This window comes from Polyergus mexicanus, unplaced genomic scaffold, assembly GCF_030449975.1.
Source record: "Polyergus mexicanus isolate NDT 795.1 unplaced genomic scaffold, iyPolMexi1.0 SCAF_14, whole genome shotgun sequence".
NCBI lineage: Eukaryota > Metazoa > Arthropoda > Insecta > Hymenoptera > Formicidae > Polyergus > Polyergus mexicanus.
The window spans coordinates 4,816,472-4,888,560 of record NW_027223334.1 but is presented as its reverse complement, the minus strand read 5'-3'; the positions used below and the strand labels follow the sequence as shown (position 1 = coordinate 4,888,560).

Here is a 72,089-nt window from a genome sequence, read left to right as displayed (position 1 = left end):
TCGTCGATCGAGCGCAGTTCGATCGCTCTCGCCGATCATGTCGCTGACTCTGACTCTTTCCGGACGAAGCAGCGTTCTCGCGGCGAGTTATTTTCCGCCTCTCGATTTAAACGATGACGATTACGAGTTAGGTTTAACCAATTTCGAAACTTATAATACGATACCGAATATAAATTCCGCGAATAATAAATTTTACTTCGACGATAATGACGAGATTATCGCGATTCCGGTAGGATCTTACGAGTTAAGCGCTATAAACGCGTATCTAAGAGCGGCGATTCGTCACAAACGATGAGCGAGAGAAGAGGAACGAGAGCGCGAAAACGAAGAACCGGAAACGAGCGATGACGATTACATATACGATGTTGGTGACGACTATTTCGAAGACGATGAGAATGGTGATAAAAGTGAAAATTCTATAACGCTTCGCGGTAACGATAACACTATGAGAAGCGAAATTAAGTGCGCGTATCGAGTAAATTTCACAAAACCCGATAATATTGGTTCGCTCCTGGGTTTCTCGTTTCGCGTGTTACAACCGAATAAATGGTACGCGTCCGATAAGCCGATAAATATTATGGCCATTAACCTCATTCGAGTAGAGTGCAACGTCACGACAGGGGCGTATCATAACGACAAATCCGCGCATACTATACACGAATTCGCGCCTAACGTTCCACCCGGATATAAAGTATCGGAGATTCCAACGCAGATCATTTACCTCCCGATCATCGCGCGGACCATTACCGATATAAACGTGCGTGTTATGGACCAGAAAGGAAAATTGATCGATTTTCGCGGCGAGGAGATCACGAGTCTACACGTGCGGCGAAAACGGTAGAGAAGCGCGCGATGCTCGTAGTGAACGGATCGAACGCGAGAAACGCGCCCGTCATCGCCGTCGCGTCGCCTCTAAACGCGGAAAAGAGAAGGAAGAAGGGAGGAAGACTGACCGTCGCCAACGCGGCTTTTCTGCGCTCTTTGGGTTTCGTCGTGCCGAGGACCGCTTCTTCGTAAAAAGCGGAATGTGCGACATTCTAAGTATCGGTGGGGAGCCGATCTTCGACGATCGCATCGTCAAGATCGAGACTCACACGTACAACCCTTACGCCAATACTACGTTCGGAAATAGCGACGAGATACGAATTCCTATACAACAGCAGGATTTGTACACGTTGCCTTGCGACAGTTTTCTCTACGTCGAGGGCAGACTCGAGTCGAAGGAGGCGCCGAGCGCGCAAGGGGAAATCGCATCGGTGACGAGACTAGTGAACAATTGCGCGGTGTTTATGTTCGAGGAGATTCGCTACGAGCTCGACGGCGTGGAGATCGATCGAAGCAGAAACGTTGGAATAACGAGCACGATCAAGAATTACGCGTCGCTGACGGTCGAGAGAAGCAAAATATTAAAAAACGCTGGATGGGATTTATTAGCGACAACTCATTCGTCGATCGGGGATTTTAACTTTTGCGTACCTCTCAACGTGCTATTAGGTTTTTGCGAAGATTACAAGCGCGTTGTGATCAACGCGCGACACGAACTTATTCTAATACGAGCGCGCAACGATAACAATTGCGTCATATCGCGCGAAACGCAAGAACCTAAAATCGTTTTGTTAAAGATACAATGGCGAATGCCTCATATAGTATTAAATGATGTTAATAAATTAAGATTATTGCGCACCTTAGATTGCGGACGATACCTGAGCGTCGCTTTTCGCTCATGGGATCTCTACGAGTTTCCGCTTCTACAGAGCACGACCAAACTCTCGTGGGCCGTCAAAGCGGCGACGCAACTCGAGAAACCGCGATACGTTATCTTCGCGCTACAATCCGGAAAGAAGAACGTTCTGTCCGAGGAGCCTTCTTTATTCGACGATTGCAAACTAACTAATGTCAAACTGTATCTTAATTCCGATTGTTATCCTTACGACGACATGAATCTAGATTTCGATAAGCATAAAGTCGCCGTGTTATACGATATGTATTTGAAATTTCGAAAAACGTACTACGGATGCGACAACGACGAAGCGCTCTTAAATCTAAATAAATTTTTAACTCACGGCCCGCTCGTAGTCATCGACTGTTCTCGACACAACGAGTCGATCAAGAGCGTCACCGTGGACGTTCGCATAGAGTTCGACTGCAAAGAGAACATCCCCTCTAACACCACAGCCTACTGTCTTATCATTCACGATCGAGTGGTAGAGTACAATCCGCTCACTAACGTCGTGCGCAGAATCGTGTAAGCGCGACGATATTCGAAAAAGTACGGAGAAAGAATAAAGCACTTAGAAAAAAATCTAGAAGGAAACACTTCGAGTATCGCTAACAACGACGATGGACGCGCCGATCTTCGTCGATCTTCAAGGTTTCGTAGTTAACGAAAAATTCGTCGCGAAAGAAGTAGCCGTGTTAAGAAATGGCATGGAATTGACGCATCACATCTTTCGCCCGCCGATGTCGTGGGATCTGCTCACGAGAGCGGAAAAATCGCGAGCATGTTGGCTGATATCGAATCATCACCAGCTAAAGTGGAACGATGGACACGCGAATTACGGGTCGATGAAGAGACTCGTTCGAGATGCCGTATGTCGAGAATCTAACCCCGATTCGACGGTGCGGATCTACGTCAAAGGTCACGAGAAGAAGAAGTGGCTGATCGAGATCTTGGGAAACGTCGCCGACGATCGCGACATAGCCGTCTCCGTCGAAACTATCGACGCCGATTACGAAGACATCGAACGTTTGGAGACTCTGAACGCTTCGCGAGCTTTTCGCTGCGGATATCACGCGAAGAATTGCGCGTTAGAGAACGCGTGCAAACTGCACGATTGGTGGTTCGAGCGACGCGATCGTTTGCGCGATATGCGCGATTGATTTTATATTATAAATTATATTACATTATTGTATATTATATATAATCTATAAATTTAAATTTTATATAATGTATCGAATTAATTATTTAATCTATAAATTTAATTATATATTTTAAGCTTTATATATAATGTATCGAGTCAATTATATAATCTATAAATTTAATATTAGTTATACTTATACTGTTGCAAAATACACGCTATACGAACGAATCGCGTTTTTCCTTTATCGCGATCGCGTATCCTTGATTCTATATAATTTCTATAGAATTTTATAAATTAAAGATCTTTTTGGACAGAAATTGTTCGAATAATTATTAAATATTTTATTTAAATATATTATTTAAATTCACCTATATATGTTTTAACACATTAATATATGATCCTATATAATGTCTAATTATCTAATAGTCATTTTATAACCAAAACTTATCATTATTTTATTACTTAGGGTTGAGACTTTAAATCCATTTAAATATACTATTTTATATGAATGGCCAAAACCTGCAGAATTTGTTCGGTTTTTGCTGACACTCTGTTGTCAATTGTCTTGCGCACATTTTGCTCGATTTTTGCCATCAATTTGACGTCAAGTTATATCAAGCTTTGCTCGGTTCTTGCCGTCAATTTGCTGTCAAGTTATGTCAACAATCTTTGTCACCAAAACACAAATTTAATGCGGACACAGATGGTTACTACGAGAAGCGCGAGAGCGAGAGGATGCGGGAGAAGGAAAGAGAAGCGTAAAGAATCGACGCTTCGCTTAACGTATAGCGTTTATTCGTAAAAATCATATCTTACAAATACGCGTGCATGCGATACGCGAAATATGTATTATGTATTATGTATTATGTATAGATAAAAATCATATTTCATTAATGCGTAAAATTACTCCGTGTCGAACGGTTGCGATTCGGGCTCGTAATTCGCCAATCGTACACCCGCCCGCGATTCACCCTCGTCGACCGTCGCCGGTTCGGCCTCGTCCTCCATCGGCCGCGATTCGGACTCCTCGCCGATCGGTCGCGATTCGGGCTCCTCGTCGATCGGCGATGCGACGACTCGCCTAACCTCAGGAACGGCGAAGTCGCGCTCGCTCTCGCGAAGCGGATCGATTAACTCGGGGATGGCGAAGTTGCGCTCGCGCTCGTGAAGTCGACCGATTAAGTCGAACCGTTCGGGGGCTCGCGCGATGTCGCGTTGGCGAGCGTCGCGCAACGCGCTATGAACGCTTTGCGCCTGTGCGAACATAGTCCTCGTTCTAGTTATTAAATCGTAGAGCGATTCTCGCGCCGTTGTTATACAGCCCTCTATTTCTTGTCTAAAATTCAAAAGTAAAAGTTAGTAAAAGTAAAAAGTTATTAAAAAGTTATTAAAACATTATAATTTATTATAATTTATTATAATTCCGATCGAATACTTACATTAAACGCGCGATATCTACGTCTCCGTTCAACTGAAAGGCGAGTCTAAACGAATCCGGACTATTCTCGATAACACCTTGCGCCTCCGCGCGCAAATCCGTGGCGAGGTCTCCCAGAACGTAGGATTTTATCGCGATTAAATCTCCGTTTACATTAATATAATCGGCCGCGTTAATTATCTGTTCGATTCGTTCCATATCGAACAGTTCGCGACCGATTTTAACTCTCGCCACTTCGCGCTTCACCGTTTCGCGCTTCGCTATCTCGCGAGCGAGAATACTTTGACGCTTCTCGAAACGATCTCGCGTTTTATAAAAATCGACGCGCGGATGTCGCGGTACGATTTATCGATCGCGCCGCGTCTTCCTTCTGCGACCGCTCCGTTGCCGGCAGGGGGTATCTCTACTCGCTCATCGAATGTCCTTCTTAGGGGACAAACGAATAATAAAAATAGAAATAACAAAAAACAACCATTAGATAATGCGCATTCCGAATACTCAGCGAACGATGAGATCATCGTCGCCGGAAGGGGGTATCTCTAATTTATCATCGCCGGAAGGGGGTATCTCTAATTTATCGTCGCCGGAAGGGGGTATCTCTAATCGCTCATCGAGTGTCCTTAGAGGACAAACGAATAATAAAAATAGAAATAACAAAAAACATCCGTTAGATAATGCGCATCGTTGGCGTACGTGTGCTGGTTATTGTAAAAAATATCCCAGAGGCGATTTACGTGTGCTGGTTATTGTAAAAAATATCCCAGAGGCGATTTACGTGTGCTGGTTATTGTAAAAAATATTCCAGAGGCGATTTATGTGTGCTGGTTATTGTAAAAAATATCCCAGAGGCGATTTACGTGTGCTGGTTATTGTAAAAAATATTCCAGAGGCAATTTACATGTGCTGGTTATTGTAAAAAATATCCCAGAGGCGATTTACGTGTGCTGGTTATTGTAAAAAGTATTCCAGAGGCAATTTACGTGTGCTGGTTATTGTAAAAAGTATTCCAGAGGCAATTTACGTGTGCTGGTTATTGTAGAAAGTATTCCAGAGGCGATTTACGCGTGCTGGTTGCTTTACAATATTTTGAACCGAATGCGATTTAATAGTTATGTAAGATTAGCAATATAACCGTTATTACCCAGACAGCACAAAACATCCTCAGGATCATCCTGAATATGTCCAGGATGGTTCAGGACATTTGTAGGATGTTTTAAGATATTATTATAAATATATTTATAAAAATTTAATATGCATACATAATTATTTTTAGTTGTGTCGGCTATTTAATATAATGTAGAAATCTTAAGTATTATAATAAGTATTAATGTCCTATAAATGTCCACTGGATAACCCCTGGATGTCTGTAGGATATATCTGCCCTGTCTATTATATTGGATGTCTTTTGGATTTCCAGAGAACATATATATGTGCAATTAATTGTTAACATTAATTTCGTTTAATATTAATAATTGAATTTGATGCGCACATTTTCATATATCCAAAATTATTATTTATTTAATATTTCATGAGAAATGTTACTGTTCGCAACATTCCAAAAACTTTACAAACAATAGTATTCAACCGCTAGTTCGTTGGTTTACCGTTATGCGACACGCGAACTCGTATTTGAGATTTGGTCATGAGAATTATATAAAGCTTGCAAAGAGCAACTGACAGGAAATTACAAATGTAATTATTTTCTATCAGTTCAATTTCTGATGCAATCCCAACATAGGGAATTCAGATATTGGATTGTTTAGAAAATATTACACTACTCAAACCCGGGAGCCAAACCTAAAATATTCATGTATAGCACGAAAGCCTCAAATATTAAAGAACGGTGAACTATTTTTAATATTAGATTTTTAATATTGGCAGTAAATATCAAAACATAATTTTAATTTATATTTAAATTTTAAAATTTGCTCCTTGAAACATACGAAAAATATCCTTAACATATCCTATAAAAATCCTTAGGATGTTTCACAGGATCTCCCTGAATTCTCCAGAGCTTAATATACGGCTATCATTTACTCTTCCTCAGGACATTCAGAGGAGATTTGAGGATTACAATGGGATATCCTCAGGGTATCCTACATGTACGTCCTGGATGCCCTTTGGACGTCCTAAGGACATCCTTGTTCTGTCTGGGTATATATTATAATACATATATATGTATTGTGCCATTGTATATATGTATGTATGTATGTATGTACGTATGTACGTATGTACGTATGTACGTATGTACGTATTGTGACGTGACGTTTTTGGGACGTCCGTCACAAGGGCCGAATGGCCCGATCGGGGACGGTTTTTCGGGGGCCTGCGTCTTCCTAATTTAGGGAGAGAGCGGCCCGATGGTCAGATCAGCGCGATCTGACTTTCGGGTGGAAGAATCGCAAATGTAAGCTCGAGATGAGCCCGCGAGTTAGTTGTCGGCATGAGGTCGAGCGGCGGGATCCCATCCGGCGGAAGGAGAGGAAGGAGAGGAAGAGAGACGGCCAAGAGCGGGAGTCCAGGACACAGGAGACATCAGGGACAGAAGCGAAGGACCGGAAGGAACCGGCCGAAGGGGCGGCCACTCCACCCGCGCGAAGCGAGGGAGTCCCAAGGACGGAGCGGCGGGAGGATTCTTCACCATGGACCTATCTTTCAAAATAGGAGGGAGAACCGCTCGGACGCTGCCGAAATTCCGCATCTGCCGGTCAGACAACAACGGATTTAGGAAATTTCGGGGCGAGGATCCACCAACACGGCCGTGGTGACAACAAGGATCGCGAGGACCGCAGGACGGCCCTGCGTAACGCGAAAGCGCCACAAGTGGCGCGATAGCGATTTATCGCGCCGACGTGTCTCCTGCAGGACTCTCGCTCGGCACTGTTCGGCGAGCCGTTAGAGAGGACGCAGACTTTTCCGGGAGCGAGCGAACACACCGAACCGCTTAGGAGAAGCACAGAGAATTTCCGGCCGGTGGGACGAGCGTCGTCGACCCGATTTTGTTGCCGAATAACTGTAGGTAATTAATTCGGATGAGTTGCGCCCTAAATAGTTGTCGAGCCACGCGTTTTGGTGAATTAATTTGGTGAATATTTTCGGTAGATTAAGTCGCACGGCCGACGGGCACATGTCGCTCATCCGAATTAGATAAAATAGGCTCTCTCTATTCACTTCGCTGCCGCCGACAGTCATTAGTGTTATTTTCGCGTTAGTCTGTATAATACGTCGTAAATTATCGGGATTTTTGGCGTTCACGCGATCGATATTCCGACTCGCGCAAAGTATTGCGCCGCACGACTCGTACACCACAGTCGTTAGAGATGGTTTCCGTATTGTTCCTGTGTATTGTTAGCGCGTGTTTGTAAGTATTGTAAGAAATTAGAGTCAGGAGGAAGCGAAATCCTAAAAATTCGTACAAGAAATCTATCGGGTGTCTTTGAGCCCGCTATTAGTTTCCGCGAGTCATTCGAGCTAGGGATTAGGCATTTCAACGCAAAGGTCACCGTCATTGTTATCGAGACCTATATCGGCTTACCGCGAGCCGGACCAACGGACCGATTTGAGTCGCGTAATCTAGTATTTTCTATTATATCGAAGCGGATTCACGAGCGTGCGTAAAGTAGTTACCGGCGTATTCGAGAGATTTCTTTAGCTGTCGCGGCCTAATTAAGTCGCGTACGGCGGAAATCCTCGCGGCCGAAGAGTCGAGTTAAAGCGCGTAAGACGTCCGGTAATTTGATACTGTTGCGCACGGCCGTGCCGATCTCCACGGAGATAATATATCTTATTCGCCTGTAACCTACTTGCTGTCATTCCAGGCTATTATTTATACGAACTACTCTATACTCTTGTTTCTTTCATTTTAAATATATTATTGTTATCTTTGTTTTAACCGACCGAATGCTCATTTTGGCTCCCGTGTTCTCGACTCTCAAGATTTCTCCCGTCTTGCCCGAACCCCCCCCCTCTACCATTTCGGGTATACTGAATAGCCGCGGAATTTTGCCGTCGCGTTAATTATCGATCGCGCGATTATTTTTGGTGTTGCGTTTTTCGTGAATGGTGCGGCCTGCCGTACCTGGCGCCCAACTTAGTTTATTTGTGATTCCGGGAATTTTTGTGGATCGCGAGATCGATATTCGGAATACGCGCCGAAGGTGTACCGTGGGCATCGGAGAACCGCCCGCCGCATAGATAATTATTAATTAAATAATTTTAAAAGAAATATACGGTTACAGTATGTACGTATGTATGTATGTATATATATATATATATACACATAAAAGGCACACATATATATATAACAATACATGCACACACACACACGGCCAAATATTATTCCTCTTGGAAAGATATATGGAAAGGCACACACACACACACGCACATATATATATATATATATATATATATATATATATATATAAGTCCATATAAGTAATGTGTGAAATTGTGTTCAAATATGCAATAAAGGCAGACACGTGTCTATGTTATACTGTTATCTATACGCTTAGATACGCTTAGATATGCGTGCGAGGCAATAGAGCAGTAGAAATACACGATGTTGTCCGATTTCATCATATTGAACACAATTCTCTTTCAAATATGCATAAAACATGCAGAAATATTATCGGTAACAGCGGAACTAAAATTATTGATATTATGGATAATTTCGGTCGGTATTATCGATAATTTTAGTTACGCTTAGATGAGGGCGCTAACCCGTCGGAGTTCGGCCGTCATTTTAGGATCCCCTTAATGCAATAACGTCGATCACATCCATCACCAATTTCGAGTTTAAAAGTACCCCGTGCCAAACTGATCGAGTTGTTTTGAAATTAATCATAAGCTTTACCTGATAGGCCTGAAACGAAAAGAATTAAAATTAAAGTGACATAGAAAAACTTGGCGTGCACGAGTCGCATTATAAGTTATTTATTTTTATTAACATATTGATAATGATTTCCGATAATCTTTTGGAAATTTTTATTTCAGATCGGGCACGCCAAGCATTTGTATGTCACTTTAATTTTAATCCTTTTCGTTACAGGCCTATCTGGTAAAGCTTATAATTAATTTCAAAGCAAGTCGATCAGTTCGGCACGGGTCACTTTGAAACTTGAAATTAGTGATCGATGTGATCGATATTATTGCATCAAGAGTTAAGTAGTTTTATAATGTACCATTTGTAATAAAAAATATAATTGTGCTATTTTATATATTATATATAATATTTATTTGGGGGGGACATAATAACGTAATTCTATAAAAATAAAGTGCATTTTAATTTTCTCGAGAAAATCTATAATATTTCTATAAATGCAAGACTGATTTTATCAAACAAATATTATTTCAAATTACAAACTGAACTACTTCTATAATACTTGGCTAGTTAACTTTATTTCATACTTAGTTTTGATTTTTGATTTTTTAAAATTTTTTATCTTTTAGTTATTTTTTGGAGGAAAATTATTTTTTAGTTTTTTATTTTTTATGAAAATTATTTTTAAAGCAAAAATGTTTTAAAAGTTATTTTTTAAGAGTAAATATTAAACTTTTTTTACGTACAAGTTGGGATTTTTTTATATACCTAGCGTATTTTTTTTACTTTTGTGAGGTTTTTCGTGGGATCTCACTGCTTTTGTAAAAATTTAAAATTTGAAATTTTTCTGCAAAATATAAAGTACTACATTATGCAATATTTATATGGATGCGATTTTTTTAAATTTATTTAATAAAAAGGAAATTTTTTTTAAAAGGAATTATATAAACAGTATATATTTACAAAGCTCATACCATTGAATATAAGTATTGAATACAAGATTATAAATAATCTTAAGTATCAATTACTTATCTATCTTATCTTTATAGATAATTTTAATACAGAAATTAAACTGTATACAAACCGTATAATCAATAATAATAATATAACTGAATAAATATTAAAATATAGAGAGCAATAGGAAGGAAATTGTTTTTATTACGAAGATGGACTTGTTTCTTATTCATACATTTAATATGAATATACACAAGTCCATTCTATTGAATTGTTACGTCCTGCCGACTCCACGATTCCTTTCTTCCGCGAAATTGCGGCAAGGATCGTCGATTGACAATAAAAATGTCTTTCGGTAAATAGAACATCTTGCACCACATAACGTTTTAAACTTTAAACATTTCATCATTTATCAGTAAATATATCTATGAGTAACCACGAGAAAAACAAAAAGAAATTAAGCCGATCAATAGATATTCCATATATAGACTTTCTAGCGAAAGAACAAATAAACAGCGAAGAGACGATGAAAACATTTTACGAAATATCTAACAAAATAACCGCATCATCATCGATAGAAATCATAGACCTTTGCTATTCACCTCAAAATCACGTGTGCAAATGTCCATCGGAAAATGTTCACCTTCGACAAATCGACGAACTATAAAAAGGGAGCCCGCGAGATTCCGCTCTCTCAGTTTTTATCAGTCACCCGGTTAACAAATCAGTCCGGCACGTCTTGTTCAACGGCATCTCTCTCGACCACAAACGACAATCCCCGAGTTAAGCTCCCCGTCCGTCTTCTATTTAAAAAGAGTAAGTCGCTACCAAGCAATTTTTCTTTACGCGAATTCCAACTAGGAATCATCACTTATAATTTTCTATAGTGAAAAAGATCACCTTGCGTATTTCGATCAAGCGACTTCATTCGCGAGCCAAGTACATACATCGAGTTTATCGCAGGACTCGGAGGGCGTTGGCGCAAGCTGACTCAAAAACGATTAGGATAGCTAACCAATATATCGCTAAAATCAACAACAATTTAATCAAAGTAAATGGAATTGTTAGAATAATTAATAGAATTAACAACCACGATTACGATTACACACACACCTACAGACATTCTAGCGACCTCCTTACTCCAAGTTCTCCTCCCTATTTTTCCCCCTCCTACTCCTCTGAATATTCTTCCTTGTCTTCTCCACATCTACCCCCCTCCCCGCGATCATTCTCTTTACTTTCAACAGTGATCTTCAATAATTCTCTCATTCCCTCTCCTCAGTCTCCTGAATTAGATTACATAGACAAAGCAATCCAAGAGTTTATCGATGAGCTTCCTGACTTGGAAGCAGCATCGTCCTACCAAGATTAACACAATTTAAAGATCTCCATATCTCTTTCGTTCAATAACCCATTTCCTCACTAACCTACTTTTACACTATGTTTTTATTTTTTTGAAAGATAATAGAAAATATTGTATTTACCAGTCAGAATTCTAATCTTAACGATAGAGGCTTTTCCAACTCATTCTGGCTGATGTGCCCCGAACCATTGTAACACCCGCGGAGCGATAAGCTCAACGGGAGTGGTGCACTTGGACACAGTATAATTGGACACGGTGCAAATGGACACGTTACAAATGGACACGAGATTTTGCACACGGTTCAATTGGACACAGTGCATTTGGACACAGTAATTTTGGATACAGTAGCTTTTGGACACATAAGAAAATACGCACCGTTTACTTGGACACCGCTCAATTGGACACTGTTCATTTGGACACCGTTCGTTTGGACACAGAAAGATGCGCACCGTTCATTTGGACATCGTTCGTTTGGACACCGTTATTTGCCCACCGTTCGTTTGGACACCGTTCATTTGCCCACCGTTCGTTTGGACACCGTTCATTTGCCCACTGTTCGTTTGGACACCGTTCATTTGCCCACCGTTCGTTTGGACACGGTTCATTTGCCCACCGTTCGTTTGCCCACCGTTCGTTTGGACACCGTTCGTTTGGACACCAAAATTTGATTTAAATTATACGACGTAATCCACACCAAATTTTTGTTTTAAATAAAAAATAGGTTTGGGTTAGGTTATATCTTCCGGAAGTGGAGCCCCCCCGCAAGGGGGGCTCTACATCCCGCCATTGGCGCGGCGGGGTTGGCGTGGCCGGGCCCGGGCCTGCGTTGTTATTGCGCGCGGGCCCTGCACGTCGGCAGGAGGAGCCGGCATGGACCGGAGCCAATTGTCCCCCGATCCGCTTCCCCCGCCCGTGCCGCCCGTTGCCGGGCGGGTCCTCGCGGGCAACGGGGGACAAGGACTGTCCCCGCGCCCACCGACCCACCCCGCCGAGGCCTCCTGGCGCGGCGCTGCGCCGCGCCTCCGCGGCCGGGAGTCGCGGCGGGGGGGCGGGTCCTGCCAGCAAAAGGCTCTCCATGCACCCCCCTCCCGACTCCGGCCGCGCCCCAATACCTCCCACGTCGGGGAGGCCCGCCCGGGCGGCCGCCGGGCAGGCGCTCCCTTTCCCTCCCGGCCTCCTTCTTCCTCAGCATCACTGCCTCGCAGAAGGAGGAGACCGCCCCCCAGGACCCCTCGCTCTCGAACATCGTCGCGATGATGCCCGGGAGCGAGAGGTCAATATTCCCCCCTCCCCCTAATTGTTGGACGAGGACTCGGCGCTCCTCTGCCCACGCTGGACATGTCTCCAGCGTATGCTGCGCCGTGTCCTCGTCCCCGTCACAGTGGTGACAGCGTGCGTCCGCTTCGCGCTCGATGCGGCACAGGTACGAGCCAAAACACCCATGGCCCGTGAGTACCTGCGCCACACGGTATGACACCTCGCCACCCGCCCTTTCCACCCATTTTATTAAACGGGGGCGGATGGCCTCGACGACGCGCCTCCCCGAGTTGTCTCGGGGATTGGAGAGGTCTTCTTGCCACCTCTCCAACATACGTCGTCGAGCCTGAAGCCTCACGGCGGCCTTGACCCGCGGGATCAAGGCGACGCCCAGCCCATCGAGCTCCTTCGTACGCCGATAAACCTTAGCGTACATGTCAGCGTAGAGCTCGATGGGCGGCAATCCCGCGAGTATTGCGGCCGCCGTATGCGACACCGTCCGATAACCGCGGATGACCCTGATGGCGATCCGCCGAAATATTCGGCGCAGCAACATCTTGCCGCGCCTACTCGCCATCAGGGCATCCGCCCAAACAGGTGACCCGTATAGGGCCACCGCTTGGACGGTTGTCGCGTAGAGACGGCGCACTCTGCCATCCGGCCCACCCAGGTTGGGCAGGAGGCGGCTCAGAGAATGAGCCACCGCCTCCGCCCTGGGGGCCAGACGCTCAAAGTGCCCGCTGAAGCTCCAGGTAGCGTCCAGGCAGAGACCCAGGTACTTCAACCGGGTCCCCACCCGGACGGAGGTGCCATCCACTACGACACGGGCCGCCTCCGGGGGAGCACCACGCTTCCCCCGGTGCATGAAGAGCGCCTCGGATTTACGAGGCGCCACCTCGAAGGCCATGTCGTGGATCGCGCGAACAACGCACGCCACCGCCACGTTGGCCGTCCTAACGGCTTCCCCCCAGCTCCTCCCCCCGGCCAGCACGATCGTGTCGTCGGCATAGCCGACGATGCTGCAGCCGGGGGGGAGGACGGTGTTGAGGACTCTATTGTACGCGAGGTTCCACAGAGTGGGGCCCAAAACTGACCCCTGTGGAACCCCGCAGTACATCCCCCTTCCGCATGGGAGCACACCGCTATCGGTGTACTCCAACCGCATGTTCCAGAAGTATGACTCCAGGATCCCCACCAGGTAGGGGGGGAGGCCAAAGTTGACAGCGGCCTCCCCTCACCCTATTCCAGGGCAGGGTGTTAAAGGCGTTGCGGATGTCTAAAGACACCGCAATGACCACCCTGCCCCCCTTCATGATGGACTCCGCTAAGGATCGTACGCGAAAGATCGCGTCGATCGTCGATCTTCCCCCGCGGAATCCATACTGATCCTGGTGGAGATCCATTCCATTCCGAGACAGGTGCCGGACGAGGCGGTCCACTAGCAAGCGTTCTAGTAGCTTGCCCACCTCGTCCAGCAAGCATATCGGCCGATATGCGGAAGGGGAGCCCCCGGACCCGTCCCCCTTTGGGATGAGGACCAATTTGGCCCTCACCCAAGCTGGGGGGAAGTACCCCTGCCTGAGGCAGCTCGTAAAGAGCTGCCTCAGACGCTCGGTCAGGTGGTCCAAGGCGAGAACTCAGACCCGGGCGGGGATGCCGTCGGGGCCGGGGGCCTTGGTGCCCTGCAGCCTCAACCGACGGATTACCCCGGCCATCTCGTCCCCCGTTACCTCCAAGTCCTCGGTCCAGGGAGGGGCGGCAGTTTCGCCGCCCTCCAAAAACGGGGGGTCCTCTGTGGGAAAGAGGGCCCCCAGGACCTCGTCGAGGACTTGGGGCTCGAGGGACTCCGTCACGAGGGGCGCCCATGCTCTCAACCTGTTGAGAACAAGTTTATAAGGGCGCCCCTATGGGTCCGAGTTCAGGGAGTGGAGCATCTCGTCCCACCCCCTCACCTTGGCCCGTCTAATTGCCGCGCTGAGGGCGTTCCGAGCGACTCGGAACCCCTCATACGCGGAAGCCGTCCTCTCGGCGTCAGATCGACGCCGAGCCCAGGTGAAGCGGCGTCTGGCGGCCACAGAGGAGCGCCGAAGCTCGGCAATCTCTTCGCACCACCAGTACGCCGCCCTCCGTGGGCGGGGGTTGGTCCGGGGCATCGCGAAATCACAAGCGTCGCGTAACGCGCCCCGGAACCAATCTACCTCCTCTTGTATCCCTCGCCCTTCACCCCCCGGGCACGGCCAATCAGCCGCGAGGACGGCCGCGATTAGCCTGTCCGAGTTTAACTTCCGCAGGGCCCATCTCCGTGGCCGGGCACCCCCCCGGCCCTGGGAGCGGCTGAGCACCCCGTGGCGGGCGGCGGTGAGGACCATCTCTATATAGAGATGGTCCGACAGCGGTTCACACTCCGTCGCCACCCGCCAGCTACTAACGAATGGCGCGGCAGCAGGGGTGGCCCAGGATAAATCCGGGACCGACTCCCCCTGGCACCGCACGAAGGTGCTCCTCGACCCTGTGTTCAAAAGACACAGGCCGAGTGCCGCCGCCCAGTCCTGCAGGACCCCGCCCCTGGCGTCCGTGAACCGGGAACCCCAACGCGTTAATTTCGCATTGAAGTCCCCGGCCACGATGACCGGACGGGGCAGTTGGCGGCGATAAACGGCCGCCACCCCGTCCAGGAACGCCTCATAGTGGGCGAGGTCTACATTCGGGGAGATGTAACATCGCACAACGGAGATGGGCCCCCAACGCACCGCCACCACTCCCCGTCACGCCTCAATGGGCGTACAGCGGAGGAGTAGGGGGTCGTTGCGCCACGTGATCGCGACGGGAGTGGTGCACTTGGACACAGTATAATTGGACACGGTGCAAATGGACACGTTACAAATGGACAGATTTTGCACACGGTTCAATTGGACACAGTGCATTTGGACACAGTAATTTTGGATACAGTAGCTTTTGGACACATAAGAAAATACGCATCGTTTACTTGGACACCGCTCAATTGGACACTGTTCATTTGGACACCGTTCGTTTGGACACAGAAAGATGCGCACCGTTCATTTGGACACCGTTCGTTTGGACACCGTTCATTTGCCCACCGTTCGTTTGGACACCGTTCATTTGCCCACCGTTCGTTTGGACACCGTTCGTTTGGACACCAAAATTTGATTTAAGTTATACGACGTAATCCACACCAAATTTTTGTTTTAAATAAGAAATAGGTTTGGGTTAGGTTATATCTTCCGGAAGTGGAGCCCCCCCGCAGGGGGGGCGGAACCCACTGTATCCATGCATGACATCCAAATATGCGGAAGGCTAAACAAAGTGCTAAAAGCAATGTAAAATTAATGACATCAGTATCAGAGATATATAAGTATGAATATATTTTATTTTGACAGATATTATAACCTTCAAATGTATCTCCTTTTCACGATTTCATATTTTACATAGATTTACCAGTAATAAAGTGTTATAAGAATACTGATTATATTTTCCCAAAATGATTTTTATTTCTTTCCATCTGTTACATATTCAAACAAACAGTGCGCATGTTTCTGTGTACAAATGAATGGTGTCCAAACGAACGGTGGGCAAATGAACGGTGTCCAAACGAACGGTGGGCAAATAACGGTGTCCAAACGAACGGTGTCCAAATGAACGGTGCGCATCTTTCTGTGTCCAAACGAACGGTGTCCAAATGAACAGTGTCCAATTGAGCGGTGTCCAAGTAAACGATGCGTATTTCCTTATGTGTCCAAAAGCTACTGTATCCAAAATTACTGTGTCCAAATGCACTGTGTCCAATTGAACCGTGTGCACAATCTCGTGTCCATTTGTAACGTGTCCATTTGCACCGTGTCCAATTGTACTGTGTCCAAGTGAAGGCCACTCGATCGCGACGGAGCCCGCCCCGTCGCCAATCCAACATGGATTGTCCACCGGGACTCGATAGGGCTTCGCCGCAATACCTAAACCGCAACCACGCTCCGCCAGGGTGTGCAAGAAGAGGTCCTGCGCCCGGCGGGCGTGGTTGACGTTCGCCTGTATCAGGCGGAGGGCCGCTATGTTTAGCGGTCCTTAGGTTCGGCCATCATCTCCTCCGCCATGGTGGTGGGGGGAGTGATGACCTCCGGCCTGGCCCTCGGGGGCCTTTTTTCTTTGGGGGCCTCCTCGGAGGTCCCCACTTTGTCCGCGCCCCTCTTGCGGGCGTCGGACGGCCGGCCGTCTGTGATCTCGGCCAGTTTAACCGGCCGAAATCCTTCCGCCGGTGCGGGGGGCCTCGTGCGCCCCGCAGCGGCGGGTTTCTTCTTCTTGGGGGGGGTGCAACGCGGTCCCCCTACCCTATGGTCCGCAGGGCGGCCCAATTCCGTGCAGAGGGGGCACTTCACCTTACTGGCACAGTCTCGCGCTAGGTGCCCCCTCTCGCCGCAACGGTAGCAGCAGCCGCTACGATCTATTTTGCTGCTGCAATGCTGCTGGACATGGCCCCGCTCCAGGCATTTAAAGCACTGGAGAGGCCTCCTGTCCAGCAGCTCCGCTGCGACCCTGGACCATCCAATCTGAATGGTCCTCACCATGGCCACAGAATTGGCCGCTCCCAGCGGGCATTGGGCCCAGACCGTGTCCATGCCCTGGGTCGGGAACCTAACGTCCCCAACCCGCACTTCCTCCGGGAGGCAACCGCCCACACGGGCGATGGCTGCGGCGATGTCCGCGGCCGTCAGGGAGCGATCGAGCTCCCTGAGGCGCAGCTCAGCCTTCCGGATGGGGCGGGCAAGCCTCACCCCATCGTCGCCCTCAAAGACGCGACGGAGGTCGAGCAGCAGGGCATCGGCCCGTTGCGCGGCGGTCGGGCCCTCCTTGTCGCCTGACCCCGGCAGCTCGACCATCATCGCGCCGGTGACCGCCTCCCGAATACAGAGGGAGTCGATCCCCAGTTTCTGGAGATCAACCTCCCTCCGTGCTCTTGTCAGGGCCTGCTCGTACCCCCCGACAGGGCACGTGATCGTCACGGCCGCTGTACGGGGGGGTCTCCTTTTGGTGGCAGCCCCCTTCTTGGGGGGCTGCCGCTTGCCCTGTTGCTGCTGGCACCCACCACCCCCACTCCTAGGAGCGGGGGGGCGCGCGGGCAGCGGGCGTTTTCTGCCCCGGGGGTTGGGCCGGTCGTCCGGCCCCAGCCCCCTGGGCTCTCCTCTCCCTCCGCTCCACGACCCGGGCCCAGGATTCGTCTTGGTTCCAGGCACGCGGTGGCGGGGAAGGGGGCCCCTGTTCCCGCAGGGACCGCCGGGCATCGCCGGGGGGCGGCAGTTGCCAGCCCCCGGTGCCCGCACGCGGTCGCCGCGGGGAAGGGGGTGGGGGAGGAGGGGGCCTCGCGCCACTCTCCCCCCCAATCCACCCCTCCTTTTCCTCTTTTTCCTCTTCCTCCTCCCGCCACCCTGCTCCGACGCAGCGGCGCCAGGGGTGGGAGGGGGGCGATCGCGGGCCCACGGCTGATAGGCAGCCGCGTGGGGCCCGCCGCGCTCCAACGCCGCCCGCATGTCGGCGAGGAAGCAGATCTGATCCGTGTACTGTCGGTACAGCGACCTAGCTTCCTCGCCCACCACTCCGTAGGGGTAGTGGTATTTGGGGAGGGGGGCCGATGCTCCCCTCAAGGGGGGCCTTATGGCCACACCTCCCCCGCGCACTCCCCGGAGCAACCTCTGACGTTGGGGGCCGAAGCCCCGACGTTGGGGGCAGGAGCCCCGACGTTGGGGACCGAGGTCCCGGACCCCCCCCGATTAAACGTTGGGGACGCGGGTCCCCTACCCCCCCTCGCGGGGACGTGGAGGATCGTGGCCCCACCCCCCCTCCCCCGCCAAGTACCGGGGACGTCTGCCCCCCCTCCCGCGGGTCCCTGCACCCGTACGTGTGGGACCACGGTCTCAACCGATTTCACCCGAAGGGTGCCCCGCGTTCGTTTGCGGGGGGTCCCCTCGGGCGTGCCGGCGAGAGGCAGACTGAGAGAGGGCTTGGCGCTACGTACCGCCTCCAGCTCCCCCCTCAGTTCGAGGACCTTCATTTGGAGGTCCTCATTCTGCTCCTTCAGGGACTTTAAGTCCCTGCGCAAGGAGGCCAGATCGCTCAGCTCCTCCTTCTGTTGGGCCCTGTCGTTGAGGGTGTTGGCCGCCACTCTGATGAGGGCAGCGGCGTCCCTCAGCCCCCCCTGCAAATCGCCCCTGAGGTTCCCGGACCTGTAGGCGATGCTATCAATCGTCCGGGACGCCTCAAGGGCTCGCGCCACGATGTCCGTGGTCGGTGCTTGGCCCAATTCCTTCTTGCACTCGGCCTCGTACGTCCGTACTCTTCTATTTAGAGGTGGGGGGGAGCATCCGACAATAGGGCCTGTCTCGCCCTTTCCTCCCTCCTCCTCTCCGTGGCGAGAAGGGCCTCCTGCTCCCTCTTCTCGCGAATCTCGTCAACCTCACCTGTGGAGGGGGGCCTACCCCTCCCCCTTCTAGCAGGGGGCTCGTCGGGACCCGTCCCGGTGAGGGACTCCTGAGAGCCCTCGCTGCCGCTCACGCTGGCGTATAGGGTTCCCTGCATCGAGAGCTTTCCTCCCTCGACGTCATCTCGACGTGCGAGTCCCCGGGGCGAATCAGGCTCGCGGCCCGGGAACCACTCCTACCCCTGTGGTAGGGGTGAGCCCTTGAGGAGGAGCCTGACCGGGACCGGGACTTTGTAAAAGCCGGTCCGGGCCGAGCCCTCACCTCACTCTCCCTATCTGCGGCGATAGCTCGTTCGCCCGCAGCGCTCGTCGTCAACGCTGCGGGTAGCCCGTCGTGGGATGTCGACGAGAGGGGAGCCGGGACTGGACTCCCCTCACGCCGGCCACTGTGAGTTCCGAGGCCCACTGAGGCGGTACGGTTATGACCCTTATTTGAACTCATCATGTTCGCATAAAATGGGTGGTTTTATATCGGTGTTTTCCTTCACCTAGGCCAGTTGGCTTCACCACGCCTGACGAGTCCGACCTACCCGGGATTTTTTATCGAGGTTACCTTCCTCTCCACCTCGCTCGAATAAAAAAAAACGAGGGGTCACTTTCCTCGTGTGCCCTAGGGCACTCCCCACCCACAAAAAATAAAAATAAACCCACCCTACCCTTAATCCCAATACCCTACCCACGTAATAAAAAAGAAAAAACCCACCCAATCCCAGAAACCCCAATAGTGTTTTTTAACGAGGTTTTCTCCTCGGCCGATGCGGCGGCGCGTACACCGTCGCTCACGGTGTCGACACACCGGGTTTGTTTCGGAGTTTTCCTTCTCCTAGGCGCGCTCTTAGCACCCTTCCACTTCCCACTTGCGTGGAAAGCTTCAGGGTGAGCCCCCTCACCACGACAAGGTGGCGCGCCATCGAGGGGATGGCTTTCAGACCTAAGAGTTCGTTCGATTCGATTCTTACGCCGCAAAGCGTCTGATTTCGGGATAATTAAAAGATAGTTGTTACGCTCTTCCGTCGACTCATCCTTTTTCGAGTCTGGACGTAACATACTGTTCTTAAATTTTGGGGGCTCGTCCGGGATTGTAATGTGCGATCTTTTAAACTGGAATGAGTAAAGGGACAAGAGGTACAGCTGATAAAGACGAAGTAGAACGAAATTTTCAGCTTGCTCAGGAAACATACAATCGAACAAAATCTAACAAATCAGAAACATATCACACTTCCACTCCTAACAAAACCACTAAAAACATTAATTTTTCATTAGACGAAACTGTAATTGAAAAAGATTTCGAAAAAAAGTTTAGCGAGTCAGCGGCCGAATCTCATTTTGCCTATTCCTGCGATAAGACTATTATACCTGAATTTAATAAATCCGAAAAAGGGAAAGACCCGAGCGGTACCAGCGGCAACATGACTCAAAATAATCCTTTCGCTACTTTGAAATACGCGGTCGAAGCCGTCCCTTATTTTGACGGTCAAAACATTCCACTAAATTATTTTATTGAAGGATGTGAAGAAGCGAAATCCATGTTGCCTAATGAGGCTGAATCACAGTTTACTAAAATAATAAAAACTAGGATAATAGGTGAGGCTCGCCGCACTATACAAGATCAAGATTTTGATAGCCTTTCTCATTTAACTAAATATTTAAAACAAATTTATGGACCTGTAAAAAACGTTTATCAATTACAAGGAGAATTAGGTTGCATATATCAAAAGAGTGATGAAGATGTAATTAATTATGCAAATAGAGTAAAAATTCTTGGGAAACAAATTTTAGAAGCATATAGAAGTTCTAGAAACGTGTTATCTGACCAAAGTATTAAAGCATCATTGGAGAAAGACATGTGCAAATGTTTTATTAGAGGGCTAATATCAGAAATCGAGCAAGGAGTTTCAAGAAATTTACCAGATGTACAAGCAACCGCAGCCGACGCTATAAGGATAGAGAGAGAAATCCGAGCAATGACAGATTTACGACAGGGAATAGCAGGTAGACAAAAAACTAACAGCCTAAGGGAAACTTGTCAAATCTGTTATAAGGAAGGGCATGTAGGTAGTAACTGTAGAAAATATTTACAAACCTCTCTGCAAGTTAATAACCATGTGGCGGATAGTCCACCAATGAGTATAAGCGCATGCCGTATAAGGCGCGCGAAATACTCACGAGAGAAAGGTTCACGCGATAATCACGTGCCGCGCGCACATCAAGGATCACGCGCTAATCACGTGCCGCGCGCAGGATGAAGAACCACGAACTAATCACGTGCCACGCGCAGGAAGAAGAACACGCGATAAGCACGTGCACAACAGCTCAGGTAGTCAAATACCTAACCGCAAGGCGGCGACTTGAGAATACCGAAATCTCGCTATTAGAATACCATCAACAACGGGGCGGAACCTATCTAAGGGAGCGAAACGACAAGGCAGACAGTCTGCTCACGCTTTCGAGAGCGTAAGCATCAGATACGTGAGCACGACTCGTTTGACATCCGCCTAGAGCGGCTGAAAGCTGGTAGACAGCATTCCGACAAGTTCGCCTTCACGACCGCTGCCGCCCCGATCACCAGGGGCCGACCTACGGCAGAGAGCGGACCAGGAGAGCAACTACCGAACGAGCGAACGAGCGGCCAAGAGGGTACAGTGGTCACTGCTGTCCTGGAAGCTGGAGCCGATTGAGTTGCCGGCCGTCACCTTCACACGGCCTCCGAGGAGCCTACTCGCTACCTAGGACGTCCGGGTACGGAGGTACACATCGCCCTCCTATCCAGGGACGGTACCAGCGTTACTGTCATCACCGGCGCTAACACCTCCCAGGAGCGGCACCACCAGAGGCAACCGCAAGGAACGGGCCACACAGACGGAGCGTCGCAGCCTGGTGCACCGCGGCACACAACATCTTAAGCCACGCACACAGACACGGGCCACGCAATCCTCTGACTCTGACTGGGAGGCCACAACTCGGACAGCGGCCACACAAACGGAGCCAACACATCACAAGGCCTCCAAGTATCTCCGGCGAGCGGTTTCAACACCAGCCACGCCCAGGGCCTCATACCAACGAGGACCCTTAAAGTGGACCGCGACCACACCTCAAATCTCGTGGCGAGAAAACCTCGCCACGCGTAGGAGTCGCTAGACGCGACACAATCGGCCCTTTTCAGGGCAACACAAAATTGAACACTTGTACATATAACCAGTAGAATATATTTATTGTCGATACATAGAACGTGTATTCTACCTTTCAATCGACATCCTACCACGAACATATCCAAGCAACCTTACCACAACCAGATTGATTTAGGAACCGCAATATTAGTATGTCAAATCTGTAAAAAACGTGGGCATGGAGCAGAGAAATGCCGCTTCCGCGATCCACAACTTCGCCGCCCGGTGCACATAGTTCAAGGAAGAATAATAACTTGTCAATTATGCTTAAAATCCGGTCATGATGTAAAATCTTGCTGACAGAATAATACTAATACCAGACAACATGCCAGAATGAAACAGAATAATACTAATAACAATAAAATCTCGGTAATTTGTCAATGGTGCGAAAGACCCGGCCATTCTGCAAATAATTGCTGGAAGAAACAGAACGAACAACATTATATGGAAAACAAAACTCACGTAACTTGTCAAATTTGTAACAACTTTGGACACATTGCTAAAGATTGTCGATCAAAACTAAACTAACAAAGGGGATCCAGGAATTCCTTATTCTGCCGCTATTGTAAGGAGCAAGGTCATCTTCTCGAAAATTGTCGCCATGCCAGTAACTTTCGGAAAAAAAAATAATCAGGGAAACTACAACGGCCCCTCGACGTCGGGTGCACAGCAGGGGTCCGCACGTGAGCCACACCCGCCCAAAACTCAGGTAGCCAAGTAGACAAGGATAGAACTACCATAAGGCCCGTGACTGTAAACCTCGACAAACATAGTCGCGTGCCTACCGTTCAAATCAACATCGATAATTTAACTACTAGTATAACTTTTATGCTAGACACGGGATTTGGACCTAATATAATTAAAGAAAATCTCGTTCCCGAAGAAATAAATATTAATTACACTAATATCCTTAAGTTGAACGGTATAAATAATTATCCTGTGTACACCTTAGGTGAAATTAACTCTTTTTGAAACACCGGTTATATTCCATATTGTATCTAACGATTTTCCAATTTCACAATCCGGCATATTAGGAAACGATTTCTTTAAACAAACTTCATCGAAAATAGATTACGCACAAGGGCATTTGGATGTCTCCGGAATCAGCATACCTTTCTTATCGCCTGAAGCCATTATCGTAGCTCCGCGATCCGAATCATTATTTTATGTAAGAATAAAAAATCCAGAAATACAAATAGGCTACATACCAAGATTAAAAATAGCACATGGAATTTATTTGGGAGATACCATCGTGGAAAATGTTTCTGGAAAAGCATATTTAAATGTTATCAGTACTTTAGATGAAGAGGCAGAAGTACATGTCCCGACTTTGCGTTTAAAACCATTGAGCGAATTATTAGATGACCATGATTCAAAGACCGAGGCTCTGAATAAGGAAAAAGAAGAAATCACTAACGGAACATTTATACATAATGAATGCGATTATGAAAATAATATGGATATTGAAAATGAAGGTGAAAATCTGGATGAAGAAAAAATTATTATCGAAGAAATTAATTATGAAGACGAAGAAACAACTTTAAACAAAGAAGAAAATAAAAATAAGAATAAAATTAAAAACGAAGACGAGATAAAAATTAAAATTGAGAGGAATAATAAAAAAATAAACAATTCAAAAATCCTTGGAGAGGGAAACTACCAAACCTCTCCTGAAAATCCAATGAATCCAACCATTCCTGGAGGGGGAAGTTACCAACCCTCTCTTAAAAATTTAATTAATTTAAAAACCTTCGAAGAGAGAAATTATCAATCCTCTCAAGAAGGGAATAACTCTAGGATTTCGGAGGGAAATTTCCAAACCTTGTCAGAAAATCCTAGTTCCGTCGATTGTGAGGAGGAAAATTACCAAACCCCACTACATATTTCGACACAACCTCATTCCAAAAAGGGGAGAAGTCCTTTATTCTCCCTGGATATCAAATTTCCTAAGATTGGATTATTTAAAGAAGAAAGTGAAAATGAACTAAAAACCTCTCATGTTACTATAAAAGACCTCCTTGAAGAGGCTCAAAAATATAATTTAAATATTAAAAATTCAAATTTACGAAATATGAAAAATAAAAATAAACCGTCTTCAAAAATCATTACATTCTTATCAAATAAATCTCAAGAAATCTTAGAGAAATTCATGCGAAAACGCAAAACAAGATATAAAACAAAACAAGAAGTTGAAAAATATAATTTGCAAATTGTCTAACAATTTCCGAAGAAAAGGGAAAGAATCGATTCGTCGAAATCATAGAATCATTGCGTTTAGAACATTTAAATGAAGCAGAGAGAAAAAGCATTATAAAATTAATAACGAACAGTCAAGATCGATTTTATATTCCTGGAGAAAAATTAACCGCAACTCACGTATTACAACATCGAATACCTACTACAGATGACCAACCAATAAACACTCGCTAGTATCGATTTTCGCAAATTCATAAAGAAGAAATAAACAAGCAGGTAGAAGAACTGTTACAAGGAGGAATCGTAAAACACTCACAATCGCCATATAACACGCCTATATGGATCGTGTCGAAGAAAGAAGATTCCAAAGGAAACAAACGATGGAGAATGGTATTAGATTTTCGCGCTTTAAATGACAAAACCATCGGAGACGCATATCCTTTACCGAATATCGTCGATATATTAGATCAATTAGGAGGAGCTAGATATTTTTCGGTATGCGATTTAGCATCTGGATTTCATCAAATAAAAATGAACCGCGAAGACGGTCATAAAACAGCTTTTACTACTCCTTTTGGACATTACGAATTTGACCGTATGCCGTTCGGTCTAAAAAATGCTCCGGCTACTTTTCAACGTCTAATGGACTTAGTGTTAACTGGGTTACAAGGCAAGGAACTATTTGTTTATATGGACGATATCGTTATCTATGCAACCTCGTTAGAAGAACACGAAAAAAAATACAACGCTTTAATGGAACGTCTCCGAGAAGCTAACTTAAAACTTCAACCAGACAAATGTGAATTTTTAAAAACAGAAGTAACTTATCTGGGACACGTAATCAGTAAAGACGGAGTAAAACCAGATCCGAAAAAATTAGAAGCAGTACAACGATTTCCAAGATCTAAAACACCTAAAAATATTAAACAATTTTTAGGACTTGCAGGATATTACAGACGCTTTATACCGAATTTTTCCAAATTTGCCAAACCTGTAGCCGCGCCTTCGATTTACACGTCCACATTAACAGAATTTATTTGTTTCGCCGATCGGAGAGATAGGACGTAATTGATTTGTCCGGGTTTAGTTTGTTGAACAGTATTTATTCCTTTCGACACCAACTCCCGGACCGTCTTAGGTAATCGCACGCGACAGTAAGATATGAGCGGACGCGCGAATTATCGTTTAATTATAACTTTATGAGCGTTAGGCGTTCGGTGTGCTCCCGGTGAAGACTTGCGACGAAGTGTCTTAACGAAAAACCTTCTCTGCGATCCACGTACAATAGTCCTGGTTGATACGGGTACTACAAAAAAGGAGGAATTTCGATCGTTCGATTCCGAGAGCCAATCGGCTATCGACAACGAGGTGTTTGTCAGAATCGAACAATACGAAGAAACCGCAAAAACGGAATGAAAACAAGGCTTCGCACGTAACGTCTCGCTTTAGAACGTTCGAGAAACAAAATTAATAATATAATTTATAAAACGCTTACTTTCTTGAACATCCCGCTCGCCTCGTATACCGGGTAGGTTACGAAATAACTGGTTAAATCCTACCACCATAATCGATACACGGCATCTTAATGATAATTCTCGATCGGACGGTCCGAAGAGCTCTACAGCAAATTTTTCAACATACAATAATAGAAAAAGAGTACAGATAAAGATCGTTGGTGATTCAATAGAAATACATGAGTTAACTTAATCAGTAAATCTTAGCATAGGGTTATTTACATAGGCGTTCTTAGAATAGATATATGTACATATACAGAGCGTGACGATAATTAAAGTCAAACTTAATTATTAACGCATAAAGAAAACGCAAATTAATTTAAGAGCCAGTTTCACTTGATATCGGTAGCTGACAGATCTGCGTTATTGGTCGCTTTAGAGTGGTTTTGGCAGTACGCAATGTAACTACTCGGACATGCCCATCCGATCCCGGATGTACGTCTAATATTCGGGCAAGTTCCCATTTCGAAAGAGGTGCCAAATTATTTTTCAACAATACCAGCTCGTTAATTTTGAGCTCCGGTTTGTTTTCTCGCCATTTACGCCTTTGTTGCAATGTATGCAAATAATCAGAAGACCAAGAACGCCAGATCTGCTCTAAAATCGCTCGCACTTGCTGCCAACGACACAGCCGATTCAAATCGATATCTAAAACAGATTCTTCAGGCGGGCTTACTAACGGGCGACCGACTAAAAAATGACCCGGAGTTAACGCGGAAAAGTCATTCGGATCATCATGTAACGCGGAAATCGGGCGGGAATTTAGGCAAGCCTCGATTTGACACAGCAGCGTAGCGAACTCGATCTGCGATAACGTTCGGGAACCAATCGCTCGTTTCAAATGAAACTTTAGTCCTTTGACGCCGGCTTCCCAAAGTCCGCCGAAATGCGGAGCAGAGGGAGGTATAAAATGCCATTTTACGTTAACATTAGCTATAGCGTCTTGTATTTGAGGGTCGGCGACAAGTCGCTGAAAGGTAGTGTTTAATTCGCGGTCCGCGCCTTGAAAATTAGTGCCGTTATCACTGTACATGTCGGATGGAAGACCGCGACGGCTTGCAAATCTCCGAAAGGCGGAGAGAAAACCGTTAGTAGCGTAATCATCTACGTATTCTAAATGGACGGCCTTTGTCGAGAGACAAATAAAAACGGCAACATAATATTTTTTGGATCGTTGACCGCGGCCGACTGACGGAATTATATTCATCGGCCCGGCGTAATCGACGCCTGTGTGCGAGAACGGAGCCGAAGGCGTGACGCGGGGCTGGGGGAGATTCCCCATCAGCTGTTGCGAGGTACGTGCGCGTTCACGTACGCACTTTACACAACTACGTATAAGAGATTTTACACTGGTGCGCGCTGAAATTATCCAATAATTTTGGCGTAAAATTCTTAACATTAATTGAGTGCCTCCATGAAGAGAGGCTTTATGAGCTTGAGCGATTAATAAATCCGAAATTCGATGTTTCGGTAAAATTATAGGGTGCCGTTCATCATAACTGAGTGACGAATTGTCAATCCGCCCGCCAAGGCGAATTAATTTATCTTTCCCAAGAAAGGGATAAAGCGATAACAAAGAACTGGATCTTGGCAGTAAACTTTTATCGTTTAACGCTTGAATTTCGGATGGAAAATGACGTTGTTGCACGTAACGGAGCCAAAACAAGGAAGCTTCTTTGAGCTCGGCAGCGGACAAGCACGTCGTATTCACGTTCGTATTGGTCGCGCGACATTTTAGATTATTAATAAAACGTTGCACGCGTGCCGTGACTTGAATTAACTTCTTCCATGTAGAGACTTCGTTCGGTAATTGCCACTCCAGAATATGTTGAGCATGACAAACGATCGTATTTCGCGTTTCGGTTTCGATTATCTGACGATCGGCCTCAAGTTGATCTTTTAATTTATCATGGATCGGCCACGCGGTAGAAGGGGAACGCAACCAGGCAGGGCCGGCCCACCAATGTTCGAAATCGCGGAGTTCAGCGGGTGACAAACCTCGCGACGCGCAATCCGCTGGATTTTCTTTAGATGGGACGTGATTCCATTTAATCGACGGCAACCGAGTTTGTACTTCCGATACACGATTCGCCACATAAGTAGTCCATCTTGATGGATGGCCTCGTAACCATGCGAGCGCGACCGAAGAATCTGTCCATCCGTACATCGGAATATGCTGCAAATTTAACGATTTTTGCGCGAATTCTAGCAATCGAGTTAATAAGACTATGGCATTTAATTCTAGACGCGGCACGCTAATCGTTTTAATCGGCGCTACCTTTGATTTTGCGGTTATTAAGACTACTGAAAACTCGCTGAGCGATCGGAGAATTCTTAAATAAACGACAGCGGCGTATACGCGATTAGACGCGTCGGCGAACCCGTGCAACTCGATAGCCAAATTTTCCGGATGCATTCCAGTCCATCGCGGAATGCGAATTTCCTTTAAATTTATGAATTCCGCACAATATTTTTTCCAGGGCTCTAACAAGTCCGCCGCGATAGGAGAATCCCAATCGAGTTTTCTTAGCCACAGTTCTTGAATCATAATTTTCGCGGTGATTATTACCGGAGAAACCCATCCCAGTGGATCGAAGAATTTCGCGATAAATGATAGTATCAAACGTTTCGTATTCATATGGACCGAAGGAGACTCGATTTGAAAACGAAACAAATCTTCTCGTGGTATCCACTCAAGTCCGAGTACCTTAAGCGTATCATCCTTATCGAATGTACGAGCGATAGCGAGTTCATGCTCTCCCGGAGGAATGTCTGTTAATAATTCTATAGAATTGGCAGCCCATTTGCGTAAATGAAAACCGCCTCGCGCCATCAATTTCGTAAGCTGATCGCGACTTTCCTTTAGCGACGGAACTTCATCGGCGCCAAATAGAACGTCGTCGACGTAAATAAAATCTTGTACTATTGTTTGTGCTTTTGGAAAAGAATGATCTTCGTCGATAGCTAATTGATTGATAACGCGCATGGCTAAATACGGAGCTGGAGCAGTACCGTATGTAACTGTAAGCAATCGATAAGATTGTATCGGAGAATTAATATTAGATCGCCAAAAGATCCGTGAAAAATCGACATCGTCTCGATGAACGCGGATCTGTCGAAACATTTTTTCGATATCGGCGGTGTACACATAACGAAACTGACGCCAGCGAAGGATAATTGAGGACAAATCGCGTTGTAATTTAGGCCCGGTCATTAAATGATTATTTAATGTAGAACCATTGCTCGTCTTGCACGACGCGTTAAATACTACGCGAAGTTTCGTCGTGCTGCTAGACTCGCGTAGTACCGGATGATGCGGTATATACACCGCTTGGTTAAGCGTCGGATTTTCGTCGGAGACAGATTCCATATGACCCATAGATTTATATTCATTTAAGAAAGAATGATAGGGTTTCGCGAGATCCGGATTTTTTCGTAGGCGTTGTTCTAATTTCGAATAAAGAAGCGCGGCAGTTTCGCGCGAAGATCCTATATCGAGCGGAGGGTTGGTTTTAAATGGTAACCGTATTATATATCGGCCGTCTTCGGCACGCTGATGTGTTTCGATAAAATGTTGTTCGCATTTTTTATCTTCTTCCGACAGCTGAATTTCGGAAGAAATTTCCTCGATCTCCCAAAATTTTTGAAGGAGAGAATCGAGCGAAGGAATTGTTACGCAATTTAATGAAGTCGCGGAACCGGTAATTGAATTAGAAGTTCCGGTAGGACCGGATAATATCCATCCTAAAGCAGTAAGCTGGGCCGTCGGAGTTCCGGTCGGACCATGTTTTACCTTTTGCTTTAATAACGATCCATATAAATCTGATCCGATGAGCAGATGGATCGGATGATTGCTAAACGGATCCGGATCCGCGAGAGATAATTTCCGTAAATACGGCCAACAATCTACTGTTTTAGTCTTTGAGCCAGCGTATGACGTAATTTTTTGATATACGAAAGCAGTCAAAGAAAAGGTTGAGGAACCTCGCCCATTACAAGACTCGAGAGTAAGAGACACCTGAGATTTCGCTACACCACTGTATCGTTCGCCGAAACACTGTACGTGGAGGCTCGCGCGGGAACGTTTCGTGCGCATAGTTTGACACAACGATTCCGAGATAAAGCTAACAGCCGAGCCTTGATCTAACAACGCACGAACTTTAAATTTACGTCCTTCGATGGTACGAAGTATTACCCATGCGGTGGCTAGTAACACGTTCGGCGGATTTTTCAGCGGCGAATGAATCGTTTGAACGGAAGCGACGGCGGTCTCGTTCTTTATCTCAGGGGCGGCTGAGCCGCTCGGTTGAGCGTTAAGCGTTTTGTTTTCCGAAACAGAATTTTCACTAATCTTCTGTACTGGTATATTCGAGTCACGATGCAAGAGCGTATGATGTGCTCGTCGGCACCAATTACAGCGTTTTTTACTCTTGCAAGAGGTCGGGAAATGGCCGACCTTTAAACAATTAAAGCAACATTTGTGCGATTTGAGAAACTGAGTTCTCCGTTCGACGAATTTACGCTTAAACTCGTCGCATAACATCAAATTATGATTGCCGGAACAATTCAAACATTTTTCGGTGGCTACGTTATTCACCGAGGCCCGATTAGAGCCTTTATTTTTATGAGACGAAGTATCGGCATTTAACTTAGAATGATCGGTTAGTCCTCGAATTCGCAGCGTCATAAAATCTCGAATCTCTTCATACATCGGAGATGCGGTTGATTTACCGCGTTGCAGATTCCACTCATTACGTGTGCGTGGACTAAATTTTTGCGAAACAATATAGACTAATAAGTCATCCCATTTTTCAACAGGTCTGCCTAAATTTGTTAACGCGGCTAATGACGCGGCAACGGTATCGCGCAAACCTTTGAGTTCGACAGCGGATTCCGTTTTCATAATAGGCAAATCAGCGAAAGCATGAATATGCGCATGAATAATCGCGTTTTGATTATCGTACTCTTCGATAAGTAATTTCCACGCACCATCGTAATTTGTGTCTGCAATCTTAACATGATTAATTAATACAGCGGCTTCGCCCGTGACACTGGCTTTTAAATAATGTAATTTCTGCGTATTCGACAGCGATTCTTTCGAGACGACGAGCGATTCGAATATGCCGCGGAAGTTTTCCCATTCCGCGAAATTACCGGAAAATTTCGGCAACGGGATTCGTGGTAATTGCAATGAAACCGCACCAGACAATTCGCGAGAAGAAATGTTGCTTACCGATGATGCCGCAGTCGGGTCGCACCGAGAGAATTTACCTATCACGTCTGCGAGGTAGTCCGCCGCTTCGTGGTAGACGTCCTCGGCCGTAAAGAATTCCTCCTCGGTGAAGTATTGGACTGTACGCTGTTCGTCGGCCGTTGCTATTTGCTGAAGCTGGACGTTGAGACGTTGACACCTTTCCCATAATGTCTCCAAGGCGTCCAGTCGACTCTTCGCCTTGTATTGCGTGACGTTGGCCTTGCCCATTTTCTTAAAATTGGGGAATACTCGCTTCATCGAGCTTATTGTAATAGATTGCTCGATGAGGAGGCCCTGCAGCGAGTCCGTCATGACGGTAGGCCGATAAGATGAAGCCTTTCAGCAACAATTCACCACCTTTGGGTTGTAGAGATGCTGAAGCGTGACGACTGGTCCGTCGCACGCGGATGTGCGAAGACGCACTATAATTTTCACTTAACAGTGCAGCGCGCTAAAGCGTGCGACAACTATGTGTGACTGCGGATTACGCAGGTCGCACTCTGAGGTGCGGAGTGCTAAAGAGCACAAAGATTGCACTTAAGCTGTGCAAAGCGCTAAGAAGCGCGAGATTTGCGCGGCACTGCGGATTACGCAGGACGCACTTTGAGGTGCGGAGTGCTAAAGAGCACAAAGATTGCACTTAAGCTGTGCAAAGCGCTAAGAAGCGCGAGATTTGCGCGGCACTGCGGATTACGCAGGGCGCAAATAATAATGATACGTTGTGCTTAAGAGCACAACTTTAATAATGCAAAGGGATGCAAAGTTGACTTCGCGCACTTTATTTTCCCGGAAGTCCTTTCAACGCACTCGCGTTGTTATTTACGGCAGCGGAATGCGGATAGATGTTTTGATATCGCGCACCGTCTCCGTCTCGCGCTAGTTTTTATAAGTGCTGTTACCTTAGCGTGTCAGCGTTCTCACTCGCACTCCGCGAACTGATTACCGAATCACTATCTGTTTTTCCAAAATCCGGCTCGAAGGACCATTTAATGTAGCCGCGCCTTCGATTTACACGTCCACATTAACAGAATTTATTTGTTTCGCCGATCGGAGAGATAGGACGTAATTGATTTGTCCGGGTTTAGTTTGTTGAACAGTATTTATTCCTTTCGACACCAACTCCCGGACCGTCTTAGGTAATCGCACGCGACAGCAGGATATGAGCGGACACGCGAATTATCGTTTAATTATAACTTTATGAGCGTTAGGCGTTCGGTGTGCTCCCGGTGAAGACTTGCGACGAAGTGTCTTAACGAAAAACCTTCTCTGCGATCCACGTACAATAGTCCTGGTTGATACGGGTACTACAAAAAAGGAGGAATTTCGATCGTTCGATTCCGAGAGCCAATCGGCTATCGACAACGAGGTGTTTGTCAGAATCGAACGATACGAAGAAACCGCAAAAACGGAATGAAAACAAGGCTTCGCACGTAACGTCTCGCTTTAGAACGTTCGAGAAACAAAATTAATAATATAATTTATAAAACGCTTACTTTCTTGAACAAAACCGTTAACGAATTTATTAAAAAATGACACCCGTTTAGAGTGGACCTCCGTGCAAGAAGAATCTTTCGAAATTTTAAAACAAAAACTATGCAAAGAACCAGTACTACAATATCCAGATTTTTCTAAACCATTTATTCTAACGACCGATGCATCAGGAATAGCCGTTGGAGGAATATTATCACAAGGAGAGATAAATAAAGATCTACCGATAGCATACGCCTCACGAACCTTAACAGATAACGAATTAAAATACGATACATACGAAAAAGAAGCACTAGCTATTGTATATTGCGTTAAACATTTTCGACCATACTTATACGGAAGAAAATTCACTTTAGTCACAGATCATAAACCTGCCATAAACCTTTGATGTGGTTTAAAAACGCACAAGACGCAAATATGCGAATACTTCGTTGGAGATTAAAATTAGCAGAATACGATTATGAGGTTGTATACAAAGCAGAAAAAACAAACTTAAACGCAGACGCATTATCTAGAAATCCTGTAAATATCGAAGAAATAGATTGTAAATTTATAAGAAACAAGAAACTTTTAAACTCAGATAACCCTAAAGATGCACGATTAATTGCCGAACTATTAGAAAAATCCGATAGCGAAGAAGAAGAAGAAGATGACGATTTCCATTTATATCTTTCCGATATGGAAGAAAACGAAGAAATAATACCTGAAAGCGATTTATTAAATAACAATAACGATATTCTTCCATTTACACTAACAGAACTAAATAAACCAGATCATTTATCAATTATCGAAAAGACTTTAATACATGATCCTCTTAAACAAAATAAAATTCAAACAAGAAGTCAAACTGCAAAACATAATATTGAACAAAATAAAATAACCGACGAATTGCATAGCGACGGAGAAGAGATCGAAGAGACCGAAAAAAGAAACGACCCGCCGGATAAAGATTCTAACAGTGAAAAAGAAAATGCAGAAAAAGAAAATGAGGAAGATATCATCAACAAAAATTTAAAGTCGAGAAAAAGAAAACACGCATTTATTGAGAATAGAATAATTCATGGTAACGTTATAGACTCTCGAGAATTATTATTTTTACGAAAAGATAACATGGTATATTTCGTCGACACTCAGGGAACACCTTTAGATTCAGGCTCACAAAAACTTTTCGAACGAAAAGAGCTTCCGAACCTAGGATTTCTTGTCTTAGGAAAAGCTAAGGCTATAAAACATAAAAATCATTATCATCTGGTTTTACCCATCAGCGAGGGACAGCGAGAAGGCCCTACGACTATCGTTAACCAAATTGTTAAAATCTTAACAGACTTACGAAATATAATCATAGATTTAAAATTAGAAACATTTAGTATCGCAAAAACCGAGTTTATTAATAATGTCCCATGGAATGACGTTAAATCACATATACAATCAATATTCGCTAACACTCCTACTAAAGTTATTATTTGCCACGGACTAATTAAATATCCACCGAAGGACTTACGTTCCGTTATAATCAGTGAAATGCATTGCTTACCAACGGGAGGACACCGGGGAGTCACAAAAACTTATAACTGAATAAAACATAATTATTACTGGGAAAACTTAAAAGCAGATGTTCAACGGTATATACAACAATGTTTACAATGTCAATTGAAAAAACTAGTCCGAGTAAAAACAAAACAACCTATGATAATTACAGAAACACCAGGATCTTCCCTTGATAAAGTAGCTATGGATATCGTAGGCCCTTTACCTAAAACCGAAAGAGGAAACGAATATATTCTAACATTACAAGATCAATTAACTGAACCCCGCACTAATCATATGGAAAATCTGTCCTGGTCAAATCAATTGATTTTTACATATGTTGTAGCTTATGACCTACTGAACAAAAGATGTAATGGGCACAAAGCTCAATAATGGACAGTTATCGAGTTATAACCAGTCAAACATGAAAAATTCGGAATGCCGAATAGTCAAATCTCGGAAGGTATTGATTTTTTTGAAAAATGTTTGAAACAAACATAGTAGGGTTTTACAAAATCTGTTAGTTGGTGACATTATTTGTGAATTTTGAATGACCTTGAAAAGCTCCGTGAACAAAAATCTTCCACAAAAATGCCTATTTTTTATTATATTCGTGTAGCTAAATTCGAGACGTTTTCAAAATATTTTTGATGAACCTTTTTTCTACTAAAACTTACGTGACTTTCCACGCCTAACATTAGAATATTTACGAGATTTGACTATTGGTACATTTCAGGTTCGTCTAGCAAGATCTTATATTCAAGATAAGATGCAGCGTGATGCACAAGAAGAATTTCAATTGGATTCGTTGTTTGATGAACAAGGTTTCATAAGGGTGCGAGTGTTTTTACGATTCTGTAATGCTACAAAACATCAAATATTTATAGCTTACAACATAAGAGATGCAGATAATATAGATGATGAGAGGGAGGCGATTTTTGGTTATTACTGCACCTGTAAGTCAGGCGCACGGACTGTGGGTACATGTGCACATGTAACCAGCGTATTGTGGTATTTAGGATATGCACGACACCAGCCCAATGTTCGTTATCCCTCTTCATCATTATTGAACACAATATTAGATGCCGCTCAGAGACCACCACAGCAGGATCCAAATAATGAGTAATATACAATAAGATCATTTATTTTATTACCCCACACATACACACACAGCAGAGAGGGTTTGGAGTCAAAAAATACTACGGGAGTGACGAACCGTGGGGTCCTTATCTCTGCTGTGACACATAAAGATTTTTGTTCACGAAGCTTTTCAAGGTCATTCAAAATTCACAAATAATGTCATCAACTAACAGATTTTGTAAAACCCTACTATGTTTGTTTCAAACATTTTTCAAAAAAATCAATACCTTCCGAGATTTGACTATTCGGCAGCCCGAATTTTTCATGTTTGACTGGTTATAATCGATAACTGTCCATTATTGAGCTTTGTGCCCATTATATCTTTTGTTCAGTAGGTCATAAGCTACAACATATGTAAAAACCAATTGATTTGACCGGGACAGATTTTCCATATGATTAGTGCGGGGTTCTTTTGCATGGGAATACCATTACCGAATCAAACTTCCGAAACCATCGCAGAAGATTTTGTAGACCGATTTATTTGCGTACTTGGAGCACCAAAAGCAATATTAACGGATCAAGGCAGAAATTTCCTTAGCGACCTAATAAAGAAAATTGCAAAATTATTTAAAATTCGTAAATTTCGCACAACAGCCTTCCATCCTCAATTAAACGGATCCTTAGAAAGATCACATCACGCATTAGGCGAATATTTAAAACAATACGCAAATGAACAAAAACAATGGGATAGATGGATTAGCCTTGCTATATATTATAATACAAGCGTACATGAAGCAACAAAGCACACTCCATATGAGCTGGTTTTTGGAAAGATAGCACCTGTTCCATCGAAAGAACTTCTACCTTCTGGGGATAAATTAGCAAATTACGACAAATATTTGATAAATCTTGTCACTCAACTTCACGCAATTCAGGAAAACGCACGCGATAATGTAATTCAAGCCAAAGTTAGATCAAAAAATGATTAGGATAGAAAAATCAATCCGCAAACTTTTAAACCGGGAGATCAAGTATTTTTATTAAAGGGTCCAAAACCAGGTAAATTCGGAGATCAATACTGGGCCTCACGAAGTTCTAGAAATCTTGAATAAAAATAACGTAAAAATTAGAATAAAAAAGAATAGTCGAATTGTACATCCCAATCGCTTATGAATTTCATATATCAAAATTAATAAATAATTACGAGAATTTTCAGATGGACCTCAGAATTGGAAGACAAATCACGATAATAATTTTAACAAAAAAAATAATAATAATTGAAATTTTATCAAACAGAGTAATAGGAACAGACTCAATTTATCAGTTACAGTAAATATATTTCCCATCGTATAAAATAAGAGAGAACATAAGCGAATGCGCTATACTGTATTATTCAATTGTTAGATTAATCAATATATTAAAAACATATATACACACACATACATATATTTTTAGTATTATTTTTATATAAATATTATAAATGTTATTGCGTTTAACATTAATTTACAAATTAGCATAATATTTAGATCAATCATTATATAATAGACATATATAACAAAACATAACTATCTTCTCTGAAAAAAAAAAAAAATTATATATATATATATATATATAAATATTATCTGATCATCAAAAAAAGGGGGGGAGGAACAATGAGCTAGAAAATATGTTACAGAAGAATTATATCATCGACTCCAGCAACCAATAAGCAATCACTATGCTACATTTAGTGATAAACTATCCAGCTTCGAGCAAATGAAGCTTATTATTCTGCAGACAAACACGGTATTTCAACCAACAGCTAATAAGAAAAAAACAAAGAAAGCAATCCCAGCATTTGTCAATTGACAAGTCATCTTGGCGCTCTACATCCATCAGCAAATCCAGCTATAACCATTCAGCATCCGGGCAAATAAAACCTGGACATTTTACTGTGGGATCCAACATGATATCCCAATCAATGACTAATTACTCACAGTAAATGAGAATCCAAGCCAAATATCAAAAACCTTCCCGACAAGCAGAACATATGCTGTTCAGACAACACCAACAAGAGGGAAGAAGAAAGAAAGGAATATCCTATCTCTCTCACAGGGCAATAAAACCTCCAGCCGAAGACCCAACCTTATCAATAATGGTCAGGTAAACATTATGACATATACAGTTTTTTTTCTTACGCCATAAATGGGCACATATAAGAAAAGATAGTTTTGTATTAAGATTCTTTAATCAACGTATTAGATAAATGATTTATAACGACAAAATTTTTGTTAATACAAGAAGAATTATTGTTATTATGAGGAAAGTTCTTGTTATTACGAGAAAATTTAAAAGAATAAGCAAAAAAAAATAATTATATATATTTTTGTAAAAGGAGAACGAAAGAAAAGAAGCCTTCTCTTTCTTCCTTCTTAATAAACAAATCAGCATGCACGAAACCATATACAATTAGGATACTTTAGTTAACTGCGAAAGGAAGGAATCTATTTTATTTTTGCAAATGTCGGGCTTCTCCCCAACATTTGTCTAAGGCCGGGGGTGTTACGTCCTGCCGACTCCACGGTTCCTTCCTTTCGCGAAATTGCGGCAAGGATCGTCGATTGACAATAAAAATAAGTCTTTCGGTAAATAGAACATCTTGCACCACATAACGTTTTCAACTTTAAACATTTCATCATTTATCAGTAAATATATCTATGAGTAACCACGAGAAAAACAAAAAGAAATTAAGCCGATCAATAGATATTCCATATATAGACTTTCTAGCGAAAGAACAAATAAACAGCGAAGAGACGATGAAAACATCTTACGAAATATCTAACAAAATAACCGCATCATCATCGATAGAAATCATAGACCTTTGCTATTCACCTCAAAATCACGTGTGCAAATGTCCATCGGAAAATGTTCACCTTCGACCAATCGACGAACTATAAAAAGGGAGCCCGCGAGATTCCGCTATCTCAGTTTTTATCAGAGTCACCCGGTTAACAAATCAGTCCGGCACGTCTTGTTCAACGGCATCTCTCTCGACCACAAACGACAATCCCCGAGTTAAGCTCCCCGTCCGTCTTCTATTTAAAAAGAGTAAGTCGCTACCAAGCAATTTTTCTTTACGCGAATTCCAACTAGGAATCATCACTTATAATTTTCTATAGTGAAAAAGATCACCTTGCGTATTTCGATCAAGCGACTTCATTCGCGAGCCAAGTACATACATCGAGTTTATCGCAGGACTCGGAGGGCGTTGGCGCAAGCTGACTCAAAAACGATTAGGATAGCTAACCAATATATCGCTAAAATCAACAACAATTTAATCAAAGTAAATGGAATTGTTAGAATAATTAATAGAATTAACAACCACGATTACGATTACACACACACCTACAGACATTCTAGCGACCTCGTTACTTCAAGTTCTCCTCCCTATTTTTCCCCCTCCTACTCCCCTGAATATTCTTCCTTGCCTTCTCCAAATCTACCCCCCTCCCCGCGATCATTCTCTTCACTTTCAATAGTGATCCTCGATAATTCTCTCACTCCCTCTCCTCAGTCTCCTGAATTAGATTACATAGACAAAGCAATCCAAGAATTTATCGATGAGCTTCCTGACTTGGAAGCAGCATCGTCCTACCAAGATTAATACAATTTAAAGATCTCCATATCTCCTTCGTTCAATAACCCATTTCCTCACTGACCTACTTTTACACTATGTTTTTATTTTTTTGAAAGATAATAGAAAATATTGTATTTACTAGTCAGAATTCTAATCTTAACGATAGAGGCTTTTCCAACTCATTCTGGCTGATGTCCCCCGAACCATTGTAACACCCGTGGAACGATAAGCTCAACCACACACAAACACTCACACTCAAACGATAAATGTTATCACTTTCTACAAATATATATATCATGTATTCGAACCTTTTATTTTTCTAATGAATAAAATTATATTTTATTTAACTAATTAAACAATTCTTAACCCCTCTCTCGTTCCCAGTACGAAGATCGCACTAGGTCCCATCCCGCGTAAAAGGGATTAAATTCCTTGACCGAAAAGGGACCACAGAGCGAACGTCTGAATAAACAGCGTAATAGCGACCCGAACGGTCGTTTACCTGGCTTTCAGACCTAAGAGTTCGTTCGACCCGATTCTTACGCCGCAAAGCATCTGATTTCGGGATAATTAAGAGATAGTTGTTACGCCCTTCCGTCGACTCATCCTTTTTCGAATCTGGACGTAACAGAATAAATGCATATATTTTAACAGTATATAATTCCTTCTAAAATATATTCTAATAAATGATATAACCAAAAAAGATCAAATATTTTTTGCATTTATTGATTTATTAAATATGTTTATATATCGCGGAATAGTGCAACACAAGAAGAAAAGTAATAAAGTGTTTAATAAAGTCACTAAGAAAATCGCGGAATAGTGCAAGGAAGAGAAGTGATTTCTTCTAATCAATGTCATATTAAGTAAAGTTGATTATATTAGCAAAACTGAGCGAATGTTTACATTTGGGTGAATCTGTGCATTCTCAATTAACATATTTGTCATAAATACATTGTTGAAAAATGATTATGGAAGATTTTGGCTGACCATGTTTTCGAAAACGATAAGTTAATAATTATACTCGCGGACGCGCATTCGTATATAATGTTTATTTAATTTTACATAAATGTAATTAATGCATAATTAATAATTTTAAGTTAACATAAATATGGCTAAGCAATGAGTTTATGTTAATAGCAAAATAAATTTTGTGAGAATTCTACCAAAAATATCATACAAAACAACAGCATTAAATATACATTTTTAATTGGCATAAAGAATAATGAAATGATAAAATCATATCGAAGCATTTTTATAATCTACAAACATTTTGTGGATCTGGAATTATTCGTAACGTTTAGTTTTGGAAATGTATGAATCTTTATTTCGATTTTATATATAAATGTTATCAAAACGTAATTAATATTTTTAGGTCATTTACAAATAGCTAAGCAATGAGTTGCATGTTATGTTAAATAACAAAACAAATCTTGTAGGAATTTTATCAAAAATAGTACATAGACAGTTAAGTTGAAAGCGTCAGAATTAGAGCCCGAAATAGAAATGTTGAGCATTAGTCAAAAAAAAGAAATAAGGTAATAATTTAGTTTATAAATTATATAATAAAGATTATTTATTTTCTTAGGCTAAATTCTCTAGGAACAAAATTTATATGATAATCTATTTAACTTTTTTTGACATAATGGTTGAACTTATTTTTTAAAACAATAAGAAACGTGGAAATTGATGGTTTATTCGGATAGAGCTGCCTTTTGCAATATAATGTTATCAGAAAACATTAGAATATCTGTCATCAACAAAAAGTAATTCAAATTTGAATCAAAATGAGGAGGAAGAATTGATTAATGATATTAAATTGCAGATGTTATTATAGGAACGTATAAAAGTTTATAATAATTTGGCAGCTGCGTTGATTATAAAACAGAAGCTTACGGTGCAGTTTTAAAAAATATGAAACATGAAGGTGCCAACTATAAAATGGTAAAGCACTACTTAGAAAGGGTATTGCAAAAATCCTATCTTTTTATTTACTATCTTTAATCTTTTTAAATAAGTTTTATATATTCTTGATTTATATTTTATATGTAGAAAATTTAAAGAAAATTCAAATTTCTTAGAGAATGTAGTCTAAGAAAATAAATAACCTTTATTATATAATTTATAAACAAAATTATTACCTTATTTCTCTTCTTTGATTACTGCTTAACATTCCTATTTCTTTACCTTAACTGTGACGCTTTCAATTCAACTGTATATAATGTAATATTTTTGATAGAATTCCCAAGATATGTTTTGCTATATTAACATAGATATGCAACTCATTGTTTAGCCATTTGTAAGTAACCTAAAAATATTAATTACGCATTAAATACATTTATATATAAAATGTAAATAAACATTTACGTTTTCAGAACCAAAAGGAGCGAGTAATTCCAGATCCGCAAAATTTTTGTATACACTATAGAAGTGCTTCGATATGATTTTATCATTTTATTATTCTAAAGCCAAATAATAAAAATGTGTATTGAATGCTGTGATTTTTATGATATTTTTGATAGATTTCTCACAAGATTTATATTGCTATATTAATATAAACTCATTGCTTTTAGCTATAAGTTTACCTAAAAATATTAATTATGCATTAATTACATTTATATCTAAACAAAACATTATAAACAAACAAATAAACATTATATACATGAATGCGCATTCGCGCGTATAATTACCAGCTTATCGTTATCGAAAACATGGCCAGCCAAAATCTCCAAATATTCATTCATAATCATTTTCCAATAATGTACATGCACAGATTCACTCCACTGGAAGTATTCGCTCAGTTTTATTAATGTAACCTGTAACCAAACTTTGCTCGATATAACATCGATTAAAAGAAATCACTTCTCTTCCTTACACTATTAATAGTGTATAAATTTAATAATTTCTTTTCACCTTATCACTTCTCTTCGTTGTTGCATTATTCTGCGATACTCTTATCACTTTTCGTTCCATTATTTCGCGATATATACTATAACTCATTTTTTATATTGTCCGCGCGCTATAACTCTCATAACCTTACATTATTATCTTATACATATACACGTACATACACAAAATTGTCTCTTAAGGTATTTGCACACTCCAAGGAATAATCCTGCATGAGCGCTGCAAACGCGCCTTGAGAGACAAAATCGCTTTGCGTGTTGCGTGCGAGCATACGTACGTGAGCGACTGAATCTGAAAGAAAAATGAGAGTGTTACATTTCTGGTATACGATTAACATTCCTCAGGATTGACTGCACCAATCTTATTCAAACTGGTCGCAATCGAAAGCTTACATCCACATTATATAAGAAAAGTGCCATCAGATTTTTGATTAATGGCTTGGTTTCTGAGGAATTTTAATCGAAAATTTATTAGACGTAAAACTCCGTATAAGGTACTTGGTAGCGCTGCGGCTCCTGTATGTAGGTAATAGGCAAACAAATTCTTGACAAGCCAGAACGTTTTTTTTATATACTTGGCGTCGCGATACTACCGCGTCGCTAGTGAAATTAAATATTTACAATTCCATCCTTGATTGTTGAGGTTTGACATTTATGTGGCGGTATTATGTATCATGTATGTATTGTGAGCATACATCTATTTAGATGCATTTTCATTAATATAAAGTAATTTGAAAATGTTATAAAATTGAGATTATCATGTATTTCTTTCTCTTCTTTCTCTTCATCACAGTGTTTCCTTTTTTGTTTAGAATTAATAATCTCTCGGTTGCGAATATCTCATCCTTGTTTATATATTCTTTATTCATATGTATAGCGCTCCAATAAAAAAACTTATTCTAAAAGTTAAAAATTATAATTATTTACTATAACGGACCCAGTTCCAATGATATTCACTTTGACATATATTGTCAAGGACATAATCCTAAATAACTTTTCTTTATAACAATCGACGGTCTCTTATAATTTTTGAGATATTTGTTATGCGTTCGGAGAGGCACGGTAGTTGGAATCGTTTGCCGGAAAGAATTTGGGAATTCGGGCTCCGCCCGAGTAACTCACTGATTTTATTATAAATGAAAATGATACTTTTGTATTCGGGATAAATATATATATATATATATATATATATTTATCCCGAATACAAAAGTATATGAATAAAACATATATATATATATATATGTTTTATTCATAAATTGGCTTGATTACAAAGTTCCCGCACGTTAATTCGCGTCGCGTATAACGACAGCGGAAATCTTGGCGTGCGCGTGTCTGGAGTTGAGTTTCAGTTGCGACACTCACTCCTTGATCTTTCGTATTTCTGTCTGCCGACTGCGTGGCTTTAATTTAATAGTTGCCCGTAATTAGCATTATTGACTGTTCGTTTGATAATTATTGTGACTGCCCGCGTAATGTTAATTAATGATAAAGACTGCCCTCCGCTTATTAGCGATGGGCCTTTTTATTAGATCCCCTTGGTTTCCCGGGAGGGGATCGTTTGGACCACGTGTCGTCGCTCGATTTTGGCGGCAAGACCGGGATGAAAGCTAAGGAGTTTTAAGTAGGTCTTCTTTGTTTGCATTTTCGCAATTTCCTTATTCCGTTTGCCCTGATTTCCGCGTTTTCGCAATGGAGTGATTGTACGATCGCTCGGACTTCGCGTGTGGCTTGCATAGTCAGCACTTCACTCGGTTAACGCTCGTAATGTGATCTTTGCGTTACACGTTGAGCAACGCCTTATCGTATAAAATAATGTATATCTAAAATAATATATATCTAGTAATTCGTGTATAGTCTTTTCGGGCTATAACAATTTGGTTTGAGTTTGTAACGGTTCACCTTTCCCGTACGCCTCGGATCAGGCTCGCCGGTGCTAGGATTCAGGAGAAGGGTGAAATTCGAATTCACTGTTCCTCGGTATAAGCGGTTTAATGATTGGTTTATTCAAGCGGTTATTAAAGATGCAATACTCCAAGCAATATTTATAAGGAAAATGTGCAACAGCGGTCTGTACAAAAGTTCGCAGGAACAATGTTGCGGTGACGGGCGCGCGTGCAAGGCTCGGGAAGCGAGCGCTTATGCAGACGATACTAGGGTGTTCTGCGGTCGCGGTGTTTACATGCAGCAATTATTATTATTACAATAAGATAGATCTTAACGCCTACGAGGTGTCGCGTGGCCCTTAGTGTGGTTCCAACCATTTGATCGCCTTATCCTTAGAAGGACGGGGCGTTGGCACTTTCTACGGCTTATCCTTAGAAGGACTAGCACGCTGGTGTAGTCTAGAGGCCACGTATTAAGATGACTAATTAATTCTATAAGTGCGGCGTTCGGTCGCGGTGTGGGTACAAAGTAATCTTACGGTCTAGCGGTTCGCGATATATGTACAAAACGGTCTTACAAGCTATCAAGTCGCGGTATGGGTACAGAGCGGTCTTACGATCTAGTTTGGAACGGTCTTACGGTCTAATTGGGTTTGGTCGCGACATGCGCGGAACGGTCTTACGGTCTAATCTGGACGCGGTATTTACAAAACGATCTTACTATCTAGTCTGGTCGGATTGCAATATACGCGGAACGGTCTTTCGGTATAATCTGGACGCGGTGTACGCGAAACGGTCTTATTATCTAAGGATGCGCCGTCCCAGCAACCGGGTAGCCCGGCATAACCACGGGTAGCCCGTAACCTGGTTTAACGCGGGATGTCAGGATGCGCCATCCCAGCAACCGAGTAGCCCGGCATAACCACGGGTAGCCTATGACCTGGTTTAACACGAGAGGTAGTTTCGGATCTGGAGTTAATGAGAGGGCTCAGGATCGGGAACTGGTAACGCTACGCTTGCCGGACCGCCTTATATACCAGCGGCCATCCTCCCACTCACGCGAGTCGGCGCGTGATGGGGTGGCTCCACGGTGAGGCCGCGACACGGGCGTGGAAGTGCGCCATAGGCGCCGAGCCTCAGTAAATGCAGGCGGCTGGTCCGCCCGCGAGGCTGATAATGGTATTGTTACAAGTTATATAACGTAACTTGAATCAAATTTTAGTTTTAAATCAGAAATATGTTTGGGTTAGGTTATATCTTCCAGAAGTGGAGCTACCCCATAGGGGGGAGGTGGGGCGAAATCTACTGTGTCCATGCATATATTTTACAATGCGAAGCAACGTTCAGCCCAGAATTATTGTGTGGATGGGAAAGTGTATTCATGAACGCAGTGAGTTCCCCCTCCCCTTTTGGGGGTTTTCACTGCCAAAAGATATAACCTAACCCAAACTTATTTCTGAAAATTTGATTTGAGTTATATAACATCCTGATATGGATGAATCTTTCTTGCGTAGAAATTACAACCTCATGTAAAAATTACGTTCTATTTTTCAAACTTTATTAGTTAATAACTTTTTAATAAACAATGACCGCCGATTAAATTATAAGAAAAAGTTACTCAGGATTATGTCCTTGACCACATATGTCAAGGTCATTGGAGCTGAGTCCGTTATAGTAAATAATTACTGTAATTTGAATTTGATATCTATAATAAAATATATACTTATTTTTATTTTTCAGAATAAGTTTTTTTAGTAAATATGCATATTAGGTTACACTTCACCGATGACTTTGACCTTGACATATGTTGTCAAAGACATGACTCTGAGTAACTTTTTCTTATAACTTAACCGGCGCTCTCTTATAGTTTCTGAGATATTTAAAGTTAACATTTAGGTCAGTGCTGGGATTTACTTGCACATTTCGGCCCGATTCCGTGACTCACGCCTATTGCCCCCCACTCACCGCTCGTGCGTTAGCAACGAGTCGCCAGATACGCGTAACTAAGGAACGCGACGCTTTGTCTCAGGAGCGTCCGTATATAAGAATGCCCAAATATAATAATAAGACAATACTTTTCTATAATTAAAAGTTTTTCTTCAATATTTTATATCAATGAATTATAAAATATTGAAGAAAAACTTTTAATTCTAAGAATTTTCGCGCTGTATTTAGAAAAGTATTGTCTTATTATTATATTTGGGCATTCTTACATATAAACGCTCCTGAGACGAAGCGTCGCGGTCCTTAGTTACGCATATCTGGCGACTTGTTGTTAACGCACGAGCGGTGAGTGGGGGGCAATAGGCGTGAGCCACGGAATTGGGCCGAAATGTGCAAGTAAATCCCAGCACTGATTTAGGTAATAATATAGAGACAGAAGATATAACCTAACCCTTTTTGGTAATTGTGCAGAATAGGAGAGGCAAAATCCGTCCCACAATTGTTGCATAGATGAGAAAATATATGCGTGGATGCAGTCGGTTCCGCACTTCTCTATGAGGTTGGAAAGGCTCCACTTCCAGAAGATATAACCTAACCCAAACCTATTTCTGAAAATTTGATTTAAATTATATAACGTAACCCAAACCAAAGAAATAGGTTTAGGTTAGATTATATCTTCCGGAAGTAAAGTCCCTCGTAGGGAGGGGGGGACCCACTGTGTCCATCCATATACTTTACAACGCAAAGCGAGGTCTAGCCCATAATTGTTGTGTAGATGGAAAAGTGTATGCGTGGACGCAGTGGGTTCTGCCCTCTCCCCCCTTATGGGTTCCACTTCCAAAAGATATAACCTAACCCAAATCTATTTCTGATTTAAAATTAAAATTTGGTTTGGCTTAGGTTATATTTTCTGGAAGTAAAGCCCCCCGTAAGAGGGGGGAGGGGGCGGAACTCACCGTGTGCACGCATATACTTTACAAGGCAAAGCGAAGTTGTACTGCCCTACAATTGTTATGTGGATGAGAAAGTATATGCGTAGACGCAGTGGGCTCCACTACAAAAAACTAGACACATTAGTTTGTGTTGAACCTCGCTTTGTATGGAAAGTAAAAAAAACCCAAAGAGCTTCGTCTCTGGAAATATAAAGAAATTATTTCCATTTCTGACGCAAATACAATGTAAATAACCTTTATTTTTTTATTTTATAACAGAAAATTTATTAAAATTGTGAAATCATAACTTTAAATATCTCAGAAACTATAAGAGACCGCCGGTTAAGTTATAAAAAAAAGTTACTTAGGGTCATGTTCTTGACAACATATGTCAAGGTCAAAGTCATCGGTGAGGTGTAATCTAATATGCATATTTACCGTTTTTGTATTGGAGCGCTATATATATGGATAAAGAGTATAAATAAGAATGGGATATTACTAATTAGCTTTTATTAGATAACGCTTTTATTAGATAACAGCTATCCATTAACATTTATATTTAAAACAATTCAAGAAAAGGTTAAGCCCTCATTAATAAAACCAAAACGAGCAACAATACTTTGGAAGATGTGATGGACATAAGTACAAAAAAACAAGTTTTCTTGTTTTTCAATATTCCGTACATTCTAGGTACTTCCGAAAAAATCAGATATGCCATTCGTGATCTAGACACAAAAATCTCATATACGGGCATTAATAAACTAGACCGATTCATCAAAGTGCAAACAGATCACATCCAAGGAATTTCACAGAAATATAGTATATAAAATTTCCTGCAAAGATTGACGCGTCTTACGTCGGACAAACCAGCAGATTTTTAAAAACGAGAACACAAGGACACCGAAATCATATAAACAGAAATATGACACAACACTCAGTTATTACGGATCACAGGTTGTTGAATCATGAATTTAATTGGAGCAGTCTGGAGATTTTGGATGGGGAACCGATCCTTGGAAAAAGATTAATTTCTGAAATGATCTTTATAAAGAGGCAAAAAAACAATCTGAACTTGCAAAGTGACACCGAGCAGTTCGACCAAATACATTTCCCTTGGAGATTATGCCGAAGTCGGAACACATTTTTTTTCACCCCGCTTAGATACATTACTGTCTGACATAGTATTTGACATTTTTGACATATTATTTGTAAGATCTTTGCGTCGACGGATGCGCCTTGTCCTCGTGGGCTCCCGCGCGCCTTTGAACATTGGTATGGTGTGGTTTTGGACATTTAACTAATTATATAGATAAATTATAGCAGTTACTCGGTAATATAGAGGTGGCATCCGCATCTTGCCTTCTCTTGCAACGGCCGGTATCGATGGGAGGATGACTCTATTGTGAGCATTTGGAGGATGCCACGGATTCCGCGTGGGCTAATTCGTAGGAAATAATTTGCGTCATTTATGTATATATTTATGACTCCACTCTTCATATAACATGTCCGTTTGTAATCCCGCTCATGTGTATATACACTCTACGCCCTTACACAAGTGTTTCTTTAAGAAAATTGTGTTTCGTTTACATTAATTGATTCCTATTGTTTGCAAAAATAAAAAGTAAGGAATTTTAAAAATAAATACTTGACAAAATATTATGTCACAATACTGTAGCTTTCAAGCCTTATAACTCGAAAAGTACTTTATGAAAAAATACTTTATTTTAATGTTTTGGAAAGCTCTCGACATAAGCTATAAGAATATGCAATAAAAATGGGGGGTTCTGTTTAAGAAATTAAAGGTGTCCTTGACTTGACAATGCCATCCAAGGTCAATCCAATGACACCATCTTATGTTTCCCTCAAAACCATACAATTTTTTTCAAAACGTTTTTCTCTAAAATGTTTAGTTTTTGAAAGAAAGGGGGTGTACCAGGACACCCTGTATATAATATCTACGCAATAGTCAAATTTTATGATAATGTGCATTATATATGTAGCTTTAACTATATTACTAATAGAAATCATATTATATAATTATATTATTATATAAGTCTGTAATAAACCGCTTTTGCGAGACGGTCGTGGATAACTCGGTCGGGATCCGGGGCTCATGGAAGGGTATCGAGAGACGAACGAAAGCAACATGAGGTAAAATATAATTTATTGCGTGTAAGTATGTGTGTATACAGAGTGAGTGTATGTGTATAAACGCTGTATGTGTGTGAGTGGATGTAGTTGTGTGCGAGTGAGACGATAGGCGAGCGAGTGCGTGCGCGAACGTATAATATCCAAGTATGATGTACAATGTATCGAAAGTATGTGTGTGCGAACGTATAATATCTAAGTAGTATGTACAATGTATCGACAGTATGAGTGTGAGGCGAATGACGATGTGTGTGTGCGACAAGATGCACTCGTGTATGTGTGAGTGTCGGAATCGATTAGCGGTGTGGTCGTGTCGGTCGCGGTGCATCCGAATTACATGCACGTATGCGCGGCGCGGAGCGCGATTTCGGCGATTCGATATAATATCGATTACGCGAGCGGATTTTGATGTCGGCAGAGGCCGCTAACTACCGGACGATATTTTCGGTCGCGCTGGTGGGCGGTTCTTAGACGTGCCTGTATTGATTCAGTGGCGTCGATCGATGTCGCGGCAGGATTAGATCCTCCCCCTTGAGCGGGACTTAGCGCGCCGTATTAATGGCGATTCCGATGTCGTAAATGGCGGTCGCGGAATTACGGTCTGGTCGTGAGTAACGGTTTGTCGTGTCGTCTGGGATAGCCGGTCCGTGGAATTCAGGAGTGCAACGGCCGACGGGAACACCCGTCAATGGCAGGGAACTCCCTACCACCGGTAAATCGCCGTTGCACTTAGGTAGACGGATTTTGTGAGGCGTCGAGAACCCTCGGCGGAGATTGAGTACGCCCAACCCCGTTTTCCTCTTTTATTAAACGGTCGAAAGGATCGCTCGTGGAGATGCCGCAAACTCTCGGCGGAGGCTGGGTACTCCCAACCCCTTTTCTTTCTCTTTGAGCGGTTATAGGATCGTAGCGGATTTCCAGGCGTCTTACAGACTCTGGCGGTTGCGGAAGATCTGGTCTCGAGATGTGAAATGTGCCCTTATTTATACCGCTTTTTCCGGCGGGTGCGCGTGCGTAATATGCCTGAATGTTTTACAGCATATTGTTTAATATTGAACCGCCGCGCGCGACTCGGGCGGTTTCGGGAACGGTCGGTACGGTTACCCGAGCGCGGCGACGGGTACCGGTAAACAACGCGTCTTAAACGGCGGTTACAAATTCGAACGTTTGCTATCTCTTAAAAATGGGCGCTTGGCGCCTCCGCATTATGCCCGACCGGTGTTTGTCGGGCGGCGGACTTCCGGCGGATCGACGGCCGGGTAACGGTGGAGGGATGCATCGTTACAGGCGCGTGAAATTCGCCGGTAGAAACGTCGCGTAATCCGTGAGCGTCATGGGTCTACCGTAGCGTTTCTCGGTCATGTCGACCGACCATACGTTGCGGCGATTAGCTATATACAATCAGTGATTCATTATCAGCGCGGCGTCCACGCGCCACAATGCAGAGATCCGCGCGCGCTGGGTCGGTCGGCGCGACGCTCGTCGTCGCGAGCGCCGCGGTGGTCGCGGGAGTCGCCGTCGGATAGTTTCCATCGTCGTGAGATCCGTACAAATTCTGTATAGCGAGAATGTCTTCTTTGCTCAGCTTAACTGGAAATTGATTCTCGATGTCGGGTATATACGGGAACATTATAGAGTCATTGTGCATGCTGTGCTGTAGACCCAATGCGTGGCCGATCTCGTGCGTTAGTGTTAGCAGGAGGTGATGCGTGTCGGGAGGATTCTTGTTTAGATACGGTTCCGAATCGTCGACGTGTATCTCCGACGTGAAATCGGTCGCTCCAGAGAGAAAGAACGCGTGAGCTAGGGTTCCTCCCAGACCATCGAAGGTCGCCGAGCAAATACCGACGTTCCGACAATTCGCGTAAGTGTGTGCGCCCGTTCGATACGATATCAGTATATCGGGGCGTAGCGGGTCGCGCGCGAAGGTTAGCGACGGATTCGCTGCCCATAATGCGAACGCCGCTTCGACCGTTCGCAAGATTTCCTCGCTAGCCACTTGAAAATTCCACGTGAGACGCGTTTTCGGCCATTTTCGCGCGATCGGGCTATACGCGCGATCGGGAATGTCCGCGAGACTGCATCGCGGTTTGCGCATAAAGTGAAGCGTAATGGCGTCTAACGCACCGTTTTCCGACAATTGATAGTATTCTTGAAACCGCGACAGCGCGCGACGCAGAGACGTCGCGTTATCGGACGACAGCGATCCCCCGTCGTCCTTCAGAAAACCGTACACGCGTAGGAAACGGAGCTCCTCGATCTTCTCCGAATCAAAGGGCGCGGCGGCCGTCGCCGCAACGAGCGTCGTCGTTAGAACGAGAAGAGCCGTCCTCGCGTTAGTCATCGCGCGGAGCGGGGAAAGACACGGTAAACTATCGAGAAACGCCGGGCGCGATTGATTCGCGCGTTCCGCGAGACGCCTATTTTTATCGTCGACAAATTTGACGCGGGTGGGGGGAGGGGGAAATGCGTCGACGATTCGTTCGAGGGAGAGTCGCGACTCGCCTCGATTAGAGAAACACGCCTCTTTTGACGTCGAGCGTTCGGAATGCGCGTTATCTAGCGGACGCTCGAGTTCCTCTCGCGGTTTTGCTTTTTGTTATTTCTATTTTTATTATTCGTTTGTCCCCTAAGAAGGACACTCGACGAGCGACTAGAGAAACGTACCCCTTCCGGCGACGATAAACGTTCGCCAAGTATCCGGGATGCGCGTTATCTAGCGGACGTTCAAGTTCCTCTTATAACGTTATTTTTTTATTATTTTCTTCTAAAATATATTTTTGTTATTTTCCTTTATAATCTATCTTTATTACTCGTTCCTCTCCGCTCGAGTCGAGCGATTAGAGGAGCGGTCGCGGAAGGAAGACGCGGCGCGATCGATAAATCGTACCGCGGCATCCGCGTGTCGATTCTTATAAACGCGAGATTGTTTCGAGAAGCGTCAAAGTATTCTCGCTCGCGAGATAACGAAGCGACAAAACGACGAAGCGCGAAACGGTGGAGTGCGAAGTAGCGAGAGTTAAAATCGGACGCAAACTGTTCGATATGGAACGAATCGAACAGATAATTAACGCGGCCGATTATATTAATGTAAACGGAGATTTAATCGCGATAAAGTCCTACGTTCTGGGAGACCTCGCCACGGATCTGCGCGTGGAGGCGCAAGGTGTTATCGAGAATTCGACTAGACTCACCTTTCAGTTGGACGGAGACATAGATATCGCGCGTTTAATGTAAGTATTCGATCGGAATTTTTTATAATATTTTTTTATAATAAATTATAATGTTTTAATAACCTTTTTAATAACTCTTTTAATAATTCTTTTAATAACTTTTCTACTTTTGTATTTTAAATAAGAAATAGAGGGCTGTATAAGAACGGCGCGAGAATCGCTCTACGATTTAATAACTAGGACGAGGACTATGCTCGCACAGGCGCAAAGCGTTCATAGCGCGTTGCGCGACGCTCGCCGACGCGACGTCGCGCGAGCCCCCGAACGGTTCGACTTAATCGGTCGACTTCACGAGCGCGAGCGCAACTTCGCCATCCCCGAGTTAATCGATCCGCTTCGCGAGAGCGAGCGCGACTTCGCCGTTCCTGAGGTTAGGCGAGTCGTCGCATCGCCGATCGACGAGGAGCCCGAATCGCGACCGATCGGCGAGGAGTCCGAATCGCGGCCGATGGAGGACGAGGCCGAACCGGCGACGGTCGACGAGGGTGAATCGAGGGCGGGTGTACGATTGGCGAATTACGAGCCCGAATCGCAACCGTTCGACACGGAGTAATTTTACGCATTAATGAAATATGATTTTTATCTATACATAATACATAATACATAATACATATTTCGCGTATCGCATGCACGCGTATTTGTAAGATATGATTTTTACGAATAAACGCTATACGTTAAGCGAAGCGTCGATTCTTTACGCTTCTCTTTCCTTCTCCCGCATCCTCTCGCTCTCGCGCTTCTCGTAGTAACCATCTGTGTCCGCATTAAATTTGTGTTTTGGTGACAAAGATTGTTGACATAACTTGACAGCAAATTGACGGCAAGAACCGAGCAAAGCTTGATATAACTTGACGTCAAATTGATGGCAAAAATCGAGCAAAATGTGCGCAAGACAATTGACAACAGAGTGTCAGCAAAAACCGAACAAATTCTGCAGGTTTTGGCCATTCATATAAAATAGTATATTTAAATGGATTTAAAGTCTCAACCCTAAGTAATAAAATAATGATAAGTTTTGGTTATAAAATGACTATTAGATAATTAGACATTATATAGGATCATATATTAATGTGTTAAAACATATATAGGTGAATTTAAATAATATATTTAAATAAAATATTTAATAATTATTCGAACAATTTCTGTCCAAAAAGATCTTTAATTTATAAAATTCTATAGAAATTATATAGAATCAAGGATACGCGATCGCGATAAAGGAAAAACGCGATTCGTTCGTATAGCGTGTATTTTGCAACAGTATAAGTATAACTAATATTAAATTTATAGATTATATAATTGACTCGATACATTATATATAAAGCTTAAAATATATAATTAAATTTATAGATTAAATAATTAATTCGATACATTATATAAAATTTAAATTTATAGATTATATATAATATACAATAATGTAATATAATTTATAATATAAAATCAATCGCGCATATCGCGCAAACGATCGCGTCGCTCGAACCACCAATCGTGCAGTTTGCACGCGTTCTCTAACGCGCAATTCTTCGCGTGATATCCGCAGCGAAAAGCTCGCGAAGCGTTCAGAGTCTCCAAACGTTCGATGTCTTCGTAATCGGCGTCGATAGTTTCGACGGAGACGGCTATGTCGCGATCGTCGGCGACGTTTCCCAAGATCTCGATCAGCCACTTCTTCTTCTCGTGACCTTTGACGTAGATCCGCACCGTCGAATCGGGGTTAGATTCTCGACATACGGCATCTCGAACGAGTCTCTTCATCGACCCGTAATTCGCGTGTCCATCGTTCCACTTTAGCTGGTGATGATTCGATATCAGCCAACATGCTCGCGATTTTTCCGCTCTCGTGAGCAGATCCCACGACATCGGCGGGCGAAAGATGTGATGCGTCAATTCCATGCCATTTCTTAACACGGCTACTTCTTTCGCGACGAATTTTTCGTTAACTACGAAACCTTGAAGATCGACGAAGATCGGCGCGTCCATCGTCGTTGTTAGCGATACTCGAAGTGTTTCCTTCTAGATTTTTTTCTAAGTGCTTTATTCTTTCTCCGTACTTTTTCGAATATCGTCGCGCTTACACGATTCTGCGCACGACGTTAGTGAGCGGATTGTACTCTACCACTCGATCGTGAATGATAAGACAGTAGGCTGTGGTGTTAGAGGGGATGTTCTCTTTGCAGTCGAACTCTATGCGAACGTCCACGGTGACGCTCTTGATCGACTCGTTGTGTCGAGAACAGTCGATGACTACGAGCGGGCCGTGAGTTAAAAATTTATTTAGATTTAAGAGCGCTTCGTCGTTGTCGCATCCGTAGTACGTTTTTCGAAATTTCAAATACATATCGTATAACACGGCGACTTTATGCTTATCGAAATCTAGATTCATGTCGTCGTAAGGATAACAATCGGAATTAAGATACAGTTTGACATTAGTTAGTTTGCAATCGTCGAATAAAGAAGGCTCCTCGGACAGAACGTTCTTCTTTCCGGATTGTAGCGCGAAGATAACGTATCGCGGTTTCTCGAGTTGCGTCGCCGCTTTGACGGCCCACGAGAGTTTGGTCGTGCTCTGTAGAAGCGGAAACTCGTAGAGATCCCATGAGCGAAAAGCGACGCTCAGGTATCGTCCGCAATCTAAGGTGCGCAATAATCTTAATTTATTAACATCATTTAATACTATATGAGGCATTCGCCATTGTATCTTTAACAAAACGATTTTAGGTTCTTGCGTTTCGCGCGATATGACGCAATTGTTATCGTTGCGCGCTCGTATTAGAATAAGTTCGTGTCGCGCGTTGATCACAACGCGCTTGTAATCTTCGCAAAAACCTAATAGCACGTTGAGAGGTACGCAAAAGTTAAAATCCCCGATCGACGAATGAGTTGTCGCTAATAAATCCCATCCAGCGTTTTTTAATATTTTGCTTCTCTCGACCGTCAGCGACGCGTAATTCTTGATCGTGCTCGTTATTCCAACGTTTCTGCTTCGATCGATCTCCACGCCGTCGAGCTCGTAGCGAATCTCCTCGAACATAAACACCGCGCAATTGTTCACTAGTCTCGTCACCGATGCGATTTCCCCTTGCGCGCTCGGCGCCTCCTTCGACTCGAGTCTGCCCTCGACGTAGAGAAAACTGTCGCAAGGCAATGTGTACAAATCCTGCTGTTGTATAGGAATTCGTATCTCGTCGCTATTCCCGAACGTAGTATTAGCGTAAGGGTTGTACGTGTGAGACTCGATCTTAACGATGCGATCGTCGAAGATCGGCTCTCCACCGATACTTAGAATGTCGCACATTCCGCTTTTTACGAAGAAGCGGTCCTCGGCACGACGAAATCCAAAGAGCGCAGAAAAGCCGCGTTGGCGACGGTCAGTCTACCTCCCTTCTTCCTTCTCTTTTCCGCGTTTAGAGGCGACGCGACGGCGATGACGGGCGAGTTTCTCGCGTTCGACCCGTTCACTACGAGCATCGCGCGCTTCTCTACCGTTTTCGCCGCACGTGCAGACGAATCGTGATCTCCTCGCCGCGAAAATCGATCAATTTTCCGTTTTGATCCTCAACACGCACGTTTATATCGATAATGGTCCGCGCGATGATCGGGAGGTAAATGATCTGCGTCGGGATCTCCGACACTTTATATCCGGGTGGAACATTAGGCGCAAACTCGTGTATAGTATGCGCGGATTTGTCGTTATGATACGCCCCTGTCGTGACGTTGCACTCTAGTCGAATGAGGTTAATGGCCATAATATTTATCGGCTTATCGGACGCGTACTATTTATTCGGTTGTAACACGCGAGACGAGAAACCCAGTAGCGAACCGATATTATCGGGTTTTGTGAAATTTACTCGAAACGCGCACTTAATCTCGCTTCTCATAGTGTTATCGTTATTGCAAAGCGTTATAGAATTTTCATTCTTATCACCACTCTCATCGTCTTCGAAACAGTCGCCGCCAACATCGTATATGTAATCGTCATCGCTCGTTTCCTTCCTCGTTTTCGCGCTCTCGCCTCTCCTATCTCGCTCGTCGTTTATGATGAATCGCCGCTCTTAGATACGCGCTTATAGCGCTTAACTCGTAAGATCCCACCGGAATCGCGATAATCTCGTCGTTATCATCGAAGTAAAATTTATTATTCGCGGAATTTACATTCGGTATCGTATTATAAGTTTTGAAATTGTTTAAACCTAACTCGTAATCGTCGTTGTTTAAATCAAGAGAACGCTGCTTCGTCCGGAAAGAGTGAGAGTCAGCGACATCATCGGCGAGAGCGATCGAACTGCGCTCGATCGACGAACGACGGTCGATATTATAGTCGGCGATTCCTTCAATCGACTCCTCGGAGAAATCGAAGACTCAATTGTCCGCAGATATTCTGATCGCGCGTCTGCTCGGAGCGACGATTATATCGAATGTTCGCGTCGCGCCCGAGATGACGCGCGAGTTTGCGCGGAGTACGAAGATTGCCGAAACCGTCGTAGTAAATCGCGTCGCCTTCTTTTTTCGCGTACGCCACCCAATGAGTACCCGGTCCGGACGCGTCGTCTAAATTAACAATGCCGCTCTCGTCGCGGCGCGCCCGCAACGGAAGCGCGTCGCGCATAAGCACGCCTCTAAAGTGAGGCACGTGCGAGAGTATCGCCGCGTGATTTAACTGTTCATTCGTCGTTGCTCCGATGGATGGGAGGATCTCTAGCGTCTGTTTACGCGAAGTTTTTTTTAACGTTTCCTCTTCTTCTCGTCGAGAACGTGCCACTCCCGCGCTTGTACGGCGCGAGATATAAACGGCGACCCTCCATCGCGCGATCGTGGCGCTGCAACTCCTCCAGCTGTCGTCGCGCCGCTTTGCGATCGTTCACCGCTATCGCGGTTCCCGCTGCTCCCCCAGCCAAAGAACCAAGAGCTCCCAATAACGGTAGTAGGGATAAGAAGCCGCCGCGTTTCGCTATCGGAAGCGTTCTTTTCCTCGTAGCGATCGTTCTCCTTTTGCTCTTTCTTCTCTTGAGTTTTGTCGTACCCATTCCGAGTTTCGTCTTCGATTTCATAGCCATCCATACAGCCGCCGCGGCGGCCCTCTCGCCGAAAGTCGAGTCTCTCGCCGCGACGCGCTCGCGCGCTCTCTCGGAGAGCGCGCGGACGGCGGCGTGTCGATCGGCGAGCTCGCCGCTTCGCGAGTACGCGATGACGTGCTCTCGGCAAGCCGCGTCCAGAGGATTGACGCCTCGATCGACTCGCGCGAGTCGTTTCGCGATACGGGTACCCGGCCCGCAAAATTGATATCCAGGTATATGTAGTTCGAAAGGGAGCGCGTTTATCGCTCTGTTCAATAAGCCAGCGCCGCCGATATCACCGCTCACACCGTACCGCCGTTTCGCGAATTGCATTCGCCGCAATCTTTAACGAGCGGCGCCGGACCGTCGATGTGCGTTCGTTGCCAGGGGCGATTATAATGCTCTAGGCATCGACGGTAGCGCCGCACCACCGGACCCACTCTTATATATTCGGGCAGTTTCTCCCACAATTGTTCCACGTAACGACCAAAGTGCTTTAGCAAAATTATTTTCGGGATATACCGCAACTGATCGGCGGTGAAATCGAGAATATTGTCACCATCTATTAGTAGGATAAACATCTCGATTCACCGCGCGCGATTCGCTACTGCGCGATCGGTGGCGATCTATTCGTATATAAATAAAAAGGTCTCGCCCTGCCTCGCACGAGTGTACCGCGCACGCGCGCGGCGAGAGGAATGCGTTTCGTGCGGCAACCGATCGCGATAAAGGTGACGAACCTCGACAATAGGGCGCGACCGTCGGAAGAAGCGCGCAGACACGGTCGTCTATTACCGAGCGCTATTCGCTGCGTCATTTGCGGCCTTTCTAGTTGCGGTAAAACGAACGCGTTGATAAGTTTGTTGGAGAGTCCGCATGGCGTACGCTTCTAGAACGTTTACGTTTACTCGAAGTCGTTGCAGCAGCCTAAATATCAATATTTAGAGAATTTATTAACACCGATAAAAGATATAGGTTATTTCACATTTTCTAATAACTTTGATGTTATTCCGCCCAGCGAAGCGCTCCCGAATTCGATATTCGTGTTCGACAACGTAGCGTGCGACAAACAAGATACTATCAGGGAGTATTTCGCTATGGGTCGACACTCGATTGCTTCTATCTGTGCTAAACGTACGCTAAAATACCGAAGCATTTGATTCGAGATAACGCGAATCTGTTGATTCTCTTTAAACAGGACGGCACTAATTTGCGTCACGCGTACAACGATCACATGAACACGGATATGTCGTGAGAGAATGTCACGAGAATTTTCACGCGCTATGTCGCGCGTGTTGGCGGTATAAATATGGTTTCTTAGTGATCGACAAAGATAGCGCGCTTCGCGCCGGCAGATACAGACGAGGGTTTAACGACTTCATTGTACCATAGAGCGATCAGTCGTCGCGGATACGTCGAATGCACCGATCGCTTTCTCCCGCGAGCGAGAAGAATCGATTCGTTAGTCGCAATGGCCTCGATGGATATCGGTGAACGCGAAAAGACGGCGAAAGAGATCGCTAAGAGGCGCGCGTCGATTCGTAAAAAACACAGAGCATTGAAGACCGGCAAAATGGAAAACGAGATCGCGATAGAGAGTCGTTTCAAGCATCGACGATCGCGTCGAACCGCTGCGGCGCATCGCCGATCGCGCCGAGCGAGACGAGATAGAGCGAGACAAAATTAAACGTGAGACGATCGACGCCTTTCCCGCGACGACGAGCGTCGAGGAAAAATGGAAGGACAAAGCGCTGACTCCCGTTTGCAAAAAACTTAAGGCGAAACGAATACGCGCGGGACGAAACCGAGGAGGAAGCGTTCGAATCCGAGAGTCTCGAGTCGCCCTCGACGCTCGAAATATCCGTTAGACAAATTTCGCGAATTTCTCAAGGTCGCGAGATATCGCACGGTCGGCTAGGACCGTTGGGGCGAAAGTATATGGAGGCTCTTTTCGGCGGGGAAGCGCCAAACAAGATCGATCAGGTTTACGGGGTTTACATTGGCGAGAAAAGCGCCATGCTCGGCGATAAGCGATTCGACGTAGACGCGAATGATTCCATATTTATAGATGAGATTAGATACATCGGTACTCCCGGTTTGTACGAATTAATGTTTATGAAAATTCTTAATAGTCTCATATATACAGAAAAGGATAAATTAACGTACAGAAGTATATTCTTAACAACGAACGCTCATAGACGCGATCATGACGCTAAAAAGTCTGTCTTAGGTAATAAAGGATACAAATACAAATTCGTTATTGCTCCGCTTATCCACGGCAGCGGCTAGAAAAAGATGGGCGCGGGTCGCGTACCGTCGACTATGCGAGTCACGAACAATAGAATCGATTACGTTCATTGGGATGATCCGAACGAATTAGTGGATCGTTTGCAATTGTTGGACGCTTCGCGTCGAGCCGGCAACAACGCTCACGAAAACGAGATTCTATCGATAATCGAGGAGCTTCGCGAGACGGGAGCGTATAAATCAAACCGTCGCGTCGACGACCGCCGCAGTCGTACGCGTGATTCGCGATGTCCGTGAGCAAATTCGGCACACCTCTAAGAAACCGAGGCTCCGACGCTAGAACCGGAAGAATACGTCCGGCTATCGAGTCTCTGCGAAATTACGTGCGCGATAACGCGCTGTGTCTAAGCTCTTCCATCGAGTACGACGCGAGAGAGCGCAAGATAAAACGCTTGGCTCAGTCTGAGGAGGACGCCGACGCGACGAGCAAAAGCTACGTCGAAGGAATCACATCGCAATTGAGAAAAGACGCGGACGAGGCGGGGCAGGGTGTCATCTTACTGTTCACGAGACTCGCCTAGCTCGATAACGCTCTGGGTAAACGAATAGACGTCGCGGAGAGTTTCGTTTCCGAGATAAAAGCGCGCGACGACGCTCTGAGTAAACGAATAGACGCCGTGGAAAATTCCATTTCGAGAATAGAAGCGAGCGCTAACGCTCTAGATAAATGGATCGATACTTTGGATAAACGAATCAATGGTTTAAGCGATCGAATCGATGCCGCAAAAAATACTATATCGCTCAACGCGGCGGAGTCCTCGACGAGAAGCGCGAGCAATCATAAAATACTGTTCAATCAAGAAAAAATAATACAGGAACTAACCCAAAAATCGCGCGTCGAGGCGAATTCCGCGGCGAAATCCGAGACGAAGATACGAGAATTGGAAGATTCAACGTCGCGATTGAAGAGTGACGCGGACGAGCTATCGGGAAGAGTGAGGGAACTGGCGAAGATTAGCGGGAGCGGCGAGCCGCTCGAGAGAGAGAGGTCCCACCCAGCGTTATTCTCGAGAGAAAGAGGAAAGAATTATGAGCGTCGAAAAACGAAGACTAGTCGAGGAATTGCATTCGCCCGCGAGAAGAAACTTCCCGCGTCGTCGCATCGCGGTGCGCGGGTACGACGACCTACGAGGTCGAACGAGGTTACCCGAGCGTTATCTAAAATAGTGCGAGACTCTAAGCGGTGTCCGAAAAATCTGCAGACCGACAAAGGAAAAGAATTCTACAATGCCAAGGTGCGAAATTTCGCGAAGAAGCGCGGAGTGAATCATTACTCGACGTACTCGGTGATGAAGGCGTCGATAGTCGAACGATTCAATCGTACGCTCAAAAACTCTATGTGGAAGTACTTCACGCTGAATGGAACGTACAAGTGGATCGACGAGTTACCTCGACTCGTCGAGGAATATAACGCGCGAAAACATCGCACTATAGGTATGAGATCCATCGACGTGACTCCAGCGATCGCCGATAAACTTTTAAATACTGTGTACAGCAATATAAAAATCGCGGCTCCGGCGAAATTCGAAGTAGCCGATCCGGTACGCGTCAGCAAATTTAAGACGATCTTCGAGAAAGGCTTCACACCCAACTGGACTACAGAGATTTTTCGAATAACTAAGATACAACGGACTAATCCCGTAACGTATCTGTTGAAGGATTCGCGCGGCGAGCCGATCGCTGGAGGATTCTACGAGCACGAGTTGCTGCGCGTCGGCGATCCCGACGTGTATCTCGTGGAAAAGGTGCTGCGTCGAAAGGGCGACGAGGTTTACGTGAAATGGTTAGGAATGGACGAATCGCACAATTCTTGGATAAATAAAACGGCTGTATTATGATAAAAATGTATTTTTATTAAATAAAACTACATATATTAAATATAACTTCATATATTAAATATAACTACATATATTAAATTATTATCGCGTTCCATACGAGTTCTCTCTCGCGCTCCTTATAAATTCTTTCTCGCGCCGCTACGCAGCCGCCGCGTCCTGCGTTCTCTCTTTTGCGCTTTATACGGACTCTTTCTTACGTTCTATATACATTCTTCATCGCGTCGTTAAGCGAACATCATACTTCGCGGTAACCTTTTTTTCGCGTTGCTCGATATATAATACTTTCGAAAACATAATAAAGAGTCATGGAAATCATCGATCTGTCTAACTCGCGGCAAATCTCGATCCGATTTGTGGTAAGCTTCGTTGCGTTCTCTCTCGCTTGCATGTAGCATGATGAAAGAGAGCGCTATGCTCTATGCGAGTGAGAGAGAACGCAAGAATTTACCAAATCGAGTCCAGATTAGCCGAGATTTAGACTGAATGGTGGTTTCCATGATTTTTTATATCGCAAAAACACGCGCGAGTTCGTCTTTTTGGCGTTATGTACGAATTCTTTCTCGCGTTCTATACGAGTTCTCTCTCGCGCCGCTACGCGGCCGCCGTATCCTGCGTTCTCTTTTTTAAACTTTATACGTACTCTTTCGCGCGCTCTATATACATTCTCTATTACGTCATTATGATAACATCGTAATTCGCATTAACATTTTTTTCACGTTACTCTATATAAAACACTTTCGAGAGCATAATAGAAGGATCGTGAAAATGTCCGATCAGTCCTATTTATAATAGATTTTAACAAAATCTATTACATATAAGACTGATCGAACATTTCCGCGATTTTTTATTAAAATCTATTATAAATAGGACTGATCGAAAATTTCCGCGATTTTTTTATAATATAGAAATACTCGACCCACCCTTGTTATTTCTCTCTCGAAACGTTTTATTAAAGTAAACTATATTAAAGTAAACTATATTAAACGCGAATATTTATCGCATTTTCGGATATACAAATTATATTATTTATAACAACAAATTATATTATTCGTGCAAAACGCGCGTTCTTCGAGACAATTCGTAGAACGTCCACCGATATTTCGAGTCTCAAAATTCCAAGTCAAAGAATACAAGCCTGTGATGTAAAACTTGTATACTTTGATGTGAAATTTAGAAGCGCGTCTCTTCGCGATAATTCGTAGAATGTTAACCAACGTTTTCTCACCCAAATAGTTCAAATCGAAATAAATAATCTTTTCTTTTTGAGTTAAAAACATGTGTTTCAGTCCTTCTCGAACCATTTTCGACGCGATAATTCGTAGAATGTTAACCGATGTTTCTCACCCTAACATTTTAGATCGAAATATACTTTCCTTCGATCTAGAAACGTCAGGTTTCGAAAATCTTGGTTAAAAACACATTTCGATTCTTCTCGAACTATCTTCGGTGCGACCGCGAAATATTATATCGAAAATGCGATGGCAATACTATGCTGAATATATAAAATATGTTATATTATTTATAAAATATGTTTATACTAACAATAAACTACTAAAGTTTGAATGTTTTAAGAAACGTCTCCGAGAGCGTCGTAGATAGAATAGCGAACGAGCGTCTCGCAAAATTACGAAGCGCTCGCGAGTTCGATCCTCGCGAAACACGCGCTCGCGAGTTCGATCCTCGCGAAACATGCGCTCGTTATTCTCTTCTATCGCGCTCTCAGAGTATTTTATTAAACGTGAATAGTATTTTATTAAACGTGAATAGTATTTATTAAACGTAAATAATATTTATTACATTCTCGATATACGTTTTTCTCGCTCCTTACAGCGGTATTTTATAATGCCCCCACGGTAAAGTATCCGTAGTTCCCGATATCGCGTATCGCTTGTCATCGTGCGGACTGAGCGCGACCTTCAACTCCGACACTGTATACATCTCGTGTAACTCGGACCTTATACAAAATTGCTCGCGCTTCATCTCGATCCCTCGTCGAAGACAGCGCGCGTAATCGTCGAACGTTATCGTTCTCGCGACGACGCCGCTCTGAACGCCCTTGATCTTTTTCGTATCGCTTCTACCGTTGACTCGCAGCGCGTATATCTTCGCTCTGAGCCCGACAAATTCAGTCATAATCGCGCCAGCGTTCTCATCCTTCATCGCACCAGGTATTTTCTTATTAGCGAGAGGCATAACGTACGCGTTGTCCGTCGCGTAATCGCTCGTATCGAATCTGTCGATATCGCGCTTCATATCCTCGTACACGTCCTCGCACTCGACGCGATAAATGAGGCTATCCTTGTCGGTGTACATTATCCTACACTTATCTCGATACAATGGTAGCATATACTCGTAGTGAAATTCGTACAAACGAATCTTGGATACGTTGAGAATGCGCATACCCACGTAGATCGGTTTGTTGAACTTAACCTCGAGTTTGCGCAATTCCACGGCTACGAGATCCTCCGCGAAGACGCTTCTACTGTGAAAGTTTGGCTTCGCGATCATCGCCTCCGCGCCATATCGCCCGTCCCATCGAGTCACGAGTCGGACATTCGAATGATTGCGCACGTTCTCCATAGTTTTGCCGAACATGGCGTTATTCATCAATTTGTACAGATTTTTCTCGAACTCATTTTTCGCGTTAATTCGTAGTCGCGTGTTCAGTTCGATGTATCCGCGCAGCCATGGAGATTGCGCGAATCGCAATATTCTGTGTATTCTCGTAACACGTAATCCGCGTCGAACGCATTGCTGCAGATTGCGATAATATATCACGTAACGGCTCTTATCGTACAGCGTGGCGAGAAGTTTCTCGTTTCGTTTTCCGGGCGGCTTATCGCGCGTCGGGCAGAACGGCAAGTCAGCGTGAGAGTCGTGAAGGTCGGACGGATACGCAAGGTCGACCTCTAGAATGTAACCGATAGGCGAGTTCGATGTCACGGACATTAAGTCAATACTCGTAACGTCATCGACCCATTGAAAATCTTCGTAAGGCAACGATTGACACATCGCTCATCCATACAAATTATTTTATCGAAGTACATGAGATACGACGATGGTTCCGAGGGATCGTACGACTGTAAATACTTGTTATTAGCGCGCGCGTATCTGTTGGAACATCGACTTAGCCCGCCGCGTATTCCGCGTTCCACGAACATCACCATATCGATGTCGGTTAACAATTCGAATCGCACACCCGTATACTTTAACATAGTGTCCCTCGTGTATCCTGGTAACGTGTAATAGTACACGGGATCTAAATTATAACTCCTCATACACGCGTCGCGAAAATTTTCGAAGACATCGGCCAATAGAAGAACGTCGGTCTTTAAATACAAATCGCTATAGTCGCCCAACATCTCGACGCGAAACCGCTCCCAGACTCTTATCGCGCGCGCGTAATCGCTCTCGGATATCGCGTCACCGGTTAGCGAACTGTGGAAAGCTTCGCGCGGCGGTAGACGAGTCTCCAACAATTTATCTACGTCGTCGACATACTCGTACGGAAATACACCCTTTCGCGCGAGAAGCTCGAAATCGGCGTTGCTAAGATCGGAAAATTCCGAACGCGCGATCCTCAACTCGCTCTTGTCGAGATGCGACGCCAATTTTTCGAGACTCGCGCTTAGAAACTTGAAAGAATCCACGAAGCGCAATTTCAAGCGTCTCCCGAACCATCCCTCGTCTCACGCATCCTCGACGTTCTTCGTGAAAGAGATGTACGTTTCTTTCGTTATCGGCAATACTTCCACGCTGCCGGGAAAAGCGTTAGCTACATTTTTAATGATAAAATGCGCGTCGTCGCCCGATAAATTGTGAAAGAATACGGGAATTACGTAAGTATCCTTATAATTTAAATTACAATTTGAATGCGCCGGACCTGTGTACTGTCCGGTCAGATGACAGTGATCGCGTACGCGAGCGTCTTCCGATTCGAACGGTCTCTCGCATATGCTGCAGTGCGTCGCGCTTATGAATCTCTCCCATTCGTCCGATGTAAGATCCGTCATAGGCGCATCGGTATCGAGAATAGTCTTCGCGCGAAGCGCTAGATCGTGCAGTTCTTTAACGAACCACAATACGCAATCCTCGCCGCGATAAGCTCTGTAGGTCGAGCTAACGCCATCGAGCGCGCATCGCGCGTAATATCCGGCGCTATAGACTTCGTGATGCTGAACGATAGATGTGTTCGACGTTCTCCTCTCCTCTTTCTTCTTCAGCACGCATTCGAGATCGGCGTACACCACGAATGGAAGTCGCTCCTTTCTACTATAGTTGCGAAACTTTAACCATTTGTCGTCTTTGGTAGGAAGGACTATAGCGCACTCGTTCATCCTTCCGCAGTCCACGCTGTGAGCCGATAACTTATCGCTCGTTTGAAAATAGTGCATGCATCTGCGACATAACGCACATTTTTAAATCGCGCGCATTATTAATATCGCGCGACGATTCTTTTAATTCGTACTCACCGATCGCATATATACGATTTATTTCGCCTACCGCTCAGTTGCGAGCCGACGAGTCGCGACAGATTCTTGATCCACGCGAAATGCGTCGCGTTATCTCGTCGCGTCGTATCGTCAAAATACAGCAGATTAATGTGTCTGTCCTTTTTATCGTCAGTGAGACGCAGAAGAACGACGCGGCAACCGCCTTTTCCCTCCTTTTTATCTCGAACGGTGTACACATTGATAGATATGTCGTTAATACGCTCGAATCTAGTAATTCTGTTCAAACTCATAGAAAACTTAACGCCCTCCAGATTCAGCACTGTCGTGTAATGCGGGTACGAAGATTCCCGACTCGCGTTTTTTTCGGCTGGATACAGAGCGGCGACCACCGTCCATGCGAAACACGCATTGTCATTAGATCGCACGTTTATTACCGCTCTCTTCAACACGATCTCTCGCGGTAATTTAACGTGGCACCCCGCGCGCATAGGATTGTATCTGTTCACATTCACCGTTAAATTGAATATTCGCGATAATGCCCATCTGCTATCGCGCTCCTGAAATTCCTCTAACGAGACTAGAGTAGCGTCGACCACTCGCTTCTCGTACCACTCTCACAAGTCGGAAAGGGGTAGAAGCGGATAATTCTTCGTAACGATAATCTTAACACCGATCTTGTCGCCCGAGACGAACTCGCCGATAAACGCGGTATTGACCTTAACACTGTTATATCCATTCATAACATCGCGTATTCGATCGAGCACGGTATCTCTAGCGTCCTCGAGAAATCGCTGAGGTTCGATATAATCGAAATTAATAACCGCGCCGGTTAAAACGCGTCTAGAGAAAGCCGTCTCGATCTCGGACCACAAGAATCCCTCGCGTCTTTCTACGCCGCCTCCCACGCGTTCCAAACGTCGACGCAGATCGTCTCTCGCGCCCGTCAATCGAACGATTCGAGCGATAAGAGAATTGACCGCTCCGGTCGATCTCCCCCGGCGCTCGCCTTAACACTTCTCCCGCAGAGACTCGAGACGCTCGTCCCACCGTCGGAACTGTGTCCAATCGGATCTGTGTCCGATCGAACCTATGTCCGATCGGGATTGTGTCTGATCGAGACCGTGTCCGATTGGGTCTGTGTTCGATTGGGAAATATTGTCGTTTCCGATCAATAATGTGCGCAATCGAGACTCATTCCTTTTTAGGCACTCAAAAACAAGATCCAAAAAACACGCTCGTCTGTTCCCTGTTTACGAATCCGAAAAGACTGCGAAAAAGCAATGAATAACTATCCGATCATTTTAACTAAAAGTTTCACTTTTGTCTTGCATTGACTGATTTTGCCTACTACGTGAAACAAAATTTAACTCTAACCAAAATGAATGTATGAATATTAATAAAACAAATAATACTCGCACGGGATATAAGGCCGTGAATACAGACTTTTGCATGGGTGCATAACCATAAGCATAAGAAAATTGATTGGTCCATTTTCTTATACTTATGGTTATGCGCTTATGCAAAAATCTGTGTTCCCGCCCTAACTCAGAATTCATCAGCATAATTGACTTATTCTCTAAAAGAAATTTATTCTAACAAGAATAGATGACATGACATGTCTCCTGCATACAGGCTGGCAATCATCTTCAGTTACGTCAAATTACTTCCAAAAAAGTAAGAAGCTGATTGGTTGATTTACCGCGCGGCACGTGCTATCGTGTTCTATACGCAATGATTATTACGATTTGTTTTCGTTGAATTTTCATAAATAGATTGGCTATAAATAAAATAAACTTTGTTTAAAAAAATACTTTTATGTACAGAATAATGAGACAAATCAGTTAGTATAAAAAATAATTATTTTTTAGAAAATTATTTACAATGTATTTTTTTAAACAATTATTTGTTTTTTTTTTTGCACTAATTGATTTGTCTCATTATTCTGTACATAAAAGTATTACGGTAAGATTATCGAAAACTAAATATTTTACAAGATATTTAATTTTTTATATCAAAATATGTTAGATTAAAATATAAAATAACTCACAAAGTACTTAATAAAAGAATACTTTATTATAGTGTTTTGGAAAGCTCTCGACGTAAGCTATAAGAATATGCAATAAAAATAGAGGTCAATTTAATTAGGTTTCATTTAAGAAATTAAAGGTGTCCATGACTTAACGATGCCATCCAAGGTCAAATCAATGACACCATCTTATGTTCTCGTCAAAACCATACAATTTTTGTTGAAAACGTTTTTCTCTAAAATGCTTAGTTTTTAGAAAAAAAAGGGGTGTACAGGTAGTCCAAGACATCCTATATATATGGATAAAGAATATAAATAAGGATGAGATAATCATAATTGAGATTACTAGTTCTAAACAATAAAAGGAAACACCTATAATTTGTTTCATAAAATGACAAAAGCACTGTGCTGAAAATGAAGGAAAGAAAGAAATACACGATAATCTCAATTTTAGGAAGGCCGCGGCCCCTCCCGCCAACCCCGACCGGGCCCAGCGGGCACCCCTTGCGGCGCTCCCTCCCGCGCGAGCGGGGGAGACGTGGACGCAGGTGGTGCGGAGGAAGGGGGGTGGAAGCGGGACCCGCTCCACCCCAATCCCCTCCCCCGAAGCCTGGAAGGCCGTCCGGTAGAGGGAGGAGAGGGGCGGCCCCTCTCAGGCCGCCACAGCGGGAAAGGCGAGGGTGCGGAGGCCCCGGCCACCGGGTCTGGCAGCGGTCATGCTGCCGGCATCGGAGGGTGCGGGGCTGTCCGTGGACGCGGCGATGGTCAGGGCACGGGAGCGTATAGACCTCCCGGGTCTGGGCATCGCCGACTCGCGTGTTCGGGGGGCCATAAACGGGGGAATCCTGATTGAGATCCCCAGGCCAGTCAGGGCCCGCGAGGAGGACCCGGAGCCTCCCACATCCGCCGAACTGGCGGACAGGCTAGCGGAGAGCCTTAGGGGGGTCCTTGAGGGGACTGGGGTCCGGGTTGCCCGGCCCACTAAGTTCGCGGAGATACCACTTAGAGGGCTGGACAGCTCGGTGACCCTCGGGGAGGTGCGAGAGGCCCTTATGGCCCTCGGGGGGTTGGGCGCCGGGGATCTCCTAGTCGGGGAGATTCGGAGGTCCTCGTCCGGCCCGGGGACCATGTGGGTGCGGGCACCCACGGCCTTCGTCAGGAGCCTGGCGGTGGCCTTAAGGATGCGCGTGGGGTGGACGTGGGCACAGGTGGAGGTGTTCCGCGCCCGCCCTCTGCAGTGCTTCCGCTGCCTGGCGATCGGCCACGTCAGGCAGCGGTGCACGAGAGGGGAGGATCGGTCCGGGCTATGCGAGTTACCTCCAAGAAACATCCCGAAATAAGTGTATGCAAATTCATAGAGAAGGCCTTTTGAGAATAGGAACCGCGGAAATAATAGATGAACTAAAGTCAAACCATACTTATTATAGAAGCGTTACTTTAGCCGGAAAGGTAAACGTCGACGGTACATGTAAAGGCATTCAATATTCAGATTATTATGGAACATGGGACGATGTAATTGTACAAGCTACTGTAAAAATATCTCTAAAAGACTCGTACGTACCCATAAAACTAAGCACGGGAAAAATAATTTTAAAATCTGGAACCGTCTGCAATTTAGGAGACGAAACATGTATAGATTCTGACGACGGATATTCTTTTTGGAAGAGTCTCCCCACCACCGCGTGTGGTTTTGAAAATTACGATATACTATACGAGGGAAACGCTGTTAAATTTCAAGGATTTCAAGATTCGCACAATACTACCATATTCTCCTTAGAGACACGAGACACCACATTTGCCCTCACACTTACCCGCAGACACACCATCTGTGGATACACACTATACGGGACTGAACATCCTAAATTATTCATTTTTGAGACACAAAAGGGAAACGTCTTTAAAACAAAATCAAAAACCGATATTACAAACCTTGACATGTTTACATATGCAAACTCAAAATTCGTTTACGTTGAAAAATACGTAAGAAGCCAAGTAACAGCATTATATCAAGACGTAATTTTACAGAAATGTGAGCTAGAGAAACAAGTGATACAGAACACACTGTCGCTTGCCTCTATTCTACCAGACGAATTTGCATATCGGCTCATGAAATCACCGGGTTACATGGCAGTAACTGCAGGAGAAGTAATTCATGTCATAAAATGTATACCTATAGACGTTATACTTAGAAAAACAAATACCTGTCACACAGAATTACCGGTCACGTTCCGGAACGCTTCATTATACATGACCCCTAAATCACGAATATTAACAAGACAAAACACACTTAGAGACTGTAACCCCTTATTACCTATCCTCTACAATATAGACGAAACATGGATACAGTTCAATCCCACACCTTCCATAGCGAATTCCCCACATCTTATAAAACCCCTGACAAAATTAACATGGAAGTATTTGGCACCGAAATCCTTGGCAACAAGCGGTATTTACACTCAAGATGATTTAGATAATTTAAGAGATCACATTATGTTCCCAGCAGAAAAGAGCGCTGTATTACACACCATTGCTGGAGGTTTTACTGGCCAAACGATACCGTCGGATGCCATCTCATTGCGAAATTTATTAGACGAAGATTCCTTAAACAAAATTTATAATAATACTTTAACAAAAATATGGGACGGTTTTACTACATTCGGCGCAGCGACCGCCGGTGTATTCGGAATATTTATCATTATAAGAATAATAAAAATTGTATTCGACACGTTAATACACGGCTATGCGCTACACGCAGCTTATGGCTGTAGCTTACACTTACTCGGAGCCATTTGGAGCTCTTTCACACACTTGTTATTGTATTTGGCGAACAGACCACGACCGCAACCGGAAGTGATCCCTGAAAATCCACCGGAACACACAGATACAAACACAGTATCCAATGCGCCAGCCGAAAATACAGAACCACCCACTATACCTATTGTATATACATTCAGGGACCTACGTGCCAGATTGGACGAATGAATTTCATCATAACTCGTTACTCCGAAATTTAAACTAAGGGGGGTGGTGTGACGTCTTTGCCGCACGTCAAATTTTATTTAAATAATATATTTATTGTTAATACACCCATAGGAGGTGAAAGAAATAAGAATCCGGAGAAAATTATTCGTTCAAGGCAAAGTTCTAACTTGTAAAATAGTATTCATATTTAAGAGTCACCCCGTATGTAGCCAACGCTCGAACGCGCCAGCGGGTGACGCAAAAATAACCATCATATGTATAAACCATAAGAATAACTAATAATTTATATTTGCATTGCACAATCAGACAGTCGATTCAAACGCTTTAAAAATTGTAATAAATATTATATATATATGTATATATATATATATATATAAGTATACAAAAGATCTTTTAATAAAGCATTAGATTCAATTAGAAGATACAAGCGAACAGTGAACAATGCAAATGTAACGTTATTACGTTTTAATATAATAATTTTAAATACACGAACATATATATATTCGTTTTAACTTTATATTCATATTAGCTTTAAAAACTTTATATCCGCATACGCGCATACACATATTCTACATAGCATAAAACTCTATTATTAACCATATAGGTAACAATAAGGAATTAGGCATATAAGAATATTCAGTATAAAATATTTTATTCACTACAGTATAATAAGAGTTTTATAAGAGCCTTATACTGTACATGGTATGCGAACTAGCCGTCGATCGATATTCTTATCCGCCCGCTCGATAAGATTAGGCCGGACAAATAAGTTGGAATGTTGCGAGAGAACGATATAGCTGTCCTTCTCGCACAGAGATCCCTACCAGCGGCTCTTCCACTTGCCATTGCTCCCGCCCATGGGTCTCCCTCCAACATCAGGAAGTCTTAGGCGAAGCATAGGAAGAATATCCCACCATCTACAAGAGGCGATCCCACTGCAGCATCTCTCCCACCAACACCTGAAGACCGGAGGAGCTCAGTGCAAGTCCGACATCCAGCATTACTATTCGCGACGGCAAACTGTTAACACGTTACTACTTTTGAGCTCTGAATACCTTTGTCAAGCGTCAGTAATCCGGCGTTACGCGTCGTCAAACTTCTGTACAAGTCTTTAAGACTCTTAGATATACTCTGAAACGGAGTTTACCAGCCGCTAGCATAGCGACTGTAATAATAATACAATTTAACGTTGAATATAAAATAAAGTGTTATATACTACTACTTTCGACTCTACAATTATTACTACGTTCCGGCTACCTATTAATCCAACATCAGCCTACATTATTATAATTAAGAAGAATATATATAAATATTCAATCTCGAGGGATCGTCGCAGGAGGAATCCAACCCAACGACGTATATTCCTA

General features: G+C 44.0%; 4 protein-coding genes across 4 annotated transcripts; 1 reads left to right on the top strand and 3 right to left on the bottom strand.

Moving 5' to 3' along the window:
- Positions 1–1,025: 1,025 nt before the first annotated feature.
- On the top strand, positions 1,026–2,249 carry LOC138939247 (uncharacterized). The gene has a single exon (XM_070306892.1). The coding sequence runs from the start codon at positions 1,026–1,028 to the stop codon at positions 2,247–2,249; it is 1,224 nt and encodes a 407-aa protein (XP_070162993.1).
- A 24,123-nt stretch (positions 2,250–26,372) lies between these two features.
- On the bottom strand, positions 26,373–31,619 carry LOC138939246 (uncharacterized). The gene has a single exon (XM_070306891.1). It carries the CDS (start codon positions 31,617–31,619, stop codon positions 26,373–26,375), a length of 5,247 nt encoding a protein of 1,748 aa, XP_070162992.1.
- An 18,599-nt stretch (positions 31,620–50,218) lies between these two features.
- Positions 50,219–51,175, bottom strand: LOC138939245 (matrix metalloproteinase-16-like). Its single transcript, XM_070306890.1, has one exon. The coding sequence runs from the start codon at positions 51,173–51,175 to the stop codon at positions 50,219–50,221; it is 957 nt and encodes a 318-aa protein (XP_070162991.1).
- A 2,957-nt stretch (positions 51,176–54,132) lies between these two features.
- Positions 54,133–55,356, bottom strand: LOC138939244 (uncharacterized). The gene has a single exon (XM_070306889.1). The coding sequence runs from the start codon at positions 55,354–55,356 to the stop codon at positions 54,133–54,135; it is 1,224 nt and encodes a 407-aa protein (XP_070162990.1).
- Between the last annotated feature and the right edge of the window lie 16,733 nt (positions 55,357–72,089).

Coding starts and splice junctions, on each gene's coding strand:
- LOC138939247 (XM_070306892.1), top strand. CDS start 1,026: ATGTGCGACATTCTAAGTATCGGTGGGGAGCCGATCTTCGACGATCGC.
- LOC138939246 (XM_070306891.1), bottom strand. CDS start 31,619: ATGACGGACTCGCTGCAGGGCCTCCTCATCGAGCAATCTATTACAATA.
- LOC138939245 (XM_070306890.1), bottom strand. CDS start 51,175: ATGACTAACGCGAGGACGGCTCTTCTCGTTCTAACGACGACGCTCGTT.
- LOC138939244 (XM_070306889.1), bottom strand. CDS start 55,356: ATGTGCGACATTCTAAGTATCGGTGGAGAGCCGATCTTCGACGATCGC.